General features: G+C 43.3%; 4 protein-coding genes and 1 pseudogene across 6 annotated transcripts in view; 3 read left to right on the forward strand and 2 right to left on the reverse strand.

The window, feature by feature from the left end:
- Positions 1-4,747: 4,747 nt before the first annotated feature.
- LOC123054645 (probable CDP-diacylglycerol--inositol 3-phosphatidyltransferase 2) lies at positions 4,748-8,377 on the forward strand. Its single transcript, XM_044478455.1, has 11 exons — positions 4,748-5,072; positions 5,296-5,426; positions 5,893-5,977; positions 6,071-6,120; positions 6,392-6,431; positions 6,526-6,570; positions 6,676-6,741; positions 7,012-7,126; positions 7,441-7,497; positions 7,587-7,685; positions 7,904-8,377. Exons 2-11 carry the CDS (start codon positions 5,366-5,368, stop codon positions 7,955-7,957), a joined length of 672 nt encoding a protein of 223 aa, XP_044334390.1. The 5' UTR covers positions 4,748-5,072; positions 5,296-5,365; the 3' UTR covers positions 7,958-8,377.
- Positions 8,378-8,918: 541 nt separating this feature from the next.
- LOC123054646 (uncharacterized) lies at positions 8,919-14,108 on the forward strand. 2 transcript variants are annotated; one of them, XM_044478457.1, is made up of 5 exons: positions 8,919-9,948; positions 11,373-12,120; positions 12,198-12,354; positions 12,574-12,636; positions 13,521-14,108. In XM_044478457.1, the coding sequence occupies exons 1-5, from the start codon at positions 9,057-9,059 to the stop codon at positions 13,671-13,673; spliced, it is 2,013 nt and encodes a 670-aa protein (XP_044334392.1). In that variant the 5' UTR covers positions 8,919-9,056; the 3' UTR covers positions 13,674-14,108. The 2 variants fall into 2 exon arrangements, with proteins under 2 accessions (XP_044334392.1, XP_044334393.1); XM_044478458.1 differs by having other exon boundaries at positions 12,201-12,354.
- Positions 14,109-17,015: 2,907 nt separating this feature from the next.
- LOC123050077 (putative disease resistance RPP13-like protein 2) lies at positions 17,016-42,822 on the forward strand. Its single transcript, XM_044472923.1, has 3 exons — positions 17,016-17,424; positions 35,156-35,371; positions 40,356-42,822. Exons 1-3 carry the CDS (start codon positions 17,159-17,161, stop codon positions 42,634-42,636), a joined length of 2,763 nt encoding a protein of 920 aa, XP_044328858.1. The 5' UTR covers positions 17,016-17,158; the 3' UTR covers positions 42,637-42,822.
- Positions 42,823-61,745: 18,923 nt separating this feature from the next.
- Positions 61,746-62,638, reverse strand: LOC123050079 (hevamine-A-like; annotated as a pseudogene).
- A 5,080-nt stretch (positions 62,639-67,718) lies between these two features.
- The window catches only part of LOC123050080 (acidic endochitinase-like), a 6,428-nt gene continuing 2,057 nt past the window's right edge, over positions 67,719-72,089 (reverse strand). The window contains exon 2 of one of the 2 annotated variants that reach the window (XM_044472924.1): positions 67,719-68,704. In XM_044472924.1, coding sequence (XP_044328859.1) covers positions 67,822-68,704 — 883 coding nt within the window. In that variant the 3' untranslated portion in view covers positions 67,719-67,821. Of the gene's footprint in view, positions 68,716-72,089 lie in introns of those variants that run through there. The other variant, XM_044472925.1, reaches the window with a different exon arrangement.

Raw genomic sequence — 72,089 nt, forward strand, 5'->3', positions numbered from 1 at the left:
ATAGCTCACATTCATGAGATTCAAGACCACACACAATCTGTATTTTAGAATTGGAATTATCAAAGCATGAAAATAATACCTTTTTTGCATATTTTTTATTCAAAACATAGCAACTCAAAAGTTAAAAAAAAAATGTTTCGGGCTTCTTTGATTGGCATGACAGGAAAAACCAGGAACAGGAAAAACGTAAGAACACGACGACATGTCCACTTAGATCCTACATGGTTCTGTTTTGCAACGAAGTATGTTTGATTGCATCATAGGAAAGAGACAAAGTGGACGCGGAGTTTCTCGGCCCGAGCTCAAATGAGATCAGGTGAACAGTAATGAAATATTAGAATGTTTTTGAGAAATAAAAGAAGATCTGAATTTTTTTGTGACAAAGATTGAAAAATGTTTCGAGTGTTTGCAAAGATTTGTCATGGAATCACATTCGTGGAAGGCGTGGCAAAAAATTTTAGTGCTCTGAAAATACTACTTTTGAAAGCATTTTGGGGCATTGGTATTTTTTGCCACGACTTCCACAAATGTGATTTCATGATGAAATTTTGCAAGCTCTTAGAACATTTTTCAAAGTTTGCCATATAGAAATTTCATATTTTTTGAACTTATTTTCAATGTTTCGATTTAATTCTCAGCCCGAGCTCATTTGAGCTCGGGTGTAGAAGAGAACTTTAGAGACAAAGAATTCTTTACACGTGGCTGGAGTGGATGTAAATATTCCTTTTGAAACATAGTGCAATGGGTTTCTTAGAGCAACTTTAGCAGACCCCGCATCCCGCCCCGACCCGCAAAATAACTGCCAAAATGCGGTCCAGGACAGAAAAAAACTGCCCGATCAGACCCCGCATCCCGTCCCGGCCCGCAAAAAAATTTGAGGGGCGCGGCAAAATCTCGGCCCCAACCCGCGTATTCGCGGGTTTCCCCCTCGCCGCTGCGGTGCCCTTCATATAAGCGGGAAGCGGTTGGTGGGGGGACATTTCAGCCCGCGCTTTCCCCACCAACCACGTCCCTCCCCCCCACCCCGCGCCGCCGGGCCGCCGCCCAAGATTCCGGCAGAAGCAACTGGCAGGAGCTCGCCGAAAGGCCGCCACACGCACGAGGCCTCCCCTCTCCCCCCCGCGCCGGGGGGCCACCGGATTTGCGGATCTGCGGAACTTCATCGCGGGCCACCGGATTTGCGGATCTGCGGAACTTCATCGCGGGCCGCCGGATTTGGCTTTTCCGGCCGCCGGTGGCTGCGCCAAGCGATGGAGTGGTCGGGGAGCATCTTCCGTAGCCCCGTCAAGGGCGCATCGCCGCATGCAGGTACGGGTTCGTCCTCCCGCCGCCGCCGACGGTTTGCGGGCATGGATTCGTGGCTCTGTGGCTCGCCGATGCCGCTCATACAGTGCGATGACTGCTCGCGGACAGTGCTACGGCTAACCTCGGGTACGCCGAAGCACCCCGGATGGGTGTTCTTCAAATGCGAAAATGACGGGGTACGTGCACTTGCGGTAGCTCATTTTGATAGCTCATTCTTTGGTTCCATTGCGGTAGCTCATTTCAAACATGCTCATTCTTTTGTGTAGTAAGTGAAGGAAATATGCCCTAGAGGCAATAATAAAGTTATTATTTATTTCCTTATATCATGATAAATGTTTATTATTCATGCTAGAATTGTATTAACCGGAAACATAATACTTGTGTGAATACATAGACAAACAGAGTGTCACTAGTATGCCTCTACTTGACTAGCTCGTTGATCAAAGATGGTTATGTTTCCTAGCCATAGACATGAGTTGTCATTTGATTAACGGAATCACATCATTAGGAGAATGATGTGATTGACTTGACCCATTTCGTTAGCTTAGCACTCGATCGTTTAGTATGTTGCTACTGCTTTCTTCATGACTTATACATGTTCCTATGACTATGAGATTATGCAACTCCCGTTTACCGGAGGAACACTTTGTGTGCTACCAAACGTCACAACGTAACTGGGTGATTATAAAGGTGCTCTACAGGTGTCTCCGAAGGTACTTGTTGGGTTGGCGTATTTTGAGATTAGGATTTGTCACTCCGATTGTCGGAGAGGTATCTCTGGGCCCTCTCGGTAATGCACATCACTATAAGCCTTGCAAGCATTGTAACTAATGAGTTAGTTGCAGGATGATGTATTATGGAACGAGTAAAGAGACTTGCCGGTAACGAGATTGAACTAGGTATTGAGATACCGACGATCGAATCTCGGCAAGTAACATACCGATGACAAAGGGAACAACGTATGTTGTTATGCGGTCTGACCGATAAAGATCTTCGTAGAATATGTGGGAGCCAATATGAGCATCCAGGTTCCGATATTGGTTATTGACCGGAGACGTGTCTCGGTCATGTCTACATAGTTCTCGAACCCGTAGGGTCCGCACGCTTAAATTTCGATGACGGTTATATTATGAGTTTATGTGTTTTGATGTACCGAAGGTAGTTCGGAGTCTCGGATGAGATCGGGGACATGACGAGGAGTCTCGAAATGGCCGAGACGTAAAGATCGATATATTGGACGACTATATTCGGACTTCGGAAAGGTTCCGAGTGATTCGGGTATTTATCGGAGTACCGGAGAGTTACGGGAATTCGCCGGGGAGAAGTATTGGGCCTTATTGGGCCATACGGGAATAGAGGAGAGGCCAAAAGGAAGGAGGCGCGCACCCCCCCTCTGGTCCGAATTGGACAAGGGGTGCAGCCCCCTTTTCCTTCTCCCTCTCCTCCTCTTTCCTTCTCTCCTACTCCAACAAGGAAAGGAGGAGTCCTACTCCCGGTGGGAGTAGGACTCCCCCCTTGGTGCGCCCTCCTCCTTGGCCGGCCGCCTCCCCCTTGCTCCTTTATATACGGGGGCAGGGGGGCACCCCATAGACACAACAATTGATCGTTTGATCTTTTAGCCGTGTGCGGTGCCCCCCTCCACCATAGTTCACCTCGATAATACTGTAGCGGTGTTTAGGCGAAGCCCTGCATCGGTAGAACGTCATCATCGTCACCACGCCGTCGTGCTGACGAAACTCTCCCTCAACACTCGGCTGGATCGGAGTTCGAGGGACGTCATCGGGCTGAACGTGTGCTGAACTCGGAGGTGCCGTGCGTTCGGTACTTGATCGGTCGGATCATGAAGACGTACGACTACATCAACCGCGTTGTGCTAACGCTTCCGCTTTCGGTCTACGAGGGTACGTGGACAACACTCTCCCCTCTCGTTGCTATGCATCACCATGATCTTGCGTGTGCGTAGGATTTTTTTTTGAAATTACTACGTTCCCCAACAGTAAGATGGATGCTCATTTTGGTTTTGGGAAGGCCAATACATTGATTTATTGATAGAAAGAAACTTAATAGATGTTGGCGCACTCCTTAGTAGAATCGAAGGCAATGATGCGGCTGCATGTGCAACTAGAGGGGAAGCAACGTCTACTTCTTTCGAACCAAAGATGAAGAAAGAAGAATGCAAAATCAAGAATCCGCAGATAAACAATGAATGCATGTAGAAGATATTAGTCCAACTTATGGGAGCAGTTATGGAAGTTGGAAATATTCTAAAATGCATATTTGTGGTTCTTGTTTTCTTTGGTCTTGCTATTTTAGCAAAGATTTGGTGATGTCTTATGTATTCAATGTTGTTGAAAAAGAAAAAAATGCATCATGATAGATCAAATTAAGGTGCACATTTAGGTTTTTCGGGCCGGGAGGAGCTGTGCCAGACCAGACCCCGCAAAGCCGACCCGTAAAAAACATATTCAATGAACATCCTTTTTTACGGATCCATTATGCGGGGTCTGCAACTGCGGCCGTCCGCGCCGGCCCGCAAAGGCGTTTTTCCACGAACTGCAAACACGTTTTGCGGGCCGGACGGATGCGGGGTCTGCTAGAGTTGCTCTTAGGAATTTTTTCCTATATGATTCAACCATATGAAACAAACAACTAACATAGAAAAAAAATTCTAAGGATTATAATTCGCCACTATCCATATGAAGATCCTTTTAATTAAAGTGGCCCTTACATATTTAGGGCTCTTTGATTCACATGATTGTAAAAATGTGGGAATAGAAAAACATAGAATTGGAATGTCATGCTCATCTTCATCCTATAGGATTTTGGTTTGTCTGACTGCATCATATAAAAAACAAAGGATTCTTTCAAAAAGTTTTGTGTACATGCTATTGATCCTATCAAAAGTAGTACAAAAAAATCCTTAGGAAAAATTTCAATATGATCCGATCATATAAATCAAACAACCAACATAGGAAAAATTCCTAAGGATCCTAATCCTCCAACATGCCTATAAAAACCCTTTGAATCAAAGGAGCCCTTATGATTAAAACAATTACAAAAGTTTATTCCACCAAAACACAACTATTTTAACGTCGGAACCCAAACCACAAATATCAAGCACAGAAACCAACCATCCAGACTTCATCAAAACATAAAAGTCCACAACAAAACACAAGGCTCAACACCACAGGCCCCACCGTCCAGCGAGGCATCAAAGGAAAGGACGGATGAGAGCGCTCCACACGCCGGAGAACATTCGTGGCCACTTTATTCTGGTTCTAGCTGCACCCCAGCACACTAGTCAAGCGATGCGATGTGACAGACTCAGAGACGCAATTTGCACAAGCAAGGGATGGGATAACAGCATAACAGCATACTTTGAGATTTGAGATCTCTCCAAAGCGAATTGTTCCCTTATAGTAATAGAAAAAGAAAAGAGAACGCGGGGGTCAGAAAGAGGAAAAAAGAACGAGCCGCCTGTCACGACCTTAGCCGCGTCCGTCCCCTCTCGAGTCCTCGCCCCCCCACCTCGCCGCTCCTCCCACCGCCGCTCCCCACACCTGCCCCTCCTTCCGCGCCGCCCCTCCGCCGCTCCTCCCGTGGCGCCGTCTCCCTGCCGCTCCCCACCCCGCCGTCCACTGTCCTGCCCCACGCCGCGCGGCCCTCACCCACCGCCGGCATCGATTGCGGCACGGCGGTGCTCCAGCGGCGGCGGCGACGACGCGGTCGGGCGCTGCTGGTGACCACGGCTTCTTCGAGGCCCCGCGGTACGTTGCCCCTGCCCTGTGTTCGTAGCGAATCGAACAGAGAATTAGGGGCGAGCCCCGATCTGGATCGATCGATCGAGGCGAGGGTTACACGATGGTGTGGACCAATTGCGTAGGTAGCTATGGCCAGCAACGTCAACATGTGGCGGTAGCGTTTTGTTACCGGGAGATGCCTTGTTACATTGCATTTGTGAGAGTATTGTTCCACAATATGATTTTGCAGGAATCTCGAGAAGGATACATTCCAAGTGAGGAACCACCAGATTTTTAGCAGTTGGTACCTCTGACCTTCAATGGCGCAGCCTCCAGCTAAAAAGACGCTGTCGGTGTACCTGTACATCCCTAACATCATTGGTAAACCTCTGGATGATCGGCTGTTTACATATCAGTATATCACTGTGCTGTTGACCATATCCAGTGTCCAAATGCTATGTTAGAAGAATTATCATCACTAGCCGTTTATATAACTCCACAAGTCCACATTTAACTTGCTGGATGATTCTATTATGTCATTTGCAACTCGAGACACTATCACTGTGCCACCACTGGATTATTTGCCTCTTTAATCTAAGTTATTTGTATCTACAATAGATGTATCATATTTTCCTGCACTAGCTTCACCATTTTGCACTAAGTAGCATGGCACAGAAAAAATAGCAACCAAAAGGAAGCATGGAACAGATAATAGTAAAAACTCGATTACATAAAAAAGCATGCCACGGAATATTCGGAAGAGTGCAATGTTTTCACACATACAAATTGTTGCTGGCGTGTGGATTAAATGTGTATGTTTTAACATATGAGTACTGTTATTCTGCAGGATATTTCAGGATCATCATAAACTTCATTGCATTTGCTGAGTGCTATACCAACAGAACACTCTTTGCTATCCTGTACTTCTTCAGGCAAGCGTCATAAATTTATCTAAAATCAGTTGTGTTAATGATCTTATGCAATTACTTTGTCTCTATGATTCTAACACTTATGGAAAATACCAGCTTCTTCTGTGATGGCTTGGATGGTTGGTTTGCCAGGAGGTTCAATCAAGGTAACAAGTCACATACCTTTTATGTTCAAGCGTCGTAATGTAGTCTGTCCTTCTACAGCGAAGAGGGATTTGTGGCCTTTTCTGTATGTTGAAACTTTGCATTTATATGTCAGTGAACTTTGCAAAAGTAGATGGTAATTAATGATCACAGAAAAATCTGCTTATGTCCTTTTGAAAGAGATTTTTGTTCTTATTTAATTTCCCTGTATATATAACACAATAGGCAACTTTTTGAAACTATCTGACAACTTTATCCTATTGCATGTATCAGCATCAACATTTGGAGCTGTGTTGGACATGGTAACAGATAGGTACTCTTTGAATAAATCATTTAATGATGTATACGCCAGGTGTAAATATTCTGCAGCACGAACTAGTTTCATTTCTCATATTGATCTACTTCAGGGTTAGCACTGCTTGTTTGTTGGCGCTTCTCTCACAGTTTTACAGGTATACAAAATTAGAGCTCAAAGCACTTCGATCGTTGTATATTGAATCTTGATAGTTCATGCCACATTGTTCCTTGAAAGTGCTCTGTATACAATTTCTTTTCAGACCTGGCTTGGTTTTCATACTGTTACTTGGGTTGGACATCACAAGCCACTGGTTTCAAATGTACAGGTTAGTTTCTCTATCAATTTGTACAGCTCATGCCAGATTTCTCTTTTGTTCTCCTAGTAGGTACCTAATCCTGTATCTAAAGACACCAAAAGGAAGATAATAAATATAAACACCAACTATGCTAACTGTGCAAGTATTATGTGATGGTTTTATGGCGCATAGATTTTTTGCTCATTGTTCAAGAGCTTCGTTTGCTATATTTCGTTTTTTGTCTCTAGTTCAATTATGCATCAATTGCTAACCATCTTATGATATAAATTTCTCTACTAGTTCTTTCCTATCAGGTAAGACTAGCCACAAGGATGTGAAGCACACAGGCAATGGGCTTTTGAAGTTATATTATGGATATCGGCCGTTCATGGCGTTCTGTTGTGTTGCTTCTGAGGTAAATGGTTGTTCACACTTGAAACAGCTTGAATGATGAACACAAATCAAGGAATACAACATGAGCGCATTTTGGGATGTTATTTGGTTGAGTGAGCTGAGTAACACATGGGGCGTAGCATGGATAGGTGTGGGTTTTAACAGCTTGATACAGGACATTTGTGTGACGCCACCCCAATGAACAGGCCCATTGTGCATCTGCAGTTATGCCCATGGAACTGATTTAACAAACATTATATATCCATCCGGACTCCATATCTGCACATCGAACACCAATTATTCCATCTTCTCACATGCAAAATTTTCAACTTACAGGTTCTGTACATTATCCTGTTTCTCTATGCTGACGCGAAGTCCACAAGCTTGCTTAATGTAAGATAACATAATCTCTATAGCTGTCTTCTCTAATGAAGCAATTAGCATGCATGTTGCTTAGCATCTGGCATTCCTGTATGCTACAGACGTGCAGAGGTATTCTGAAGGAAAGTCCCCTCGTTGTCTTCATGTTCATTTCAACTCTAATTGGGTGGGCACTCAAACAAGTGATCAATGTCATCCAGGTATTGAACAACAACTTTAGTGGAACTAACTATTATTTGCACATGATCATATATGCAGAGCTGTTTTTTTTTTTGGCAATTAGGCTATAACACTCATGTGCTTGTGTTCTGTACTGGTCAAGTTTTAGGCACACTAGAACAATGTGTTACTCCACATGATTCTGAGAGTAACAATGATATCCTTTGATGCGACATTCATGTACATTTCCCGTTTGCAGATGAAAACAGCTGCAGATGCTTGTGTGGCGTACGATTCGAAAAGAGGCAAGTGAGCAAAAAGGACCATGTTTTAGTTTTCATTTGCGCGGGCATATTCAAGAAAAACATACCGTCAGGCGGGCTTGGTTGTAAGGCACATATGGTAGCTCCTTGATGTATCTTTTAACATGTCTCCGGTCCGAGGGTCGACATTCTGGGGGGAAAGCAGCATGTGGAAAGAAAAGGGTGAACTGCTTTTTTAACAAAAACACAGGGATCGACAAGCTCTGTATTGTGTATGTCTTTTCTACATGATGATTCGATATTTCTTTGCGTAGCAGCCTCGTGCTTTGGTTACTAGTACTAGGCCAGAAATGATGATGGTGCCGCCCTCCCGTTGTACTAGTGTACATGCCAACATTGACTTGGTTGTTTTCTTTGTGGTTTCGAATTTGCTTCATTCGCATAAGCTGCCTGGGAATTATTTTTCTTCATTCTGCATGTAAGTTTGGTTTGGAATTTTCTTTAGAAATCGTGTGTTTCGGACATGCCACGGTCCACTCAATGCATGCCTAGTTTCCATTTATTTGCAGAAAGTATCATTTGCACCAGAAGGGAAACAAAGCCCTGTCCAATGGGACTGTACACCTTCTGTGTGATGTCGTTCCGTTCAGGGGACGGAACAACGCAACAAATTTCACATGAATTTAATCGATTGCACTTGGCCTCGAAGATATCAAACGGATCGCTGTCACATGAAAGACGTGTAGAGAATTTGTGTCACGTCAAAAGTGCAGCACCGTGGAAATAGACATCACATTTACAAATTATTCGCAAGTCCACGCAGGTAGAAAACGCACGGCACACAACAAATTTCACACGAATTTTGGCCGCTTTTCGCCAAATAGGTCGAATCCGTCGAGAGCAGCACGGAGACCCGTTCGAATTTCCACGGTTCCCTCCACGAAAATTTACGAAACAAAGCTCTCCCGCCATCGAGTGGCGCTCTTGACCCACCTCCCCGCCGCCAGATCTCCATCCTGCGGTCGCCCCCATCCTCCCCTGCTCTGAAACGCCAAATCCCACCTGGCCACCTCCCCTGCACTCCCTCCATTCCCCCAAATCCCGATCCCCTAACCCTAGCCAGCCAGCATCGCCCGCCGCGCCGTCGCCATGGACTTCACGGCCCCCTCCTTCTCCCTCGGCCTCGACTTCGACGGCCCGGCCCCCGCCGACGCCGACGGCGGAGGCGACCCGCGAGGGTACGAGGCGCCCGACGCGCCGTCCTTCTCTCTGGGTCTCGATTTCGAGTGCCACGACGACGACGGCGACGGCGACGAGCCTCGGATCCCCGCCGGAGGCCGCTCGGAGGAGCCGGCGCGGCGGTACGAGGCGCCTGACGCCCCCTGTTTCTCCCTCGGCCTCGGCTTCGACGACGGCGACAGGGGCGTCGGCGAGCCCCAGATCCCCGCTGGAGCCCGCCGGGAGGAGCGGCCGCGGCGTTACGAGGCGCCCGACGCGCCCTCGTTCTCGCTCGGATTGGACGACGACGAGGGGGGCGCCAGCGAACCCCACCACCTCCCCGCTGGAGGCCGCCGGGAGGAGCAGGCGCCGCGCTACGAGGCGCCCGACGCGCCCTCGTTCTCACTCGGAATCGACGACGACGACGACTTTGTTGCCGCCGGAACCCTAGACCCGCCCCCCCTGCTTCCGCAGCCTGAGACGAATCGACTGAAGAGGTTGCGGAGAGGCCCTGCGCCGGGTTACGAGGCGCCCGACGCGCCCTCGTTCTCACTAGGAATCGACGACGACGACGACTTCGTTGCCGGCGGAGCCCTTGACCCGGACCCCCTGCCTCCCCAGCCGGAGACGAACCGGCTGAAGAGGTTGCGGAGGGGTCCCCCGCCGCGGTCTATGGCGCCTCCTCCTCCTCTTCCTCCTAGGCCAGCACCGCCTGTTGCTACGGAAGCATCTCCAGATTTCAGCCGGAAGGCGGCACCACTTGGGGATATTGGGAGCTACGAGGACGAAATTGAAGATTTCAGTGACGAGGAGCCACCACGAGGTGAGGAAAACGCTTGTCTCTATTTGTGGAATTTCCGTTTAATTCTCTTACTTAAGAGGTGTTTGTTACTAGTCATGCAATTGTGATTTACTATCTCTACATGCCTGCATAAATCAATGAATGTATTGCTTAATATCTTACATAGAAATATGCAAAGCGGATTCATTATGTAATCTAGTATCTGAAAAAATTGAATGGACATTGGAAATGCTGATCTTATTTGTACAATTTTGTGGCAACTTAGTGCATTTTTGTACAGGTGCCCAGGTAGTGTAGCATCCAGATATTTAAACATGCCTTCAGAAATTATGGAATCAGTTTTGGTTATTTTTAGTATAAGTATTGAAAATTGATTCATTCTGGATCTGTATGGCGACAAAAACAGCTGAAATTTACCTAATCGTCCTTGCACACAGATTAATTTCGCAATATCATCTGCTGTTTCCCTCCTAGAGCAGACATTTTTTGTGCAATGAGAAATAAACAGTTTCGTATATTATGTCTGCTTGATGAACAACGATTAAAATTCTTTCAATTGCAATTTTGATCCATGACAGCAAAGTGCCCCAACAAGCAACTGCTAGCCCAATATACATGCAAAGTTTGCTCCAGTACATAGTTATTTTCCACCATTTTTGTACGCGCGCCGGTAAACAGAGTTTTGCTCAGTGCCGTTATTTAACGCACTTCATTTGCCAGAGCAAACTGCCTCTAGTAAAAGAATCATCTCCTAGCCTAAGCAATTCAGAGAAATTGTGTAAACAGCAAAGTTTCTTGCCTATTGTGGCTTAGACCACACTTGAACTGACTGAATCGACCTGCTTCATTTCTCTGGTGATAGTATCAGCATTCTGTTATTAGGTGGATGAACCTTTAACTACTTTCTATGCGATGTAGCTGAAACTGAATCATCTGAGTATGTTGAACCTTAATAACATGCAGTGTTTTCGTTTGGTGCTCACATGCCCTGTGCCAACTTTTTTCCTGAAACGTGGCTGCAACAAATTGAATTATTCATGCTGAAATGTTCTCAATTTTTTTGTTAAAAATGTGTTTAGTTTAGCTTGTAGCATTCTGAAATGAAATTATCAACAGCTACCTGTGAGCAAATCCTGGTATGAACGAAAAAAATTAAGTGTTTTCTCTCAACTGTTAGGTTAGGAAGAGATTTTAAATTGAGGTGCTGTGTTCCAGAAAATGAATTTGTTTCGTAGTGTACTGAGCAGATATGTGTTTTTGTGGTGTCAGTAAAGGGAGTAAATAGCGGTGTGCTCAAACAAATTTTATGTAGACACGATCCTTTTCCTTTAGCTCCCTGTTTTTAATCCATGCATTGACAACATCGGCAATAAAGTTGTTATGTTTTTCCTTTGAGAACCTTTAGCACTTACATGATTAGGTCATCTTCTCTTATCTACTTGCAGGCATGACACCATCAGTTGGTAGTTGCAGGACTTCTAGCAATTCAAAATTCTCTCTTGTGAACCGCAGTGTACTGATGACTCAATCAACAAGCAAAGCAAAGACAACAAAATCTACACCAATGTCAAATTCTGTTGCTTCAAAATCTCTAGAAGAAAGCTGCACGAAGAAGCTACTTCCTAAGATAACAATAAGCCCACTAAGGAAAATTTATTTTGTTGATTCGGACACTGATTCAGATGATAACAGGAAACAAAGTAAGCCAAAGAAGCCCATGAGTCCTATCAAGAAGAGACAGGAATCCATGCACAAGTATATGCAGAAGAAGCCTATATTGCAGCAAAACAGTAAATCTGAAGGGAGCACTGTTGTCGAGAAGAGTGAAGATATACTGAAGGACAGTTGGGCGACACCTGCTCTTGATGACTTCTGCAGTGAGTATTTCAAATCTGTCCAACACTCAACACCATCCCAGCAGACAAAAACCAACAGTATTTCTGGCTCCAAGGTTTCACGACCATACAGCTCTGTTAGTGAAATTGGGGAACATTTCCAGCATGAAAGCACTTCAACCGGAGTTGTACTCGAAGAGAATCTGACGGACAACCATCCACCTGCCATGCATTATTTCTGTCACCGTGATCAGATGGTGCAGAACCTGGTCCGTGAAAGATTAAAGCACTTTGTTCCCATTGGGGCTGGCACTTCCGATGGAAATGAGTACAGTGTAGAAGAAAATCTGAACTACAGGTAAGACACATCATAATCCATGCTTTAATTTCTTGGTAGTGTCATTTGCTAATTGCTGTTATTTTGCTTCTTTTTAGTAGGAGCCAGTTTGGCCAGAGTAGTGGTGCTAATGATCGGTGGGTGACTCCCAATAGTAGGACTTCTGTCCCAACAGATTTTGGCAAAAGAAGGGTACATGCTGGGGGAAGTCAGTCTGGCTCTGGCCATTGGTTCACTGGAGAGGATGGCAGGAAGGTAAGAGCGTTTAATTTTCAGAGTTCCAGTTAATTTTCTGTAAGATCTTGTTTGATTGCTACCCTGCGTGCTTCATGCCGGGCCTGGAGGCCCCCTGGAACCTGCCTGAGAGCTGTTAATGTCCTGAACAAGTTTTTGATAAAATGAAGGCCTTCTAGCCACTTCTGTTTTAGTGCTATGCATTCATCACTTGCTTCATTAATTTTATTATTGCTGCAGGTTTATGTCTCTAAAAATGGACAGGAGTTAATTGGCCGTGATGCCTATAAACAGTACAAAAAGGTAAAATGCTTCTCTATTCTGAAAAATAACAAAAATACATCTACTTTCTCCTGGTTTATTCTGTGCTCATATATCCGTTTTGGGAAAAAAATCTGTGCTCATATATGAAAACCATTTATCCGCCATTCTGCCTTATTATAGCCCTAGGAAATGAACTTCTTTGCAATCTTAATACGGTTACTGTAGGGATTGTTTATTCTATAGCTTCAGCATGGTAAGCTAGGAGAAGATAAATCAGTTGAGCTGCACCCCAGTGTGGCTAGGATGATTGTTTGGCTCCTATGCTCTAAAACCTAAGCTGAAAATACTTTTAAAATTGAGATTAATTTCTTCGCTAAATATTTTAGTACTTTCAGTTGAAGGTATCCAGATTCACTACTTGTAAATATTGTTGGAGTAAGAAAAGTAGGGAGGAGATTACCAGTTGGATGCTTACCGTAGATATGATCTCCACATGAGATTATTTAACACCTAAACATGTTGGCAGCCAGACTACATGAGATTTTTGCTGCTCCCCTGCTAAATGAGGAGAATTGATTTGGTTCTCCTTTCCACGCAAGGATATTTGGGCAGTTATGAGCATTGAACAAACTTGCTTAGCAAAGCTTGTTTTCTTTGAAAAAGTATTGTTCTTGCTAAGCAAGGCTAGAATTTAGCTTGTTCGAGATTCAAAGAAACCACACATGTCTGTGTGATGGTGTGTGCTATTTGGGGTCCATGGAAATGTTGTAGAAAAACATTGCTCAATCAATTCTAGAATCTTTTCTGGAAGTGATAAAATCAGTGCTTTCTTAGAGTAGTGTGATGCCAATTGGCCAATTGGAACAACCTTATTCCCTTCACTGCATTGTTGGTACTGGTATCTAACTACATGTTCCCTGCAGGAAAGCGGCAAGGGATTTCGCAACTTCAAGAAGAAGAAAAGTACAGTCAAGAAGGAAGGTTCTGCCAGAGCCAAGCGGGGTTCTTCTACGGCAAAGAAAGCCAGTTCCAGTTCCACAGCAAAGCGAAGCTCAGGAGCCAAAAGGAAGCGATGAGAAAAGGAGGTCTGTTGGTGGCCCAGTTTTGTTTTCACAATAGAGAAGATTTCACTGTAATTAGTTGCTTCGCCCTGTGCATTTCATCTCTCGGAGATACAAAAGATTATGCTACGGTCGCCTGTTTTCCTCTGTCAATGTGAACACACTACAACCTTCGGTCAAAGCCTTTCTTTGTTAAGGTGATTTTAAGGACGGGCACCTTTGGTCCTTGTGGAGGTGATGGATATGATGTATGAGGTAGTGCAATGCAAATGGGCTCAGCATGGATGAAAGTATGGGAGACAAGGTGGGTAGGAGGACATGCCTAGCTGATTTACGCTTCCAAAGTTGGCATCCCGGTTACTAGCCACATCGGAAGATTAAAATAAACAGGGTAAACACTGTAACATATTTACAAATAGAGGGTAAAAGGTGGAAGTCACTCTAATTTAATTGTATGCTTCTCAACTCTGTGTCCAAGACTTTTGGGTAATTTTGTGATTTTTGGCTTCATGAATCGTCAATGATATTGGACATATTGTAGATGTTTTAAAACTAGTGGCCGTGATATTATGGAGATATCATAAACCGGAGATGACTTGAGGAACCATTTTAGTGTTACAGTGGATCTTTTTTATTGCATTCTTAGAAATGTTTGAGTAATGTGCCAATGACCACATAAATAAGGCACAAATAAATCTAACAAACATCAACCACCCCTAAAATTTGCACTCGTAGTAAATATTATATTGTTATATAGACCGTTGATGGAAGTTCCCCCCAAAGAGTCTCCTCCACATAGAGAAACACTCAAGCCGTCATCAGCAAAAATAACCTCCACCATTTCTCCAACATCCTCCGCCAATATTTTGAACAACTGCAAACTGTCACAACATATTTCCCATTGCACTGAATAATAATATCCTTCTGTTGTAATCCCGCTGTTTTGATAGCCTGAGATGCCCGCTTGATGAAAAACCCATCCATGACTTCATAAAACGACTTGGGAACTTGCCCCCAAGCCAGACACCAGGGAAGCTACAAATTTACACTAGAAACCGTGATGGTCGGCCTACAATACTTGCCGGTTCTCTTGAAGTGATCAACACTTTAGAAGACGTTAGACGGCAGGAAAGGAGCATAATCCAAACCGTGCAAAAGCATCTAGATGACCGGAATTCAGCGATTTCCGTTCATTCCGGTCAAAGGACTGGAATTTCCTTTTTAATTTGATTGAGATTTAAATAATACTCCTTCCGTCCCATAATATAAGAGCGTTTACTTTGTTTTATAAACTAACTTGAGTTTTTGTGTACTACCACAATTGCTGAATATTTTGGCTGATAGATAATTTTATCAGTATGTACCAAATTAAAACCATGATCCCGACTGAAGACTCTAAGTCCTAATACACTATTAGTACGGACTATATTTGCCATGGAATCTTACATTCACCCCTAATCTACTACGTACATTGTAAGTTGTAGTAAGAGGTGTACTGAAAGAAACCTCTAAAATAAATGCTAGAGAGTGGTTTTTCTACACCCAGCTTGGTGCACCCACGCAAAAAACATAGCAAAATATTTAAAAAAAATTCCGAAACTTTGTGGGAATGACCATCAACAAATGTTACGGGCACTTGCAAAAGTTTGGTGGTCAAAAAACATTCGAGGAGCTCTGTACAAGAAAGACAAAATCACTGAAAATAAGTCAAAATGTAAGTGCACTGTTTGAGCATATTTTGTAATTTTGTATTTTTTGTCCAGAGCTCCTTGAATGTTATTTGAGCATCGAACTTTGCAAGCACCCGTAACATTTGTTGATGGTCATTTCCACAAAGTTTCAGAATTTTTTTGAAATGTTTTGCTATGTTTTTTTTGCATAGGTGCACCGAAGGTGGGTGCATCCACTACTTTCCCTACTAGAAGAGAAGGGAGGAGGCGTTTGAGCGCCGTGGTGTTCGTCGCCGGAAGAAAACCATTGCTCTGTGATTCTTCTACCTCCGTCCCAGAGAGAGAGAGAGAGAGAGAGAGAGAGAGAGATCACGAGTCTAGGGCTCTGCTCCAACAGTTCGTCGGCCAGGGTAGGCAGCAGGACGCGGACGAGGAGACCACGGCGCGACACATGTGGCATGGCGAAGTTGAAGAGCCCATCATGGTTGTCGAGGAACGAATCAATCGTGAGGCAAGCACCGCCGGCCTGGGGACTGAAGAACCGCGTACTCAGAAGTTGAAGCGCGTCGCCAGGGGGAGGGATACCATTCTTGGTAGAAAACCCCAACGAGGACGAAGGGGCGGCGCGCCGTCTCGGGCCAGATGCCGAGGGGCCGGAGGAAGACCGGGTCCGTGAGGAGCTGGTGCCACCGCTTGCACGTCGCTGCGCAGCGGAGGAGGTCCTGGAATCACGGCAGATGCTCGAAAACGTCGCGGAGGATATGGTCCGCGAGTCCATCGCCGGCGGCGGCGCGTGCCTTTGGCCATCTTGGCTAGTCGGGCTTTTTTTAGGGTAACTAGGGATTTTATTGAAAGTTCACGAATACAAGCAATCTCTGGCAAAACCGCTAGCCACACATGGCGGCCTACCGCGAGAGACGCAGCTCCCTTAGCTAGCGAGTGGGCCTTAAAATTATTGACTCTACTCTTGAAACGGAAATCAACAGAAGAAAAATTATTGCTACTAGTTTGAATTTCTCTAATGATAGGAGCATAAGATGGAGAACCTGCAGATTTGATGTTTGAAATCACTTCAGCACAATCTAAGGCAACGACTAGATCCTGCAGATTCAAATCCCAGGCTAGGGCTAGTGCTTCGCTGCATGCTTGTGCCTCCAGACTTGCCGGATCGGTGAGGCCGTCAAAAACCATCGCCGAAGCACCCAAAAGTTTGCCAAATTTGTCACGGCATACGACTCTCGCCGCACCTTTGTCTCCTAACGTTGACAGGCCCCCATCACAGTTAAATTTTGCAGCCTCGCTCGGAGGCGGTAACCACACTTTTGCTGTCGGCCGGATCGCTCGTGCCTCATTTGCCCTGGCTAGTCGGGCTATGTTGGCTAAATCTGATCGGCCAGTTACAAGTCACACGACCCCCGGCCCCTTGCAATTCTTGATCCCTGATGGGCTGGGCCAAATATGTGATGCAAATAAAGGTGCAACAAAAAAAATGTATTTCCTCCATCCGGATTATTTATTTCTCGGATAAGTATTTTCAAACGGACCTGGAAGTAACGTGCGACGGTGTGAGCGTCCACCCTGCGTGCGGTATGAAGGTGACTTGCGTCGACGAAAAGGAAAGCACCGGCACATATACACGGAGACAAGGAAGAGGTGAAGAATAAACACACGACGTATGCTTCTCTTTTGCGTGGCAGAGGAACAGACCCTTGCCTGCGGCGCCACTCAAAGCGATCCAGCAGCTCGCCCGGCCCTATATATAACGAAACACACATGATCCATCGTAATGTATCGTTCACAGACGGGGAAACACCAAACTAAAGTGTCGCCATGGTGGACGCGCTGATCGGGCCGCTGGTGGGGAGGCTCCAGGGGCTGGCGCTGAGCCAGGCGCAGGCGCTGGTGGCGGTGAACAATGACATCCGGAGGCTCGGTGACAAGCTCATGTTTCTGCAGGCCTTCCTCCGCGAGGCCGACGCCAAGCACCATCTCTTCTCCGACGAGATCGCCAGGGTGTGGCTGAAGCAGACGCGCGACGCCGTCTTCGACGCCGAGGACGCGGTCGATCACTACTACGTCCAGGTCGACATGTCAAGGTGAATACTTCCTCCGTTTCCCACAAAAAAAAAGTATACAGTGTATCAGTTATACTGCATGTACATATATGATTTTCACTGTTCGGACGTACTCCCCTCTCAAAAATGCTACACCTACGTAACCTGCTACTAGTGTTAAAAACGTTTTTATATTTTGGGACAGAGGGAGTACTTATTACGTTTCTTTCCTTCCTATAAACTAATCAGGCCCCCTAAATTTCACGAGGTGGGCCTGAGCCTTTTTCTCTTCCAACCAAATCATGCCACTTCAGCTCGTACGTAAGTTTCGTAAGGATTTTTTACATACTAGTTAACAAAGCTCCTCCGCTCTTCATGTGTTCTGAAATATCCTTCTTTCTTGAAAAACAAGAAATACACTCGGCCTCTGCATCATTTAATGCACACATCCATTTATTAATAAATATTGAGTAGTAGCAATCTTCAACAAAAAGAAAAGGAAAACTACAAGTCCAAAAGACACAACCGGACAAAAAAGATAAAAGGCCTACATATATCCTAGTATTGGGTTCTCATCCAAACCGGCTATACGTATCCCGTGCTACCGCCTCCTCTCCCAATGGTTGCACCCACAGGCCCTCACGTCCACATGACGAAGTAATGATCACGTACGGATCCATCTAGGTGTTGGAATACGTAGTAGAAAACCAAGAATAATCGTCCTACGATCAAACTAAGAACACTATGAAGATGCACTAGCGGTTTAGATCGGTTTGCTGCCAACTTTGAGTTGCAGCAGAAGAAGAGTTGGTGTAGATCGTCGATGAAGTCCCTCGAACCGTACGATCCCTTGAACTGAAGACCGCAAGAACGGCCTCTCTACAGATTGCAAGTGTACATGCTTCACGATCCGGCAGCGCTTCGCCATCCGGAACTAACCGACGCCGGAGAATTAGAGGGAGAAGGAGAGGACCGCACAGGGCTTCTCTGTTATGAGGATTAGAGAGATCTAGGTCTAACTCGAATTAGATCAACTCCTTTTTTTTGAAAACCTCAAGTTTTATTCATTAGTAATAAGTAGTACATCCTTTGTGAGGATCATTACAATTTCATTTAAAGGCTCCTCAAACCAATCGAAAGTCAAAGAAAATCTAGCTAATCTAGCAAGCTCATGAGCTACTTTATTTGCTTCCCTATTATAGTGCTCAAATCTAGCAGTAACAAAATCACAAGCATAATGATAACAATCATCGAAGATTGCTGCCGCCGCACCCGTCGACTGTCCTTCGTCATTCATAGTTTCGATCACCTCCATATTATCCGAATTTATAACAAGGTGATTGCATCCCGCCCTTTGCGCCAGCTTTAGACCGAATTTGAGAGCTAAAGCTTCCGACATCAACACATCCGTGCAAAAATCTATTTTCTCATTCCCTCCAACAATAAACCTGCCTTTGTCGTCTCGAAGGATCGCTCCCATGGAACCCCTAAGAAGATCGTGATCAAAAGAAGCATCAACATTAAGTTTAACGAAACCTCTTGGAGGACAAGACCAGACCACCTTCTTCATCGATGCCTTGGGGGATGATGCATTGACAATTTTTTTGTCAGAGCAAGAATCCCCATTGAGATCTGAGTTACATTTTGAGTTTTCTCATTGTGTACCAACTTCCGCCTTTGCAACCATAGATACCATGCTGAAATAGCAATCATCTCACATACATTGTGGTAACCCAATATCCGCAAATCTTGATCTCGTAGGAGTAGTAAATACTCCATCACCGCCTCTCCCGCACGATCAAATTCACAAGCTTTATCAATTATATCATCCATCCCCAGCCTTTCCAGACCTCCTTTGCTTTACTACAGCGGAAGAGCATATGTTTTGTATCTTCTAAACCCTCCGAACAAGTGGGGCAGATGGGTGAAACCTTCATATGTCTGTTAGCTAGTGTAACCCGACATGGGATTGTACCATGTAGCATATGCCATAAGAATTTTTTTACTTTTGCCGGACAGACCAACTTCCATATCTTACTCCAAATGGGGTTAACTGTGGTTCGCCCATCCCATTAGAGTGTTTTAATTTGCTTCCATACCGGTGGTACCACTCCATAGAATAGGCTGATCGAACCGAGAAAATACCATTTTTGTATAGTTTCAGGCAATGAAATCTTGTATATCATGTTGCGGTAGGGGAACTGAAAGAACCTTTGTACATCAATTGGCCACATAGTTTGTCTAATCAGCTCTTCATCCCAAGTATTAGAAGCAGGATCAATGAGATCACCTACCTTAGTTAACATGTTACCTCCCTTAGGCGTTACAATTTTTCTAGTTGCATAGCTTGGAATCCAGGTATCTTCCCAAATATTAATGTTGTGTCCATTCCCCACTCGCCAAATATAGCTACGTTTTAGTGTATTTGTTGTGCCTACCATAATACTTTGCCATGCAAAGGAGGAGCCTTTCTTTAACTTCGCATTTAACAGATCACCATCGGGGTAATATTTTGCCGTAGGATAGAAGCTCACAAGGAATCAGGATTATCCAACAGACGCCATGCCTGTTGGGCGAGCAAAGCCAAGTTAAAACAGTGGATATCACAAAATCCTATTCCTCCTTGATTTTTAGGGACACACAATTTCCACCAGGACATCCAATGCATCCTCTTCCGATTCTCCTCGTCTCCCCACCAGAAATGTGCTATCGCGTCGATGGTTCCTTTATAATTTTTTTAGGAATTTTAAAGATCGACATTGCATAGGTGGGTATGGCTTGGATCACAGCCTTGAGCAGGATCTCCTTTCCCCCGGTAGACAATATTTTTTCCTTCCAGCCATTGATTCTCTTGACACTGCTCAATTAGAAATTGGAAACAGTCTGTTTTATCTATCCCCACATTTGCTGGCAGACCCGGATATTTATCACTGAGGGCCTCCGTCATTATATTCAGTGTAATACAAAGTTGTGCTCTAATCTCCACCTTCGTGTTGGGACTAAAGAAAATACTGGATTTTTCAACGCTAGCTAGTTGTCCCGATGCCTCGCAATATAGATCGAGCGCAACTTTCAGAGTTTCTTCACTTTGTTTGTTGGCTTTCATAAGAATTAATGAATTATCCACAAAAATAAGGTTTGTTATCGGTGGGGCATCTACATACTCTTACACCTGATATTTTTCCATTTTCCTACGCATGTGTCAGTAGGGCATCCAAGCCTTCAGTACACAACAAGAAAAAGTATGGTGACAACGGGTCTCCCTGTCTCAAGCCTCTTGTAGGCTTGAAACTCTCACTTTCCTCCGTATTGATCCTAACTCTGTATTCAACTATTTAGACGCATTGCATAATAAAGTTCACCCATTCTTGACAGAAGCCCAATCTCAACATAATTTCTTTCAGGAAAGGCCACTCTACTCTATCATAAGCTTTGTGCATATCAAGTTTTATAACACACAAACCTTCTCTCTTATTCTTGATTGTGTGAAAACATTCATAAGCTACTAGAATATTATCCATAATCAGTCTGCCAGGCACAAAGGCACTTTGAGTGGGACTGATCACCTCTGGCAGAAGGACCTTTAAACGAGAAGCCACCATCTTTGCAATTATTTTATATACCACATTACATAAGCTTATTGGCCTAAATTGGGCTACCTTTTCCGGTGAATTAACCTTTGGAATCATCACAATTGCATTATCGTTCCAATTGGCCGGGATGGTACATGTATTCATTGCTTGCAGGACCTCCTCTATCAGGTTATCACCTAGCATGGGCCAGAATCTTTTATAGAAGATAGCATGTAGACCATCTGGACCTGGGGCTTTTAGATCCCCAATATCGAATAACGCCTTGCGAACATCTTCGGCAGTGTAAGGGGCTAAAAGAGCATTGTTCATCTGAGTGGAAACTCTCCTACGAACAAGGGACAAAACCTTTTGGTTTGGTTGTTGAACTTCCTACGTGAAGAGTTTTGAAAAATAATCAGTTATATGATCCTTCAACTCCTTATCTTCCTTCCACACTCTCGAGTCATCTAGTAATATTTAAATATTATTCCTTTTCTTTCTGGCCATGGCTGCGTTATGGAAAAACAAGTGTTACGATCCTCGTGCATCAACCAATTCGCACGGCCTCTCTAAAGCCAGAAGATTTCCTCTTGGTCCAAGAGGTTCTCAATTACCACAATAATTTCCTTCTGAAGGCAGTGGGATTCAGTATTCATTGGACCACGCCTCAGTATCTCTAACTCTTTTTTCAGTTTATTAATTCTCCGCTTCAGGCCCTTAAGAATTTTGCGGTCCCACTTGTGTAAATCGGCATGCACGGCTCTCGTTCGGTTTGCAAGGGAAGGGCCAATGCCTGCTAGCTTTGCTTTTTCCCAAGATGCCTTAACGATTTCATTAACCGTCTCTTCCTTTAGCCATTTAGCTTCAAATTGTTTTACACACCTAGTTGGTCGTCTAAAAATGTTATCATCCAAATAGTCCATGTCTAGGACCAACGGACGATGGTCAGAGTGAACATGTTCTTCATTGATCACTGCCGCACGAGGGAATTTATGAGCCCACCCTACATTGCACACTATGCGGTCAAGACGCTCTCGAATATCACCTCTACATTGCATGAGGGAATTAGATCAACTCCTAGTTAGAACTAGAACTACAGAACTACAGGAGGCTTCAAAACTTGTCTGTGTCCCAAGGGCCAAAACCTCTAGTATATATAGGTTGAAGGGAGGGGAGGGGCGCCACAAGTGGGAGGAGGACTCCTCCCCTTGCGCCGGTCCTATGGGAGGAGGAATCTTCCCCCACTCCAATTCGGCCCCCTCTAGCTTGTCCAACAAGCTAGGAGGTGCCCCCTTATGTTATTGGGCCCTAGGGCCCAATAACTCTCCAACACTTGGCTTTTTTAAAATTATTTGTTTGGCTCGTTGATATTTAATTAATGATAAAAACCTCCTAATCAATATTAGGATATATTATTATTAATTTAACATCTCTAGAAACATTTTCCACCTATATATCAATTCCCGGTACTATCCGGTAAACTCTGAAACTCTTCCGGTAACCCCAAAACGCTTCCAGTTTCTCTTGAAACTATTTATAATATTCCCCAAAATATTTCATGAATATATCGTCATAACTCTTGCTCCCCTAACACTCAACCGATCATGATTCCCTTAAACTTGTGACCCTGTAGGTTCGGTAAAACATAGACATGAACATAACCCCTTTCGTTGAATGACCCATAGCGGAACCATGGACATCCCTATTGATCCCTATGAATACACTAATGACATTTGAGTGAACCTTTGGTTATCATGTGCTATTCTCTGTGCTTCGCGATACTTTAGAAAACCTGAGGTGAGATATATCGGTATCCTCTTGAGTCATTCTCATGCTCACTATACCGGTCTCCTCGTTACCGTTTTACTCTTCTTTCTCGTTGAAATGTTCCGGCATCCCTGTGTCCTAGGCATCTGTGTATGGCAAGACGATGATGGATGCTGTCACACCGAGTGGGCCCTAAGAATATCTCTCCATCGTAGGAGGAGGAATTAAATGCCACTCTTGAGCTATCTAGCCCTTTGTTAAACTCTTCGATGAACCTATATGTTGTCGTTATGATCGTCGTGTTATGGATGACGTTTGAGCAACTCTAAAGTTCATCGTACGGTAATAAATGACTAAGATATTCTCATGGTTTAAGAAACTAAAGCATACATTAACTCTCTATGTTATGTCAATTGACTTGTTACGATAGTATCTCAAAGTATGTCAAACAAGTTAGGTCAATTCAATATGATTGTTCTTCCAACGTCATATTCTCAAAGTTGTTTTCGGACTATCGTTACTCTTAACGATATCCCAAGATCCAGAAAACTTGATCACAAACCACACTTGAGCTATTCCTAGAGGCAAGACTAGGAATCATGTTTTACCGTTTATCATTCCACACGTGCATGTGAGTTGCACACCGAATCGCATATCCCAGGATCATAACAGTTATAGCATAGAATATAAACTTCTTAATTATAAACATGTAAATAAATAATATAATATATTGCCTCTAGGGCATATTTCCAACACCAGACGCTTTGTAGATAACCTGCATTTTTTTGGAATCTTTGTCAAGTCAAACACAAAATCATTCCAGCTGTTTCAAATAGCCCAAAGTAATGCACAATTTTTCACACGAATTTGCTCCGCGGTATTGGACTCTACCCCACCTAGCCAGTTACCAAAACAAATTTGATATGCTAGCCGGTAGAGAAACATTAAAAGACACATGAATAGTACGCCACACGAGCTTGGCGAGCGGGCATGCTAGAAACAGATGATGAATTGTTTCCTCTTGGTTACGAAAACAACATTGTTTACTACCTTGCCATCTACACTTAGCCAAACTATCCTTGATGAGAATCACATCATTAGGCACAAACCACATGAAATTATAAATCTTTAAGGGGAATTTGATTTCCCCTATGTGTGGGGATCGGATAACAGGTCCAACATTAATCAATTCCGTGTACATTGATTTAACAGAGAACACACCAGAAGAAGTTAATCTCCATCGAAAATAACCATGCTCGTTAGATAAGGTGACCTCCATCAACCTTTGAATTAAACTGAGCCACGCAACCCATCTTTCCCCAACCAAAGAGCTCGTCTGAACTTGGTGTTCAAGGGAACCGACCCCAATATTGTGCGCACATAAGAGTCCTTACATTGTACAATATTATGAGGCACTTAATATTGTATGGCTAGAGGTGTATCCCGAAACCAAGTATCCTCGCAAAATCTAGTGGTGCGCCCATCTCCAATAATAAACTTAGCCTATTAAAGAAAGTAGCCTTAGTCCTCATTAAGCCCTTCCAAAAGGGCAAAACATTTGGCTGAGCCGAGACTTGAGGAAAAGTCTTGGAGTGTAGATATTAGTTACGCAACAATTATATCAACACTTCATCTTCCTTAGAGGAAAAACGATATAGTCATTTAGCAAGTAGACATTTGTTTCTCATTTCCAGATTCTCTATGCGCAATCCTCCTTGGTATTTCAGCCTAAACAAAATATCCCACAATCCTAACCTATACTTTGTCTTACGCTCATCACTCTGAAAAAGGATGATCTATAAAAATCCAATCTTTTCCGGACCCCTATGGGTACTTCGAAGAAAGAAAGCATGAACATAGGTAGACTCATAAGCAACTGAGTTCACAAGGACCAGCCTACCTCCATAGGACCTAAGTTTGCCTTTCCAACAACTCGGCTTCATTTCAAACCTATCGTCAGTGCATTTCCACTCTTTGTTCATTAATTTATGGTGATGGATCAGTATGCCTAGATAACTAAATCTCACACCCGAACAACTATTTATAATTATTCCCTTCCTCCTTGGCGTGTCCAAATCAGAAAAACTCACTTTTTTGGAAATTAATTTCGAGTCATGATAGTTCCTCAAATAGACACAAGACCAACTTCATATTTATCACCTTGTCCATATCATGTTCCATATATAAAAATAATAGTATCACTAGCATATTGTAGGATCGAGACTCCCCAATCCACGAATATGTAGGATTGACCCTCCTACCTATTCATTCTCTTTGGCTCTACCAATTAGAACTGCTAGCATATCTGCCACAATATTAAGCGGAACCGAGGATAGCAAATCACCCTGACGCAATCCCTTCTGGAAGAAGTGACCCATGTCATCACTGACCTTAACCCCAATGCTACCTCCTCGTACAAAGGAGTGAGCACTTAACCATATCACAGGCCTTCTCAAAATTAACTTTGAAAATAACTCCGTCAAGTTTCTTCGTGTGAATTTTATGTAATGTTTCATGTAGAACCACAACACCCTCTAGTATGTGGCGTCCATGCATGAAAGCAACATGAGTCGGCTAAACCACAATATGCGCAACCACCATTGGACGATTCATACTCGCTTTGGTAAAAATCTAAAGCTAACTTGGGAATACAAATGGGTATGAAACTCTGAATTTGACATGGAGTATCTAATCTCAAGCACAAATGCACCCCTATGAACAGTAAATTCTAAACAAAAAAGTAGAAAAAATAAAAAGAATCTGGAAATTTTAGTGTATGAACATCAACAAAAGTTCTAACATCCTGCAAAAAATTTACTTTCAAAAGACATATGTGGGTCCTGTACAAAAATTCAAAATTTGGGACTCAAAAAGACATATTTTGGAGCACTCATTTTTTTGGCATACACCTCTATGGATGTATTTTTTCGTGGTGGAATTTTGCAGGATGTTAGAAAACTTGTTGATGTCCATAAAAAACAGACTTTTATTTATTTTTTTACTATTTTTTCGAATTTACTATTCATGCTGGTGCATTTGTGTTCGATATTAGAATTACACTTTCCGTTTGAATTATGCAATTCTAACGGCCTCTTCTTTCTTAGACACTCCATTATGAAAAATCTCCTCCCATGAAAACTTTAAAACAGAAACTTGGTATGGACCAACATACCTATGGTGGTTTTGATGCCATGAAATTTGGCCGCCTACATGGCACGTGCCATCTGTAGTGCATCAGGATCATGTTGCACTTGATCCCATTGACTCACACGGCTATCTACCGAACGTGGATCTGGGATCCCACCAAAAGCCAACACATCCACCTCCTACACAATGACTAGAGAAGCACCAATCTGCGACAAGATCGGTGATACCACTAGCTCTGACGCACCCACAGCACCCGTTGTAGTTGCTGGTGCACCAATAAGTCGACGCGCCCTGACGTCATTACTGATCCGGTCGTCGTCCTCACAGGAGTAGCCGAACCAGCTATCGGCCTAGCAGCATCAACCATCAGTGTAGTGGTTGGACGAGTAGCAGGCGCCGGTGAAGCAACCACAACAATTGGTGTAGCACAAGCCGGTACAACAGGAGCCAGTCTAGGAGTCTAACCTGGGGAGGATGAGAGAGAGGCCTTAGTCCTCGGCTCCTCCTACTCCCACATGAGTTGTTGGATTTTCCTGAAGAGGAAGGGTGATGTAGCACAACAGCAGAAATTATTTCCCTCAGTTAAGAACAAAATGTTTGGCGAACCAACAGGAGTCACTAATCTAACAATTTTGGAAGTACCTGCACACAAACAAATAAATTACTTGCACCCAACAAAGGTAAGGGGATTGTGAGTCCCCTAGTTCTTGCTAGCTACAAGATTAAAAGCAAACAGTGTGAGGGAAAAGCGGCAAGAAAGTAAAAAAGCAGTTGTACGAGTTTTTGTATTGATGGAAAATAGACCCCGCGGGCCATTGGTTCACTAGAGACATCTCTCTCGAAAGCATGTAGTGGCATGGTAGAAAAATTACTCTTGGAAAATTGACAAAATAGTGCAAATTATAACTACGATCATTCATGGCATAATCTCACATAGTATGTCCTTGATAAGTAGACCGCTAAACCAACTACATTTACTACTATTATTCCACCCCAGCATGCATCTCAAATTATTAAGTTCACAAGTAACAGAGTAATGCCATAAGCAAGATGACATAATGTAGATAGAAGAATGTGACGCCCCCGATTTGACCGTAGACTAATCATATACGCAATGTGTACGATCAAGATCAGGGACTCACGGGAAGATATCACAACACAACTCTAGACACAAATTAAAATAATATAAGCTTGAAATTACAAGCCAGGAGTCTCGCGGGCTCGAATACAAGCTCGATAGACAAGAGTCAACGGAAGCAATAATATCTGAGTACAGACATAAGTTAAACAAAGATGCCTTAGGAAGGCTAGCACAAACATCAAAGATCGAAGAGGCAAGGCCTCCTACCTGGGACCTCCTAACTACTCCTGGTCTTCAGCGGCCTCCATGTAGTAGTATCCGTCGACGGTGGCATCTGGCTCCAGGGATCCACCATATGGTTGCAACAACCGGAAAAAAAGAAAGAAGGGGAAAAGGAGGGTAGCAAAGCAACCGTGAGTACTCATCCAAAGTACTCGCAAGCATCAAATCTATACTAAGTATGCATTGGTATCAAAGGAAGGGTTGTATCTGTGGACTGAACTGCAGAATGCCAGAATAGAGAGGAAGGCCTAGTCTAGCAAAGACTAGCATCTTCAAGCAGCTCCAAGCATCTTGCAGCATGTAGAAGAGTAACAAATAGCATATTATAATTAGCAATCATGTTGTAGTTAACGCCCAGAGATCCTTCCTCGACTCCCTGCGAGAAGACAATCCCGGAGCCAACATATCCATCTCATATCTCAAGTAACCAGTTCTAGTTATAATAGATCAGGATACAAGTCTGAACGTCCATTACCGTATTCGAATAGATAACTTCCCTGCAGGGGTGCACCACGTTACCCAACATGCTCGATCACTCTCGACGGACACACTTTCCTGGGTCATGCCCAGCCTCGGAAGATCAACACATCGTAACCCTACCTAGGCTCAGCAGAGAGGTCCCCGCCGGTCTACATCCTAAGCACTCCGGGGTCTGGGCCCATCGCCCGTTGCACTCCGGGTCATTGCGTGCAGGGAGATACATGCCACCTCCACTGGGGCGCCAGCCAGGCCGTGCCGCAATGCTGAACTAGACGTCTGACAAAGCTTCGGCTGATACTGCAACGTCGAGGTCCATAACTATTCTCGCGTGGTGGTTAGTGCGTAAAGGCCAAAGGCCAACTCAGAACAAATACCCAAACCTGTTAGTGCATTGGGGGCTCGCGGAGACGAGTAGAGACTCATGATAATGTGACCCCGTCGCCCCGTCTCATGGTCTTACGGCAAGGGCCCAGAATGCCCGGCCGTGCCACATAGAAAACTCGCGGGTGCTCTACGGGCCCGCCCGACTTTCACATCAACTCGCGGGTACCCCTCAGGGCCGACCCGACTTCAACAATGGTCTCAAGCAAAGTCAAGGTAACCGTGTGTCCAAACATCAAGGGGAAAACCCGAGGAATCACCCTCGGTGGATTCCACTTGATGTAATCATCAAGGTGAACGTAAGAGGAACCACCCTCGAGGTTCACACTTGAGGGGTTGCCCGACAGAGTCGTATCGGGAGTGGTGAAGGAGGAACCACCCTCGATGACCACGACCGAATAGCTACACTACAGATATCTCATCAGGAGTGATGTGCGAGGTATCACCCTCGACACTCGATGGTAATTCTGCAGAGTCGAGCAACAAAAGGGGCGTGATGTGATGTGAGGTGTCGGGTCTGGTCGTCGATCAAGTTGATCGAGTCGTCGATGATGAAGCATGGGCAACAAGGACAAGGAGGGGGTCACTGATGGATCACTAACCAACCTATACTAAGCAGTTTAGGATAAGCAGGTAGGTAACAATAGCAGGTACAAAAGCAGGCTATGCATCAGAATAGGTGCAATCAATTACAGTAGCAAAATCTAATGCAAGCATGAGAGAATGGAATGGGCGATATCACGATGATCAAAGGGGGGCTTGCCTGGAAGCTCCGCTGAAAGGGAAGAAGTGTCGTCGTCGACGTAGTCGATCACAGGGGCATCAACATCCGTCTCGGGGTCTATCGGAGAGAAGAGGGGGAAGAAACAGTAAATACAGAGCAAACAGATGCATGACAGGCAATAAGCAGCGCTAGGAGTGTTCTAACGCAGTGCTACGCGATACAATGAAGGGAGAAAACATCCAGGAATGTTTTCCCGAAGTTTGGCATTTTCAGACAGATGAAACGGAGGGGGACCGTTGTATGTTCGCTATGCTAGGAGTGCGTGACACACAAACGAACTGCGTAATCGGATTCGTCTCGTCGTTCTGAGCAACTTTCATGTATAAAGTATTTTCATCCGAGTTACAGATTATTTTAAATGAATTTTTAAGTTTAAATGATTTTCTAAAATTACAGGATTTAAATTAAATCGAAAATGGGTTTACTATGTCAGCGTGACATCAACATGGCATCATCAACGCATAAGCGGTCAACTGACCAGCTGACCAGTCAACAGGGTCCACACGGGGCCCACTGGAAGTGACTGGGCGTTGCCCAGTCAGCCATTGACTGGGTCAACAAGTCAGGGGGCACGTGGGGGCCACCAGTCAGTGACCTAGCGGGTGGCCCCGAGGCGGCCACGTCGGCGCGGCCGGCGGTGAAGCTCCAGCGATGCAGATCGCGGCGGCGGGGCTCGGGACTTCACCGGAATCGCGCCACAGGGGGCCGTTTCGAGCGCGGTCGAGCTTGTTCGGAAGCGGGAGGAGCGGCGCGTCCAGCGGTGGCCTCAGCTCGGGCTGAGGCAGGCTGCAACGACGGTGGCGTTGAGTAGAGGTAGCGGCGGCGCTCGGGCCTCGATCGAGAGCGAGGCGGGGCGATTAAGGGGACTATACGTGGGCACGGGGCGGTGCCGCGGGCGCTCTGGCGCGCGCCCAAAGCAGTCGCGGGCGCCCTAGAGTTAGCACGACGCACAGGTGGCAGCCATGGCGGGCGGCGGAGCTCGGTAACGTGGCGGGACGGCCCCGTGCGTAGAAAACGAGGGGGTAGGAGGAGGGGGAGCACGTGGTGCTCACCGCCATTGCTGGGAAGGCCCGAGGGAGAGTCGAGGTGGCCGGAGTCGTTGGCGAGCTCGCGGTGGCCGGAGCGGAGAAAGAAGGGTCGGCCCGGCGATGAAGGGGCTCCCAGCTCCTGCACATGGGCGTGGACGACGAAGCGGACGGCGGCGGTCCTCTTGGGCCCGTCAGCGTGGAGAGGGGTGGCCGGTGGCCACGTCGACGGTGGGGCGCGGCGGTGGGCGTGCACTCGGCTGACGAGTAGAGGAGGAAGGCGAGGAGGAGCGGGCAAGCGAGCGAGGTGGAGGGGGGAAGTGGACGAGGGGAGTGGGAGGGGAGCCCGAGGCGTGGGGTTGTCGCCCTTATCCCCTCCCGGCGCTGCCGGCGAGAGGGTGCGGCGGCGACCGCGTGCGCGATCGGGTGCGCCCGAGGAACAAGGGGGTCTGGTGCGGGGGAGCTGGGCTGGCTGCTGGGCCGACCTGGTGGGTCGGGTGGCCAAGCGGCCCAGGGTGAGGGGGGTTCTTTTCCCTTTTTTTGGTTTTCTTTTCTTTCAAAAACTTTATTGTTTTATTTAACTTTAGAGCATTTAATCATTTTGTAAAAAGATGATTTCTCCACTAATATTATCAAATGATTATTTGCAACAACTTGAACATTTGAATTTGCATGTTTGATAAATTTGAATCTTGACTTTAATTTGGATTTGAAATTTGAAAGATGTTTGAAAGCCAGTGAGGATTAGCAACAGTAAGAGCGATGACATGGCATCATTAACATGAGATTACTGTAGCATAATTATCCTTAGTGCCAACAATATAAATACGTGTCTTGTCCCTTTCTATCACTGGGATATAGAAATCGCCGCTAGATTGAACCCACTACAAAGCACATCTCCCACTGAAGATAAATCAATCAAACTTGGCCAAAGTAGATGGATAGAAATACAAAGCTATAAAACTACGGAGCAAAGAAATTTCAAAAGATTCATATAAATTCAATGAACAATCTAATCATAAATCCATAATTAGTGGCGCACCTATTTTTGCCATTAATGGCACACTAGTCAAACTTCCCGAAAGGTCACCCATCCTCACACTACTCCAGCCCAAGCACGCTTAACTTCGCAGTTCTATCCAACCCCAGGACCAGCTCACTTCACAGGCACTTGTTGATATATCTATCATATCAATCCTATTAAACCTTGTTGATGTCTATGACTTTGTTCATGTTCATGAGTGTGATGAAATTTTGGAAAAATATTTCAAACTCCCCGATCATATTATGTATCATATTTTGAAAAAAAATGCCAAAATTTTTTTGAAACCAATTTTTTTTCTGTTACTAGTGGCGCACCTAGCAAATGGTGCGCCACTAGTAAGTTTGAATTTTTTTTCATTTTTTTCCCTCTAGATCTTAAAAGCCCCGTATCTTTTATTCTGTTAGGTTTTTGGGGATTTTGAAGATGTTGAACAGGGTTCCCCCGGCTCAATTCGGATGTAACTTTTCGAGTAGATGATTTTTCATATAAAAAACTTTTTAATCCGAGTTCGTATGCAAAAGTTATGCCCATTTTACTAAATTCCAGAGAAATTTTGCAAATAAAGTCAAAATTCATATTTGTAAATTTTCCCAACAACTAGACCACATATCACATGGGAAACTTATTTTCTTTTATTTTTTTGACATTTCTATCATATTTTTTTAAACTGAAAAGGCGGTCCACCGGGGGGGGGGGGGTGCATTTAGCACCAGGGTTACTAATGGCGCACCTGGTGTGTGGTGTGCCATTAGTAGTTTTGAAAAAAAAATTGTTAGTAGTGGCGCACCATGGGATAGTGCGCCATTACTAGTTAAAACTGGTGCGCCATTACTAACAATTTTTTTATTTTTCTTTTCAAAACTACTAATGGCGCACGGTGGGTGTGGTGCGCCATTACTATGTCAACTAGTAATGGCGCACTATCCCATGGTGCGCCACTGCTAACAATTTTTTTTTTCAAAACTACTAATGGTGCACCACACACCAGGTGCGCCATTAGTAATATGTCAATAATGGCGCACTTGTATCTGGTGCGCCACTGCTATATAGCAGTGGCGCACCACATACATGGTGCGCCATTAATGTCCATATCAGCTATAGCCCTTTTCCTAGTAGTGCATAATTCGTCGGATCCCAACAAACACTCCACAAGAATTAGATCGGATGGATCTCCGAAGAGATCATTGTATTGAGATCAAGAGAGAGAGAGAAAGAGAAAGAGAGAGAGAGAGAGATCTACCTACTACAATGGACCCGTAGGTCCTGAAAGAAGTACTCACGCATCATCATTGAGGTAGTAAGGCTGATGAAGATGGTCTCCCCAATGATTCCCCCTTCGGCTGAGTGCCAGAATAGGGCTCTAGATGGGATTGCAACGGAACAGAGGCTTGCGGCGGCAATAAAATTATTTCGGGTCTCGCTCCAAGGGTTTTGGATATGTGAATTTATAGGCCAGAGATCAGGGTAATGGAGCATCAAGGGGCCCACAAGCCACCCCATCATGCTCTACCCCGCAGGGCGTGCCCCCTGGCTTGTGTCCCCCTCGTAGGTCTTCTGGTCTCTCCCCGACGGTTCTAGGATCTCTTATGTTCCACAAAAACCGTCAAAAAGTTTTGTCGTGTGTGGACCTTCGTAGGTATCAATTTTCTATAAAACTAAAACAAGCAGAAAACAACAACTCTATGCACTAGATTAATATGTTAGTCTAGAAAAATAATGTAAAATGATATAAAATGATGGACAAAGCATGTAAGAATGATAATATAATAGCATTTAATAATCAAAGATTATAGATACGTTGGAGACGTATCAACTCTAACCCCACCACGCCAGGTCGACCAACTACGTTCAACGCCTGGACCTCAGGAATGTGTCCCAGCCACGCCACCAGAGAGGCCGCTTGCCTTGATAATGGTGCCACCCAATCGCACCACCAAAGTAACCGATGAATCTGGAAGGAAGTGGTGGAGCCTCTTACTCAGCCAGATTCGTCGTCTCCATAGAGGGTCCATACATGGATCGCAATAAAAACTCCGTAGTCTGACCACAAACCCGATGACCATGGACAATAATATTTTTGTGGAGATACATGTGAGATAACAATAGACGCAAAACTCCAAAATAAAACCTTCAAGAAAGCATCATTACTCACACATCAACATTGGATGCTCCAGCCAAAGGCAAACCTTAGGCAGTCATGTCAAATCCGAACTTCGAGACAAAATAGTCTGGACTTACACATAGTATTTACAGAAGTAACGACACCCTCCCTCACTAATCTCTTCCTCCCTGAATTCAAGGTGGACCGGCTTCCCTTCTAATTCCCAATCAACACAACTCATGTCAGACCATCTATAATCATCCGTAAAATCCACCCTTCAAGATAACACTTTGAACAAGGAAACAAATGCATACATCAAGCTGCCTCATCTTTCCAAAAAAGATAAATCATGAGTTTTCAATGGAAGACAATACAATCTAGATGTCAACAACCAATGTTACCATCCCATCTATGCTAATATGATCACACTGAAGTTGCTGACCTAAGAAGATTTTGTCAGAAGAGAATACACCATCCCATCTTTTCTGGTTGTTGCCACACAACCATCTGGTCGAGGATAGTCATGTGTGAAATAGAAGGACCTAGTAGCCTATACCACCAAATGTGCTCAGATGCCATGAATTGCTTGGCTCCAGATCTGGCTAGCAGCCGTAGGCGATTCCCACTGGACTGCATATCCGCAGCTCCACCCGTAGTCGACACCATGGCCGCACCATCACGTCACTGGTCGCCCGGAGATTAGCTGTCGTGATGGTCAGCACCATGCCGCGCATGCCCACGCCTATCAGCATCGTGGCTAGCTCAACGCCCACATGCCTGTTAGATGCCACACCTGAATTCTTGCCTCCCCGCAGCCAAGCAATCACGTGCTACTCCGCCCCTTGAGATCAAAAAAGGCCTTGTTGTTGTCGGCGACGCGGACTTAGCCCTGCGGGGATGAGTATAGGAGGGGTGATGAGTATGGGGGCAACATGATGGGGTGGTAGAGGTTGGTGGTTAGGATTTGGCGGCAAGGATATGGGAGGTGGGATATGTGGGTACAGGGGGAAAGTTATCGCTTACTACCATACAGGTGAACCTTCTATCTCATCATCCATTTTTGCATCAAAGTTCATGTGTACAAGTTTCTACTTTTTGTTTCTCCCAAATGAAAAAATATTTGAACACAAAACTTCGCAGATCAACATCACACAAGGACTGCACCATGTGCCAATTTTTTTTTTTGGATTTTTTGGCTCTGCAAAGTATTTTAAATGATGCAATTTATTCGAAATTTGTAATTTGACAATTTTATGTTTCATCAAAAAAATTATGCATAGAGTGGCACTTGTAGATAGGTTTAGATGCATAGTACTATTGTTCAGTGTATACTATGAAACGGCATGCACGAGAGGGGCCGATGCCATTGGAGACCTGGAGTATGCTTGTGGGTAAGGAGTACACTGTACACGAGTATCGATTAGATAGCACATTGGCAAACTTGATCACACGGAACGTGGAACATGAGATAGTAATCTAGTGCAGGCTGCACAAGGTGTGTGTGTGCCTTCTCCTTGGCAGCTTTCCTCAATGTGTATTGTACTATTGTACTACTCCCTCTGTCCCATAATATAAGAGCGTTTTTGACACTAGACTAGTGTAAAAAACGCTCTTATATTATGGGACGGAGGGAGTACATATTAGCAGTGAGGGTACACATCGGTGTGTATGCTATGTGTCGCCCATTGACACCACCTCCGGAGACCACAGAGAGCATCAAGAAAATGGGAGAGAAAGCTAAGGGAGCAAGAGTGACCGAGAGAGAAATGGAAGCGTGGTGGGGGTGCGGGCCTAATATACTATGGATTGTCACTTGCATCTTATTTCTAGGGTTTAATAGCACACTGCTAATCTCCATTATTGCATAATGAAACAGGAGAACACTTGCATGAATCATGACCGGTGGCTATGGGGTGCTACTGTAGATGCGTGAAGCTTTAGATTTGCGCTTTTAGTTTAGTTTCACCATGTAGATTTTTACAATGTTAGGATTACAATTAATATTTTGGTAGTGCTTATACAGTCTCGAGGCTGTAAACGTAAAGTAATCATCTAATTTGCACATATTATCTAATCCAATATTTTGGCTGCAAATTGTTTGTGTAAAGGTTTCCATGGTGGGCTCGTCCAAGTATGAGATATGTTGCAACCTTTACAACACAAGTAAGCATGCGACACAAGCTGTCTACAAAAGTAAAGGATATCAACTCAAGGCTCGAGGACATCATTGAAAACAAAGACAGATACAAAATGGAGCTCAATAACACGAAGTCAGAATTAACATGGAAAGCTTCTACATCAATATCTTATGCCCATAGAAATATGTAAGTGCAATAATTTAGTTATACTTGCTACGGCTAGTTTGCTAGTGGTTAGTGTGGTGATTATAACATCTGCCCATTAGGTTTGAAAATTTAGTATTGATTATCATTTATCATGTACTACCTTCGTACCAAAATACAAGACGTTTTTGTAGGCATCTTATATTTTGATACAGAGGTAATATATCTCATCATTATGGTATTCTCTCAATGGTTGTGTGTGTGTGTATGTGTGCGTGCGTTAAATTAGATGCTTAAAAGTAAACCTTCCATTTTGTAATGTATTGTGTATCAGTTTTCTCAAAATTTAATCTTCTTGACAATGTTTATAGAGAAAATTAACTATATCTACAATACCGAATACATTTCATATGAAAATATATGTCCTAATGAATCTAATTGTATTGGTTTGGTAATATAGAAGGTGATAAATTTTCTATAAACTTGGTAATAGTTTACGAATTTTGACTTTCGAAATGGAGGGAGCATATGTTTAACCACGTATGCATATTTGTCTGTCTATATGTCTATCTTTCTGTATTATATAAGTATATGTTTGACTATGTATGCATATTTGTCTATCTATATGTCTATCTTTCTATATTATATAAGTATGAAATATTATGAAAAATTATGACACTAATAAATGAAGACAAAAATCCAAAACATTAATTTAGTAGGACCGAGTTATACAAGATCAATTAAGAAGAGTAGTCATGTTAGAGATGATAAGTAGATTTGGTTCCATGATTGTAGCTTGTTCAAAGAAAGAGCACAAGTACTTAAATCTTCACCTATCAAAGAAGAAGAAACATACGGAGGAATCAAGTAAATGACATTGGATTACGATGGCTTTAAAGGATAAAAGGATTACTAACTGAATACGAAAAAATAAAATTTGATTCCGTGTATAATTTTTCATGTAGAAAAGTCCAGTTATGTTTCGATGCAAGTGTAACAAGATTAGTGTAGATTATTTAACACCCGGTGACTATGTCACCCCTCTGGATGGCAGTGCCACCACATGTTATATCCGTTCAATGCATGCCCCGTGATCCATGCAAACACTATGCTATCATAATTCCTCCATCGGTATTCAGTTAACGAAGGATGCTGATGATCACTCTAATACGGTTCCAGTAGAATATGTGTCAGACTAGGGGTATCAAAATGTAAGGTCATGAATACTTAACCAAAAAGATTCCCTAATAATATAAAAAAGTATAACTTACTAACTTTCTATAATAGTACAAAAGAATTGGTTGGTGATTAAGACTTACATTCCTAAAAAAAGTTCCACATGGACTCAAAAAAGATCCATGCGTATAGATAGTATCAACATTTAACATGTTAATACTTTGTGCTAAGAACTCATCCCAGTGCAATTAGACAAATAGAAGACTAATCAATGACATGCCTAAAAGATGTTACACGGATCTAAAAGCGAGATCAGACGGAAGCAAGAGGGGTGGCAATGCGCACGGGTAGCAAAGACACACACACACACAGTATATAGGACAAATGTTTCCTACAAGCAGTGGTAGTTACCACCACTTGCGTTTTGTATGTTGTATGTAGTATCTGTCGAAACCGAGAGTATGTACGGATGGTATGTAGTATATAACAATGATTAAGTAGTATATATACTAATTTTTAGGTAGTTTGTACCATGTTTTGAATATGCTTTTTTACGTACAAATATATACGTATTTCACAAATATAACAAAAACTATGAGTTCATATGCAATTTTTTCATGAAACTTGCTTTGATATATCTTAGATATAGTATATGAACATATTTAAAATAATAAAATAGTATATATAGTACCACATGATAGTATATGAGACATATGGGGTAACTACCACTGGGTGGTAGGATGGATTTTCCCTATATATATATATATAAATATAACAACCATAAATTTAAAGTCAAACAAGCATAAAAATGCGTGGCTTGCAATATAACTTATTCTACACCCATGTGTGACTATTTCCTTTATATGGAGTATGAACTCTCACCACAAATTTTACTACTTAAGTATTGTTGTCATACTCTCCTATCACCCTAGACATATGACATTTATGACTATAAGATGGTCCAAAATGATTCTCTCAAAATAATCATTGCCACACACCCCTTTTTCTAGATACCCTTTTTACACGGTGTCGTTATGTGATGTATATCTACCATGTAACTACCACTATACGATGACCATATCGATATAGAATGCCTAAGGATATTTCTTGATGCCAAATAATGGCGTTGGGTTTACTAAAAAAGACTCTGTAAGGTTGATCCAAATAGATATCTAGACTCTACAAGGATAAGGGAAGGTGTGCCTACGGCTATGGAAAGAGGAGACATGCTCTAGGGGAGTTCGTGCCTGCCGCGATCGATGACCCTTTAACCTCATATAAGGAGATCAATAAACCTTGCAAAGGACAACGAGTTTTGCATCCTCTGGGGAAGATCTCACATCAAGTGACATCATCAGGCTTTAGCATCCAAGTTATCCTCTGCCCTAGCTTCATAACCCTAGATCTAGATAGGTTGGATGGGAAATCACCTCTTGACTCCTAGCTAGTATATTCATGCCTCATCAAGAACCCCCATTTGATATGTCTAGAATATAGCTGCTCCTCATGGAGGCTCAACATGTATACATTGTGTCCTGGGTCTTCATCGACCTATTCCAAACACGATGCCTCACACACCCAGTCACACACACAAGGGTATATGTAAGATTATGATCATTCGATCATCAATAGCAATCATTGACCATGTATAGACGATTAATGTACTGCTTACTAGTGGTCATGTAAGAGAGTAGAGGAAAGGATGGTGCCCTATGGGATCTTGATGTTAATGATGGTGACACGATGGTTTTACCAAGTCATTCCCCCGTATGGGTAACAAGCCTAAGTACTGCCTACTGAGGTTTTATGACCAGTGAGAGGACTATAATATTCTAGGTCTATTCTAGGCGCTCCCGCGAGTGCTCGGGGGGGGGGGGGGGGGGAGGGAGAGGAAACCCTAGCCATCTGATCATGTCTCCCACTTCTCCCCTCCTCCCCTCATCGCTGCCTTGGCACTGGCGGGCAATGCACGACCAAGATTGTCACCGGTAGGGTCTACCCTCTTCCTTCACTCAGTGTGGATTTGCGCGGGCAGAGGCCATCGGGTCACGGCATGGTGTTGAGCACGGGGCAGGGCGGCGCGGCCATAGGAGCTGGCGGCATAGTTGCAGCCTTCTCATGGCAACATGGAGGGCAGTCGGCAATGATAGTGTGCATCGTGGAAGATCGGGCGGTTGTGATACCCTCCTCCCTTGTTCTCCAGCGTCTCTCCTACTCGACCTCCACGCGGATCCAGGTGGTTGAATGCAAGATTCGTCCATCTCGATGGCCGGTGGCGCGAGTTGTGTTCGCAACAGGCTACTTCTCCATGGGAGGTTGTGGCATCTCGATCAAGTGGCATGTTGCGGTTTCGATCCCTTGCATTGTGGGGATCATATCCCTATGAGGTAGTGGAAGTGATCAGGGGAGCGGTCATCTCCTCTTCCTTGCCTAGCGGTTGGAGTGGCATCGGAATGGCCACCCTTGCTTGGGTTGCAGGGTGGAGGTAGATGGGGAAGGGTGCTACCGACTTGATCTAGTCTCCTTGGCCGATTTGTTTTCGTTGGTCGCTGCTGCATATGGTGGTGGCGCCGACGTGGTGTGTGCCTTTGTCCATGGTGTGCCGTGTCGATTCAAATGTCACCTCCGAGGTGACCCTAATGAGGACCAATATTCCGGAACCACTTGTACAACCCCCTGCCCTCATCCATATACATCCAGTCGGTTTGAAAACCATATTACACACACATTTTCTAAGATGTAGTGATTAGTGAAGTCGTTGACTTATCATCGTCTGTTATTCAAATGCTAGCATGTGATACATTTATTACAGATGGTTTTTATAGTGAAACCATTTTTGATACATCATTTTTTGTTTTCCTATGTAACCACCCAAAGCTTGTGTAGGCTAGTGTGAAATAGAGCTTTGTCCTCATCATAGCAGAGTGCCATTATGCATTGACAAAACATAGACAACAACCCATAAGGAAACACATTATAATTCAAGCATACAACACACATACAATTATGTAATAATATTTAATTGAAGGCATGACCTTCTCATATCTATTTTTTCTACTTGAAAATTCTCAAGACATATCTTTCAAGCTAGATCTTGGGCAAATCCAAACATCCACAAACCATGTGGAGAACTGATACATATATGGTCCTTTACCTTAAGATGGAACCAATGATATCATATCTTCAACAGTTGTCCCACGAATTATATTGAATGAAGATTAATATGGTTCATCATATGTGTAGTAACACGTCCCAAATTTGGCGATTATGCTGCAAATTCACTTTGATGATTATGCTGCAATCTTGCCCCAAATTTTTCTGCAATACTATTTTGATTTCATGTGATCAAATATTGGAGATGTTGCGAACATATGATGATTTTGTTATATTGTTGATAAAGTTGAAAGAAAATATTGGCACTTTTTAACTCAATCCAAATATCGATAAATTCGTATTGATAAATTTTTTGACCTTTCCTTTGGATTATTACCATAGGTAGTGTTCGAGATCCAAGTGGCAGTATGAGGACCTTGAAAAAAATGTTGCAATCATTTAAGAAATAGTTATTTAATAAGCACATGATCGAGAGAAAATCTGAAATTTCACAAATGCTCATTATAAGTACATAAATTAAATATTTAATAATTATTCGAATCATGGTTTTTCCCTACACAACATGAATTACGAGTAGGTTATTGGAAGGGAAGTTAGCTAGATTCAACCTTCAATACTAAAAGTCCGTAGAAATGATTTATATTGCACTACAATAATATTAGATGTAAAATGATCCATTAAATTTTACTTACTAACTACTACACATTACTAACAAGTGACAATGGTTGAATTGAAGGGATGATTTACTGCCACCACATGTGCCAATACACGAAGATTGCCAAAAGAAACTGGAGAAAGTTCTTCTTACTCCCACTGAACATGAGAAACTGCAGAGTGAAGATCACCATCCGGTTGTGATCTCAGTGTTTGGAAAAAGTGGCATTGGCAAGACAACTCTCGTGAGAGAAGTATATGATAAAATAGCAAAGAAGAAAATTTTCCCTGTTCATGCTATGGTGAGTTTTGTACCTTATATGACGGCTACCAATATCGTGCTGCAAATCATTCAAAAGCTGGCAAAAGATGATGATAATTACACTAGAAGTGATGTCGACAGAATATTTGAAGATCAAATAAGAGGAAAAAAATACTTGCTAGTGGTAGATGGTGAAGTTAGCAGCACTGACTGGAAGAACATTCTACCTAACCTCAAAGTCGGTGCTAAAGGTAGTAGAATAGTGCATATCACACAGTATAAACCAGAAGATCCATCTGTCAGCTATCATCATGAAATCATTAAGTTAGAATGTCTTGGACAGAAGAAGGCTATAGAACTATTCCATAAGAGGCTACTCCATATTGATGTACATGATGAAAATTTGCATGAGCACCACCAAGTAATGCATAAAATCACCGAAGGGTTGCCACTTGGTATTGTTCTTTTATCAGGTCTTGTACAAACAAAGGAATCCCAAAGTGAGTGGAACAATGTATTTGACTATCTTAAGTCCAACCAATCAAAGCAACTACACAACATAATATCTATGTGCTTTGATGATCTACCACCTGAGCTGAAGTGTTGCTTCCTCTACTTTGCTGCATTACCGACCAACATCAAGATTGAGTCCCATATATTGGTGTGCATGTGGATGGCAGAGGGATTCCTAAGACCAAGTGTTGGGAAGACAATGGAGAAGCTGGGATACATCTACTTGAATGAGTTGATTGCAAGAAATCTAGTTAAGCCTGTGCATATGGATGAGGAAGATACATCTAGTGCCGGGAAAATCTTCGTCACCATCCAGAACAAAGTCCATGAATTTTTGCAGTTTCAAGCACAGGAGGCAAGTTTTGTGGAAGTCCACAGCGGTGATGACATCCCCACATTAACAAGTGCTCGTCGCCTCTCTCTGCAGAATTCCGTAGATAAACATGTCTCTCTTCAGAATTCCACAGATAAATATTCTGTCCTAGCTAGTTATTTACCGAAGCTACGATCCATATTCTCACATTTTGAACAAGATCCCAAAGATTCCAAAGAAGATAAAACTTATTTATGTTGCTCGCCTCAAATTAGGAAAATCTCTAAGTGGAAGAGGAACAAATACATCAAATCAGATATACAAGGATTATTGGATAGATCTGAGTTCCTTCGTGTCATCAATCTACAAGGCATTGATATTGGTAAGAGGTTGCCAGATGAAATAGGCAATGTTGTGCATTTGCAGTACCTTGGAATTACATCTTGTTCATTAGAGGAAATCTCGCGATCGATTGGAAGGCTCACTAGTCTTCAAACACTAGATGTGAGGGGAACTAAAGTTCGGGAGCTCCCATTGTCCTTTTGGATGATTAAAGCACTAAGGCATGTTTTTGGTAGTTTCCTGAAATTTCCTAAGAAAATTGGTAGGTTGAACCACCTACAGACACTTGACTCCATACAACTTGATACATTGGAGCATCATTTGGTTGGGACATTAGGTGAGATGATCCATCTTGAGTACTTAAGGGTTGGGTATTCTCCAGAAGTGAATGTGGCGTCTCTTTCAAATGCTCTAAACAAGCTTGAGAACCTTAAGACTCTTATCATAAAAGGTGAAAAAATTCCATCAAGTGTGTTCACTAGCTACACTCATCGTCGCCTCAAGTTCATAGTACTAGAAGGAAAGCTGGATTTGCCATCTAAGTTGAATGGTGTATTTTTCCTTCCTAATCTCATTGCTCTTTCACTGGTGAGAACAAGTATATCTCAAGAATTCATTGACAAGTTGGCTGAGCTACCCTTTCTTGCCATCCTTTGCTTGTATTCCAACTCTTGCAAGGATGACCATCTTGTCTTCTCTCCTGGTGGATTTTGTTGCCTGGAGAAGCTCATGATTGATGTGGAAGAACTAAAGAGAGTTGAGGCAAACCATGCGCTTCCAAAACTCAGGGAGTTGGATATTCACTCCCACTACGGTGAATATTATTGTCTCTTTACTAAGGAAAACGCCAATCACAAGAAGAATATTATGGTTGATCTGAATAAGAAAATTGTTGAAAGGAAAACTTCGATCGTCAGAAGACTATTTGGTTGATCTTCTAAAAAAGGGAAGTGTTGACATTTGATGAACAACTCAAAATGACACTCATGATCTAAAATGGTATGCTTTTACCAAGTTATTATTTGTGTGACTAGTGGACTCGTTGTATGATTGTGTGTGTGTGTGTGTGTTGATATTGCAAACTATGTATTACACTAAAGGTTTCGTGTATTTACCTCACTCAAGCAGTAAGTCTGAACTAATTGTAATATTTGTTTGTGGGAACTATTGTCAGTGTTGTTATTTATATGAAGTAATGCATAATATAATGTTGCACAAAAATATGATTACCTTGTTCCTTAAACTCACAAAGATACCCTTTTAGACTTTAGTATTGATGAATTCAAGGTGAAACATGGAGAATATATGTGATTGATAATTGGTTGTGTTGTTCTTGGTTTGAATATCAACATGAGCCCTAGCAAACCTGTTTCTAAATGTCTCAAGAAATACTATGTTATGAGTGAGGAAGGGGTGGCAGCGCGTGGGTATTAATTGCAGAGGCGTGGCACATGAAAAAATGGCATGAAAACTGTTGCATTATGCATGTTATGTTTCCTAGTTTTACACCATGCTTCAATGCTAAAATTATTTATTTATTTATCTGTACATGAAGGAAAAGGTTCATATTTCTCCTGCAAAGATTGTTGTCCATATCTTACCTGTCAAGAGATAATAGGAGTAGTACTAACCATCAGATGACATGAAATGGACGATTCATATTAGTTGAGTACATTCTGGATTTTCTCTTAAACTAGTAAGCTTGCGCAAGCAAATGCATGTCTATGTTGTCATTAAATAGTTATCAAATAGTTCTATGTTGTCATTGAATAATTATCAAATAATATTATTATGTATGTATCTCAACTAATGCAAATTTAATAAAAATAGATTACTAACTCATTAAATTATATCCCCCAAGGAAATATGAATGTCTTTATCAAGCTCATGTTTTTGATATCATTCCAAGACACAACATTGAGTATTGAGTGACCCTGGGCAACTTTAGTGGAAACTTGGATTCATCAAGGCATTAATACATTAAGCAAATAATAAGTCTAACACGCATGCAACATGTATCAAGATAGGCATGCGAGCGGATGGCTGCGCGTTCGCATCTGTCCGCAAATACAAAATTAAAGTATGCATGAAAATTGAAGCAACAAGGATTAGTACATTTCTGGCCACCACGGACATGCGAACGTTGTCCGCTTGCATCCCTATATATCAAGATCTTGTTTAAATATATCCATAGTGAGACCGCATCATGTCTTACATCTCCTGAATCACTTACATCCTTAAGCTAGGAAGAAGATGCAAAACTGAAATGAAATTAAAAATCTCAACATGTGGAAGCCTAACACATCCTGCAAAAAAGGAGATGTAATTCTAAAAAAACTATTACCAAATGTAAGCATGTAAAGAAAAGGCATCATAAGTAGTAGTTTCATGGATACCACAACAAAACAGGTTTCCACATCACCAATCATATCCAACAGAGCACCACGACAACTCATGCTTATTATAGGGAATGGATTTCGGTTCTACCACAATTTCTAGTGTTGGATATGCATATGGCCTGAATGAAGGGGCGGGCACTTTATCAACACAGTGGCACATCGACCAAAATGGAAGCCCAAGCCAAAGCAAATGAAGTAGCATCACCTACAGAGGAAAAAAGTCAGATATTAGAGCAGAGTAGATGAAGCAAATTGACACCATTATACATTTTAAAGGTAAACAAATGCATAATTAATGCGCATTTGATTGCATAAACCTATTAATTGATCGTCAAATGCATAACTGACTAGTATTTCATCAATGATAACTAAAGAGTTTACAAATAACAAAGTTCAGATGTGAAGGAAGCTGGCATCATAAAAATGGAAGGAACAAAAAAGAAAGGGAGGGTGATCTGCAAGTGTGCTCTCCTATGCTTTCTTGATGCTCATTTACCTGTAAAAAAGTGGATATATTACACTAATTCAAAAAAATTATGTCCTGTGAGATAACAAGCTAAGATTTAAAGCTTAAGCAAGAAATATATGATAGTTACTCGGTATAATTGCAATAACAATTCCAAAGTGTATGGTAGTTACTCGGTATTGTTAGAGTACTATTTATATAGCCATGCAGCCTTTTGTATTTACCCCGTTGTATAAGGGGTTTTCTGCATATCCTAAATATGTATACGGCCTCATGGGAAAACAAGTTGCATATTTCCTAACATGATATTAGAGCCCTAAGGTTTTTTAGTACGCACAACTCGTGCTCTCGATCCCCAATCCCATCCATGCAGTCGTCGTCCTTCTTCCGCTCCTCACCGGTGCCTTCACCAACCAAGGTCAATCCTGCTCCGGCTCTCTGTGCCGTTGTGTCGCTACTGTTGTCTATCGGGATGATCCCTTGCAGGTCAACGTGATCTAGCCGCAGGGCAGTGTGTGTCCGTGATTGATCCAACTACAGTGCCCATCGCCGTGTCCTCTCGTCTCGTGTCAATGCAAGGAGCCAAGAGCACACTCCCGTCCCAAGTAGGAGCGCCCTCCCGTCCCAAGTTGCCATGACACTTCCCCGCGGCGCACTCATCCTTTAACGAGCCGCCAGGAGCATCCCCATGAGGCGCACTCCTCCGTCTCGAGCTGCACGATCTCTCCATGTTGTGGCCTGCTCCTCTGCTGCAGGTGGTGTCTAGCTCTCGATCTGCTGTAAAATGATACGTCTCCGCTGTATCTATAATTTTTTATTGTTTCATGCCAATATCCTATAACTTTCATATAATTTTAGCAACATTTCATATTATTTTTGGGACTAACATATTGATCCAGTGCCTAGTGTCAGTTCCGTTTGTTGCATGTTTTTTGTTTCGCAGAATATCCATATCAAGCAAAGTCCAAAAGCGATAAAAATTTACGGAGATTTATTTGGAATATATGTGATTTTTGGGAAGAAGAATCAGTGCAAGGCGGTGCCCGACGGGGCCACGAGGCACCTGGGTGCGCCCAGGGGGTTGGGTGCACCCAAGTAGCTCGTGGGGCCCTTGTAAGTCTGTTGCTGCTTTCGCCGCAAGAAAGATAATATCCGAAAGAAAATCGTTTAAATTTTTAGCCTAATTGGAGTTATGGATCTTCGGGAATTTAAGAAACGGTGAGGAGCGAGAAAGCATGAACGCGAAACAAAAGAGAACAGAGAGAGAGAGAGAGAGAGAGAGATCCAATCTCAGAGGGGCTCCTGCCCTCTCGGACCCATGGAGACTATGGACCAGAGGGGAAACCCTCGTATCTAGGACGAGCCCAAGGAAGAAGAAGAAGGATGGGGGCTCCCTCCCCCTCTCTCCCGGTGGCGCCGGAACGCCGTCAGGGCAATCATGACGACGACAATGTACACCAACAACTTTGAAGCTGTCAACACCAACTCTCCCCCCTCTATGCAGCGGTGTAACCTCTCTCACTACAAAAAAACACTTCCGTGATGATACGTGTTTGTCATAGTAGGTCACATTTTCTGTCATGCATGTACATCCATGATGATTTTATGACAGAATCAAGATAGTCATACCTGTGCTGTTGTAGAAGTGTTCCATGACAATACTCAAATTATCATCACAAAAGTGTCCATTTCCATGACGATAAATGGTGCGTCATGGAAGTGCTCTCGTCAAGGGTAACCAACACGTGGCATCCACCATAACGGGCTACGTTAAGCTATCGGGTCCGGTTTTGGATCCGATAACCCTTTAACAGCTAAGACCAATGGCGATTTTCCACGTGTAAAATTCTCATTGGCCGCAACAACCACATGTCAGCTCCGCGTTGGGACATATGTCAACTGCCCAATGTCCAGGAGGCGCCTAACTATGATACGTCGACACGTGGCGAGGCCCAACAGTGACCCATTTAGGTTAAAAGGTCGGCCCAGTCAAAATTAGCGTGCTGGCCCATTAACGGCCTGCTTGCAGACGGCCCATTCACAGTAAGGCCTGTTGGAATAGTGTCAAATCGACCTGTCAACGGCCCATTCTAGATTTCTCATCATTGCAGCCTCTTTGGGCCAAATTATGCCTCGGTGTGTTTCCGGCCTGTAAAAGGTCCTCTACATTTGGCCCATTTATTGCCCAATGAAACTTTCGGCCCATAAAAAACCGTGAAAGAATTGGGCCATATTCGGCCAGGTCTGACATTCGGCCTGTCAGCAACCCACTGTAGAGTTGGGCCACTTCCAGCCTGTTGTGTTTTTTGGCTTGTTAATGTCGGACAAAATCCATGGGCCATATGTGGCCCAAAGTTACATCAGGCCTATTAACGACCCACATACTAGCTGATACAAATCAAGCCTGGCTGCACTTCCAGCCTGGTAAAGGCATGTGTAGTAGGTCGGCGCATTTATGTCCCGTCTGACTTTCGGCCTGTGAACGTTTTGAATTGTAAATGGGCCACCATGAGCTAAGATACATTTCGGCCTGCTAATGACCAGTGGGTTATTTGGCACATTTCAGGCCCATTCATCTTTTGGCCTCCTAAAAGCCATGGGCATAATCTGGCTCAATTAGGGCCCAACCTAACTTTCGGCCTATTAAAGACCCTTGTTATTTATGGGCCATATTCAGCCTGCGAGATACTTACACATGTTAACGACATGTTGTTACTAAAGGCCGAAATTATGTTTAGGCCTGTTAACGGTCCACTGTGGGCACATGCCTATCAAAACTAACAAAGCTTACTGATTTAGGCCCAGATATTTGAGTGGGCTACATGCCGATTACGACCCATAATCGTTTTTTTGCCCAATTGGAATTGTGGGCCCGAGGAATGTTGGCCCATTGGGCTCTTACGATTCTTTCGATCGAAAGGAGATCGATGATGCCGAATACATTACTAAGATAAACCTACACTATACAAAAATGGCGTCATAATTTCTATGGCCTTTGGCAGCACGATAAATGTTGTATCACAACAAAATAAATTACAGCCATACAACAAAAGGCCTCTTGGTATAAAAGTTTACAGTCCTTGAAGATAAATGCACCATCAGGTGTATAGAAGCACATATCATTTGACCTGTGTGCTAATGTTTCAGGCTGTAGAATCTGATGGAGCAGCATGACCTTTCCCTTTTTTCCGCCATTGCTCTTGAACAACGAAGCAAATGTCTGATAGTCTGGTTTCAAAACCATTCATATCTTGACAACATTTGTCAACCACTATTCTTGTTTTAGAAATGACCTCCATTATGGATTGGACTTGTGTCTAGAGCATAGATATATCACTCTATCCAGCTGAAAGATTTTGTTCAGTAGGCGATTTGGACGAGGTTACCTTGACAACCAACCCATAATTACACAGGAAGGGGCTTTTTGCACTGTTGGTGGAGAGATACTGACGCACTGCAGCAAGAGGTGACATTGTGCCTGTGGTAGCCTCGTCACCTTCAGATGGTTGTGAATGTTTAATCATTTGTTCCATAGCTTGCTGAAAGTTTGAATTTGTAGATTAGTGTACCAAATAAGTTACTAATGAGATAAAAACAAACAAAATAGGCTTCACATTTATACATAACTTATTTTGGTGAACTACTGTAATACATTAGCATGTATTGTAGTGCTAACTATATAATAAAATCACTTTCGAAACATATGTCCATGTAGCATGCCTACTGTATTGTCTATTTCCTCACATTCATTGACATCTAAGGATAAAGAGACATGGTTTAAAGTAGGATGAAAATAGTATAACAACATTCGTATCACGGGCAAAAAGATATCAAACAAACATGTTATTGTATCATTGTGTGGTCACGTGAACATCACAACTAGATTATAGATTAAGACCAAAAAAATATCCTTCATCTCTTTTAAACCGTGTAAGGTAAAATAATACGTTAAGACAACTATGTATAAAAGTGCACAGACTACCTGACATTGGCTGCAAACCAAGCAGTTAAATGAACATGTCACATTAACAAGCAATTCAAAGGCATGAGGAGTAAGGACTTACAACAACGGCTTGAACTGGTGTGCTCATGCCCTTCATCTTGCTGGTGTGACAATCCTTGAAGATTTGCACTGCATTCGATTCAGGTTCTTTTTGGTCCGCACGGGCTTTCCTCTATATTTGGAACAAGTCAATGTAGATACGATAATATGACACATCAAATAGAAGGAACTACCAGCTATTTACAAGAGCCTCGCAGTGTGCAATATATCAGATCCTGTTGTCTGTTGGAATTTCACTTTAGAACGGTTGGTCTTGTTCTTCAAACAGTTAGCCTATAAGAAGATAGACTTGTAAGGCACATACGTAAATACGAGTTCAATATGTGATCTGATCACATACATATACCCTACCTGATACTTTGGATCAGACCAGTGTTAAACAAGGGTTGTCCAGTTGAGATGTCGGTACAGTTGCAGGAGGTGCTGCAGCTGGTGGATCATGGGATACTGTGTTTGTAGATTTAGCCGGTGGACTTGGACCTTCTACTGCACTATAAGTATGAGCAGAATCTCGTGGAAATATCATTTTTCGTTGCACCCGACGAGTAACACCATTCCCTACTATATTCTTTTCCTTGCTCTTTTTTGACTTTGTCATGTCAAGCCGTACCAACAACACAAAAGAATAAAATTCACTCTTCAGAACTCATTGATGCATGATAAAACAAGCAATACTTTGATATAAGACAACTGTATGAGGAGGATGGAAAATGTAAGAAAAACATGACGGCATGACATATTCATACCTATAATGTGTAAACTAAGCGGAATGATTTTCAAGAAATTAGAAGCAATGCAAGCTCACTAAGCTAAAGACATGCTTGATGCTTCTCAACATAGCAATCCCACACACAAAACGGGCAAATGATGATACTATCATTTGCTTGGCACCAAAGGCCAGAACAAAAATGATGATACTATCATTGCCACCTTCGACCAATGATGATACCATCTTCTCAAGCCTTTGCACTATGAAGTTCCTTGTTCCCATTTCATATTGATTGTTCCTTTCCCGATGTCTCCTACTCTTAAGCTATAACCTAGTCCATTTTTTGGGTGTTGTTTTGCATTATTTTTCCTAATAATTGATGATGAAGGAGTCGAGACTAAGTGACTGACGAGTGGAGGCAACACTAGTAGAAAAAGGGCCATTTGTCCTGGTTCTAGAGGGCCTTTAGTCCTGGTTCTGGAACCGGGACTAAAGGGTCGGTACTAAAGCCCCCCCCCCTTAGTCCCGGTTCTTATACGAACCGGGACTAAAGGCCCTCCACGTGGTCGCTGTCTGGAGCTCCACCTTTAGTCCCGGTTGGTAAATTTTACAAAAAAAATGATTATTTATTTATTTTTTTCATTTTCAAATTTCTGAATTATTTTACAATTTAATCTCTAATCACCCCTCATAACTGCTCAATTTAACCTCTAATCTCTAATCACCCCTCATCATTCCAAATCATCTAACTTCCCGGCCGGTCACCCATCCTCTCACTACTCCGGCTTGAGCTCGCTTATCTTCCGGGTTCTATTCCCCCTCGTTTCCAAGTCTGCACTTGTTGTTTCATGACAATAGTAAGATGTCAATCCTATTAACCCTTAGGAGTTTAGCTTGAGCATGAAGTCACACGTTTCACTATTTGAGTTTGAAATTATTATTCTAAAAAACAATAATTATTTAGTAACACTAATATTTCTTGAATAAGTAGTTTGAGCATAGTTTGACCAGATTTGACCAAAATTCATAAAAATTGAAATAATTATTTAGTAACACTAATATTCTTGAATAATTATGTAGTAACACTAATACTTCTTGAATAAGTAGTTTGCCCATAGTTTGACCAGATTTAACCAAAATAAAAAAACTAAAATTTGAGCATATTTTTTTCTTTTAGAATTTAAGGATTCTAAAAATTTGCAAACAGGCCTATGGCTGTCAAAATCGGATGCGGATTTTCGTGCTGAACATTTTTTATATATTATACGTTTTTCTCCGACATCGTATGCAAAAGTTATAACCGTTTTACTTTTTTATGACACTTTTTTTGCAAAACATGTCCAAATTTAAGTTTTTCAATTTTCCTAACTAGTAGATGTAGTAATATAACTACATCTCGAAGGATTTTATTTTTTGAAGTTTTTATTATATTGTGCTGTGATCAAAGCCCTGTTTTCTACTAGTGCAACACACTTGATCGGTGGTCTTGACGAATTGTTTTTTCCTTGCATTTTTTCTACCGGCGGCTAGTGTAATAGAAAAGGATGGTGAAATCACTAGTTGCATTTTTTCCTTGCATTTTCACTGAAACGACTCGTGATGCATATAGTGGATGCACCCGATCACTAGTGGTATATATAACTAGTTGGTTCTGCAAGGTGCGGTTGCTGAAACCATTTATCGTTGATCAATGTCACACTCACACACACACACACAACTACTCCAAACAAGAGTGCCTTTACGTTGCGAGCCTGTGACGATCCATTCCTTACATGTGTAGGGCCAGTCCTGAAATTTTGGGGGCCCGGGGCGAATCGAAAACTTGGGGCCCCTCGAATTAAAAATATAGTAATAATAATGATATATGTACATATGAAATATTACTGATAAACACTTAAATACATCAAAACAATATAAATATGAAATAATTATATATTTTGCCTTCAGAAAAATTCTAAAATTCCTCGATGCAAGTTATGATTGGGGTCGATATCAATCTCATCAAATAATTACCTCTTGATGCATAATTTTTTCCAAACTCTTTAAACTCCGTAGGGTCATTGTTGATCTCAAATAGTCTTCAGTAATTGTACTTTTGTATAACTTCTTTCAACTGATGTGATAATTATATGCACTGTAAATAAGATGATAAGCAAAAGAGGCATTATGATAAACGTCGACTTGAATTGTTTGAAAATCACCATAGTAGACATTACACTATCTGACAAAGTGAACTTGATAATCTTTTAGTAAAAAAAAGCAAGACGGGATGATCATCACCACTAACATTGCCAATTACATTTTTTATGACCGATATTGATGTCAACATATTCCTCTTGTTCATATTCAGAATTCCCATCAATTTGTTCCTCTTCCTCCACAACAATCATCAATTTACCATTTGGGATCAGTGAAGCACCGGCATTAGTTTTGAAACTTTCATCAAGAGCGTCCCTCTGATTATATCAACTCATCTAAACACTATATTATCTTTTTTCAATGTGCTGAAAATAATATACCATGGATGCCAGCTATGCACCATGTATGCAAAGGATAAATTACTTGATCAGTAGTACTAAACTCATAGGGCGTAGGGACTAGTAGTAATATAATAGTACCTTGGATGGATTGGATCATCTTTGGCGGTAGGGCGTTCAGCGATGAGCCTATACTGACGACATGAACTCGCGTCTGGCTCTAGCGCTCGACGAATCGGCGATGCGTGTGTGCATGTCCATCGCCCGAAGTCGGGAGGGAATGCAGCGCCGCCTACTGAGTACTCAACGCATCTTCTGATCGGGAAGCACAGGAATAGAGAAAAGGACGGCGTACGATCTGGAGATTACTACGTACGTAATGGAATAGAATCGCTACCTTGGCATGCTTACACGCCTCGCTAACTGCCTAATTAAGCCACGGCCCATACTTTAGGCTACAGACCGGGGGAGGGCCCCCTGAATTTTGGGGGCCCGAGGCTGGAGCTCACTTGATCCAGGATGGAAAATCACACAAACATCACAGATAACTTTTTGTTGACCAAAACGGTAATTGTATAGCCATTAATTTGACTGAATCTAAAATTGTGATGCTATTTTATTACTTCAAATTCACGTCTCCAGAGTTTCAGAACACAGATCAGTATGACTGATGAGAAAACACACTACTTAAATTCAGAGAAAGTTTCTGCTTATAACCAAATAGAAACGCAACTCTGCATCTGATCAGTATCCCCCTACTCATTTTGACCTCAGCGCGCTGCGTGGTAGAGACAGAAATTTTGGTGCCCATTCAGCAAAAAACACACACAAAATTCTACGTCACTGAATTTCACAAACAATGAGGCAGGCAGGTTCATTTCTGTCTTCCTGAAGTAATGCAACAACGTCTGACAGAGAATGTGAACATGTTCATCAATTGTGTTGAGCTGTCACGTTACGTATGTACCCATGTGATGTATATCTGATCATTGTTGTAACTAGTAGTCCTAGTCTTCAGGAGGTTTTCTAGTCTAGCGCCACCTCCCGTGATCGTGCCCTGCATGTAGGGCTGTTTCCTTGTATATGTAACTGGCCTGCCGATGGCATTGCAACACGAGATCCATATTCCAGTTTGGTATCAGAGCCATGTCTTCCCCTCCCTCCCCCACGCGCACGGCTAATGCGGATCAGGCCGCTGCTGCTGATGCCGCCGCTGCGGCCCTTGCCGCCGGCACCCCCGTCGACGCCTCCAACTCCACTGCCCCGCGCCCTCGCGCCCCCGCTACATATGAGAGTTCAGGCTCCGGTGATCCCCCCTCACTGCCGTTCCACCCACCTCTGGGCCTCTGGCTTCCTCCTCCGCCCCTCCTCCACCTCTCCCGGCCAGCCTCGCCGGAATCCTCGACTTCAAGCTCACTCTCGACGGGACCAACTTCACCCGTTGGCGCAACTACATCCATCTGATGCTGGCACGTCATCACGCCGAGGACCACAATCGCGACGTCTCCACGCGCCGCATTGCTGACCCGGCGTGGCGCGCCGACGACACCACCGTCGTCCTGTGGTTTTTCACCACCATCGAGGGGGATCTCCTCGACATCGTCGCCCCCGCCGGATCCACCGCCTTCACCATCTGGACTCGGCTCCACGAATACTTCCTCGCCAACGAGACCGAGCATGCGATGCACCTCGCCAACGATGCAACGAGGCCGACCCGATTGGATCCCAGTTCGCTGATGTCTTCACCAAGGGCTTGCCGTCGACGCTCTTTCGTGACTTTCGCTCCAGTCTGAACGTCTTCCCTGGCGTCGTTCGGACTGCCGGGGGGGGGGGGGGGGGGGGGGGGTGTTGAGCTGTCACGTTACGTATGTACCCATGTGATGTATATCTGATCATTGTTGTAACTAGTAGTCCTAGTCTTCAGGAGGTTTCCTAGTCTAGCGCCACCTCCCGTGATCGTGCCCTACATGTAGGGTTGTTTCCTTGTATATGTAATTGGCCTGCCGATGGCATTGCAACACGAGATCCATATTCCAGTTAATTGCACTACGGAGTTTCTTGTTTGCATTTGATATTGATTGTTCGTTTCCCGATGTCTCCTACTCTTAAGCTGTAACATGATCCATTTTTTGTGCTGTTTTGCATTATTTTTGCTAATAATTGTTGGGCCTCAAGTGACTGAAGAATAGAGGCAGCACACTTGATAGGTGGTCGTAACGAACTGTTTTCCCTTGCATTTTTTTTCTACTGGCGGCTAGTGTAATAGAAAAGAACGCTGAAATGACTCGTGATGCATATAGTGGATGCACTCGCCACTAGTGGTATATAAAATGGTTGATTCTGCAAGGTGCGGTTGCCGAAACCATTTATCTTTTATCAATGTCACACTCACACACACAACTACTCCAAACACGAGCGCATTTACGTTGTGAGCCTGTGACAATTCATTCCTCACCTGTGATGTTCTTACAAACACAAGTTATGAAATGTTTGCATATATCAATAATAAAGGTTGCGATTGCTAACCAGACCTACCGCCCGGTTACACAAGTTATGAAATGAAAGAGAAGACAACTGCACATATAACAAAGCTAGCCATATGTGTAAAAGACCGCACATGTATCAGAGTCAAGATTCTTGAGTTCAAGGCCCATCGGACACAACGAAAAACTTGTAGCGCACTTTGGTCGAGATTTAGGTTTGAAAGAGCCATATGTGAGGGGAGTGTTCAATTGTACGTTTCTCCAACAATTTGATATTACATTTGAACTGGCTGGCATCATTGCATCAAAACCGCATTCAGTTTTCTTTTTATATCAACACAGGCAGCCTCATAAGGAAGTGTCTGTTTCATTTTCAACAAAATATGAGTAGCATGTGCTTGCATGACCGGTTTAAATTCTAGATTTTATTTTCAGGTGCACCATTAGAGGCTAGCTTGTGACAGTAAGAAAACAAAGCCCCATTTTGTTCCTGAAAACTGAATACCATGGCAGGAATTGGCTAGAGAACACTCAACTAGAAAATGGCAGCCATTCGATTTGCTGCAAAAATTGTGAAACGCTATGCATACTCTCATCAGCTAGATTACGAGTCACCTAGGTCAAATATCCATATGGTACAACACTATATAAGGCCCCACACTGCCTCTCACACACACACCAACAGTCGCAGCACACTTAGTTCTACTGAAAAAGAAGCCATGGTTGGCAAGAGGAAGGGGATCAATAGAGACGAAAAAGTCGAGAGAGGCCACCATTGCCGCACTATGCATTCTCCTCGTCTGATGTTGTCCGGGCAGCAGAAGGTGGCCGCCATGTCCAAGTTATGTGCGTGCTACACGGAGTGCTACTCTCTGTGCAGGAGGAGGACCACGTGGCCGCCATGGATATGGCTGATCCACGATAATGTGTTAATTTGACTTTAATTTGACCTATCCTTGCATGAATCCAAATAGTACTTTGTATATTTATTTGTGAGGAGTGAGAAATCTTATTTTTAAGATAATTTATTTGTGAGGAGGATCACCCTCTATTTTTTTTGTTGACCAAAAAGGTAATGGTATAGCCATTAATTTGACTGAATCCAAAATTGAGATGCTATTTTATTACTTCAAACTCACGTCTCCAGAGTTTCAGAACACAATCAGTATGACTGATGAAAAAACACATTTAAATTCAGACAACATTTCTGCACATAACCAAAAAGAAATGCAATTCCGCACCAGATCAGTATCTCCTTACTCATTTTGACCTCTGCACGCTGCGCTGCGTGGTTGAGACAGAAATTTTGGTACCCATTCAGATAAAAAACACACACACGCAATTCTACCTCAGTAAATTTCACAAGCAGCGAACAATGAGGCGCGTAGGTTCGTTCATGTCTTCCTGAAGTAATGCAGCATGTTTCTGTTAGCCCAAATATCACTCACACCTGTAGCAGTTTCCTGCAATGCTTGCTCAGAGATTGGTTCATGAAAATTTTCCCATATTTACCTCAGATACATTACTTCCCAATCTTTCTTGCTGGGAAAATTTTAACAAGCTTATAGATAGAAACACATCGAGAGATGCATCAAGATAATTAATACCGCAAGAACTCTGATTTCGTTCCATTCATATTCATGGCGTCCACTACACAGACGAACGGAACACCACACGCACTGACAGATGGAACAGCGGCTTGAAGAGACTGGACGAGGCAGCAGCAGATCAGCCGCCGAAGCTGTAGAGGGTGCGCCCCTGGGACGTGGATTTTTAGAACAGCTGCACCCCGGCCCTGGTATCCTGGTTGTCCAATATTGCTTTAAGATCTGTGCAACACAACTAACTTTTCGTATGAAAATTTCTCTTTTTTGTTTCTCTCACATAAAAGATGTCTTGAAGTTCAAACCTTTGCAGCGTGGCAAAGCTTTCCATCTAGAATCTAGGATAAATCTTTCAGAATTTTTTGTCAAACATAAATATGATTAAAAAATCATTTTTTGTATATTTATATTTGACAAAAAAATCTGAAAGATTTATCCTAGATTCTAGATAGAAAACTTTGCTACGCTGCAAATGTTTGAACTTCAAAAAAGTTTTATGTGAGAGAAACAAAAAAGAGAAATGTGTTTGCACGAATCGCGATGCGCAGAATGGATGGCTAGATAGAGAGGGCCCGGGTGCAGCTGTGCTATTTTATATTTTCGTGCGCCCCTGTCGCTTGAGCGCGTAGACGACGTCCATGGCGGTGACGGTCTTGCGGCGGGCGTGCTCGGTGTAGGTGACGGCGTCGCGGATGACGTTCTCGAGGAAGATCTTGAGCACGCCGCAGGTCTCCTCGTATATGAGCCCCGAGATGCGCTTCACGCCGCCCCGCCGCGCCAGCCGCCGGATCGCCGGCTTGGTGATGCCCTGGATGTTGTCCCGCAGCACCTTACGGTGGCGCTTGGCGCCGCCTTTGCCCAGACCCTTCCCGCCCTTGCCGTGGCCGGACATGATGGTCGCTTGGAGCTCCGAGGAGATGGAATTGGATGGAGACAGCGGAGTGGTGGCGGCGGCTGCTGGTCGGGAGTGAGGATCGAATGGGAATTTAACAAGGGAGGAGGGTGCGGCCTGCCGTTGGATCCGGACGAAAATGGACGGTCAGGATCTAGATCTAGGAGAGATGGCGCGGATCGCTGACACGGTCTCGAATGTCATCGTCCAATGAGGCGGAAGCAGCTCAAAATATTGAATTTTGCCGGTTCCAAGCGCGCCATTTGCTTTCTTGCCATAAAATTTGTGTGTTCCTTCGTCATATGAGAACTGACAACTAAGGAAATTATAGATTTCATGGCATTTGAAATTGCCGGCATTCTGAGGATGCTGGCCTGCCTCGTTCGTAGGGATTTATTTCCTCTCCCGCAAGGTGATTAGGGCAAAGCTTCCTTCTCTCGATCTCCGCTGGCAAACACGTGGATTCGCCCACCCTGATCTCCATCGGCAAACATGTGGATTCGCCCACCCTCTATCTGCCGTTTCAGCGGGTGGTGGCAGGGAGGGGAATCCTTGTGCCTCAGCTCCCATAAATACATACTCCCTCTGTTTTCATCTACTCCTCATATTAGCTTTGACCAAGTTTATTGAAAACAATCTAAATTTTCACAATAACAAATATATATGGTATGAAAATATATTGAGTGATGATTCTAATAATATTGATTTGCTATTGTGGATGTTAACAATGTTTTGTATAAACTTAGTCAAAGTTTATAAGTTTGACTCGAGACAAAGCTAATATGTCAAGTGAATGGAAACGGAAGGAGTAGGTTAGATTTTAGTCCTCTTAGAGGCGACACTTGTGCATATGGCGACGCTTTATCTTTGAGTCAATTTTTGAGCTCCGATCCTCCTTAAGTTCGTCATTTGGGGGGATTAGACGAAGGTTTGACATAGATTCCCGTCGACTCGCCGAGGCGGCAAGGTTAGGATTTTGGTTGTGCGTACTCGATGGCGAGATTTGGTGGCGGGTTCTTTGGGCTGACTCAAGGGTTCAACGGTGACGACTGTAGCTCCGGAGCGTTGGTCCCTAGTGGCATGTGCACAAGACTTCCTGGCTATTATTGACAAGGCCAGACAAGCTCCGGTATGGAAGCGTCAACAACGGCACATCAGCAACAACAATAGTCGGTCGATGATCCAGAGCCTTCAATGTAAATTTTTATTATATTTTATGATGATTTGTGCTTTGGTGAACAATTATGATAGATCTGAGTCATTTTCATAAATAAAAAATCCGCCCCACACCCCCATCCATGCGGAAGAAGAAATGCTATTTGGCATTGTTGTAATTATCCTTAGACGAACGGACATAGACTATACACGGACTCTCTGTCGCGCAATGGCGAGGTTACGTCATGGCGACACTGCAACATCTGCTAGTCGCGGCCTATAGGTATGGGATAGAGACACTCAAGGTGTGATCTGCGAAGAAAAACCGTGCAAGAGCGTGGATATGAAGACCGTCACCGCAACATTGGCATTGACGTAACAACAACACTGAGGTCAGCTCAAGAATGTGTGTTTTAAATTTATTATGTCATCATAGGAAGTACTACATATCATACTAGTGGGTACAGACACAACATGGCGAGTAGCCCCTTGGTTTTGGAAGAGGTTCTTGAGCGTAAAAAAATATCGATAGAAACGAAACAAATCCGCCTTGAAACTCAAATGATTTTGTGAGTTGTTTGATGTTCTTAAAAAATATGTTTCTTCTCAAGTAGAAGTCCAATTATTGTACTAGTAGTCATGTACGTCTAAATGCACATTTTATACAATTTATTTCATCATACAGATATGTAATGATATTTGCAAACAAGGTGAGGGCGAAAGTCTTGCTTGCATTAATTGTTGACATTGGACAGAGGCTCGATGGCTTTAGGAGACAACTATGTCGACTTCCCTACCTCTAAGAAATTCTATCGACCGATTCTAGGGCGAGCAACCAGACCTCTTTCTTATATGGGATCATGGCACAATGATTTTTCTTTTTGTGGAAGAAGCCATCTAGCATAGTGTTGTTTGTGAGCAAGCACCGAAAGGTAGATATGGTGGATGATGCCTTTGGCGAATTGAGAAATGAGTTTGTCCTTTCTCTGGTGAAAATCTGTGATCTAGCTATAACGTACATGTGACGACGGTACCCTTCTTGAAGGTGTTAGCTTGAGGGGTGATAAACCACAGACAAACTTTTTTTTGGTTAGACCAATTAGCATCCCTGAATGATCACCTATTTCTTAGTGATGTTGTTGTCTTCAAGTACAATCCTCTCGGGTAATTTTTGTATTATTGTGCTAGTGCATTTTGGTCCTTGGCGTTAAGATTGTGCGAAATTATGGAGAAAATGACTGTCATGAGGCCAATTATGAAGATGATAGACTAGAATTTGGTTTCATTTTTGTAAAAATATTTCTTCATCTTCATGCCTAACCATTTCCAAATTTCCAAGTAGTTAAATAATTATACTTCCAAGAACATAAACAACAATAACTTAGTTCCTTGTACATATGCTCACATTATAAAGAGTGGCCAGTTTTGTGTTGCATGCTTGAGTGTGATGAATAGTTCAATTGTATGGTTCTTAATTTTGTGTCAACCACTTTTGGGTGAATTGCGATTATGTTTTTGTGAGCTGTCTACGACACCAGACATATCGTAGACGGTTTTGAGAGTGATGGTACGTGCTATGAAGATATCCATATGGTTAAAAAGTCGTCTGTGATATTACGGAGATATCACATACTGTCAACCGTGGACGGCTCGAGGAACCTTTTTTTTCCTCGGGAAGATTGTATTGCTCTTACAAAACTACATGCGATGTCACATACATGATAATGCACCATTGACCATATAAATAAACGTAAAAAAACCCACCAACTATGTAATTTGCAAGACATCCTATATATGGTCGGAGATTGCCTTCCAGTAGAGTTTCCTTCCACAATCTTCTCAAGAGGAAGAATGTCGACTCCGCCTTCTGTCCTCATCCTTGAAAATAATGACCCCGCCATCTTGCCAACATTCTTTAGCAATATTTCAAACAATCGTAACATTCTCTATCACTACTTCTCATGGCATTGAATAATAAGATCATTTTTCCGTAATCCCGTTGTTCTCACAGCTCGACAAAAACCCATTGATTCATACCTATATGTGAGACCAACAACTTCACCAATAAACAAATACATACCTACCTATATGTGGGACTAAAAACATAAATAAACAAATATACTTTTACTCACATGTGTGACCTAACACAAATAAACAACTACAGTAATATTTTGAGTTTCTCTTCTCAACCGAGTTCTTCCAGTTCTATATGACAGAACAAGAGAGTGAAAAAATTGTAATCGGATAGAGCTTGTCCTCCTACCCGATCCATGACCTTGTCCAATCAACTTACTAATGCATATTCTCATATGTTTCAACTTATGAAATGTTGTGTCTTGTAAAGAACCTACTATGAACATTTAAAATTCTCAAATGCCTGCAACAAGATCTGGCATGGCATGTTTTGCTTTTTAAAATCATGAACCATGTGCAAAGGTTGTAGGGTATGAACATGTTTTAACGACTTCCTAAGGTAGTGACGTATCTCCTTGTATTTAATAGTTTCATAGCAATGCACAGACATCATGCTAGTAGAACATAATATGGGGGTCTTACTATGAGGATATGCAACAAATGAGCCAAAATGATATAATGCATTTTGGACTCATTAGGGGTAGCAAGCGATTTTTGACTTGCACAAGCGAGATGTTGAGACAACGACGAGGATGTATGGTGATTCTGGTTGTCTAAGTGCTCGATGGTCATGGTGACAACATGCCCGTCACCACAACAGATCGTACAGTCGCCTCAACGAGAACTGATGCTACTCATGAGGTCTATCAACATATATACTCGTATTTCTTATAAATATGGTTATACACACGAAACCCATGGAAGGCATATCCATGTACAAGTCCTAAACAACTATGAAACCTTCCCTTCTGACATGTGTGGCTAATGGAAACTGGAGCTGATAAGAAAGATTGCGTGGATGAGTGCAGGTTCATCAAGATTAAGGAAGTTATGCCTTATTCCTTTGTCAGTAGAAGTTAGGTCCAGGTTCCTCATCTTGGATACCACAGTAGAACACCTACATATAAGGACCCATAGGTAGAAGCAGAAGAACAGGCTAGTTTAACACCAATACAACACCATGATGTAGACTGATGCAGAGAAGCGCTCTGCATCGACATTGTGGCAAGATATGTAGATCTATTGCAGGAATCTAGATTGTATAGTTTCACTCATGTTAGCCACCATCATACTTTTGCATTAAGATCATAAGGGACGACAAAGAAAATAAGTAGAATTCTTACCCAACCCAGGTAAAATCATGCATCCCTGACTTCATCCTCATCTGCATACGCACGCGAGTTTGTTTCCGAGATCTTTGAGCATTCTATGATTTTAGCATCTCTAGATTTTGAGTGTGTTTTGACTTTGGTCGATCCCACCATAGGATGGGGCGAGTAATTTTCTATTATTTATGGGCGTGGGTGGGGATTGGGCTTGTTGTGTTGCCTCTTCGATGTTTCTTTGCTTTTTTGCAGCTTTGTTCAAAAGAGGCTTTGCATTTGTTCTCTGTGCACCGAACACCATTTAATATAAATGAAAACCAGCCATGACATGCAAACCTTTTCATGTTGAACTAATTATCATTAGTCCACATTTCCTCATTTGAAAACCTAAGTAGATAATGGAATGAACGATCGAAGTATGTAAAAATTTATTTATATTACACACGGCAGTCTAGCACCACATAATAACTTAAAAATCACAAAGGGGAAATAAAATAAATCCTCACACAACACAAGGAAGTGCCAATCATATGGATTAGATGAAAGTCAACCCTCTCAAACATCACTCTTCACCGAAGAGCTATAGCCATCCTGGTCATCATAATACTTGGACCACAACATGATCCCACCATACTTCCCCGCACTCTTGATCATTGGGAGAACATCCGACTTTAGGTCATCGGCCGGGATGAACCCGCTCCCAGCAGCCTGAGGTGACGCCGGGAGACCGAGGAAGATCTGCTTTGCAGGAACTGCCAACCACTGCTTCCATGAATCAGCTAGATTGGAAGTGCTTCCTGAAGTATATTGGCAAGGAGCGTTGTTGTATAATTGCACCCACACATAGTCAAAGAGGCCGGTGTTGAGGGCACCTCCCACCCAAGCATCAGGGAAAGGGCATTGTGGCGCAGCAGTCAAGTACACTCTCCTGCCGGAGTTGCTATACCCTTTTAGGAACCTTGCAAGATCATCCCAGTGCAGGGGTGTACCACCCTCAATATCGAAGTCGATGCCGTCGAGGACTGCATCACCGAGAGGCCGCGAAGATGACGTACCTCCTAAGAAGTTGTTCCACAGGTACGTCGCGACATTCTTGGCATCCTGAGACAAGGAAAGGTAATAGCCGCCTGCCCCGCCACCGATGGAGAGCATGACCTTGACGCCGTTGCTCTGGCATGACTTGATGTCCGAGCTTAGACTAGCGCACCTGCCGTTGGTTGGGACGCAGTGGCCTGCCAGGTTGAGGACTGGAGGCTGGCCATTGCCGAAGGAGGAAAGGAAGGCGATGTTGACAAATTTGTAGTGCCAGTGGCGCGGGTTGCAGCCAGCGTGCCCTCTCCACCATTCTGACCCCAGTAGATGGAAATGCCGCCGGCTTTCGATCCGAGAAACTGAGCCGCGGCTACTGCCACGACTAGCAGTTGCAGCAGAGATGACCTAGTAGCCATCTCTGGGGCAATATTTGTTCCTATTGGACTCTTCTCTCCACTGTTGATGTTTTCAGATGTAGGAATATGCCTTTGGTTTTGCTGCGTCTGCTGAATTTGTGCTTGGATGGTTGGCTTATATACCAGGGCACTCTTTGTGTGAAATCTGGCACCCCCATATTATTTATGCTTTTTTGAGAGTACGCCAATGGCGTACCATATTTTTATAGAAGGTAGAAAGCATAACTACAAGAAGTGTGGCTCGAGTGCGCACACACGGCCACACAGACACAACACCAACACCACCTAGCACGCCTAAGCTAACTCCTCACAAATCGTTGTAGGCCATCAACACCACCACCTGCTTGCCTCCACTCGGCTACCTCACCAAGGATCATAGTGGCAAGCTCCCTAGCATCCTTTTGTTGATCGACTCGGTTAAAGACCCTAGCATTACGTTGCTTCCAAAGAGCCCACATGCCCGCAATGAGCAACGTGTCAAACCCTCGCTTGTCATCCTTGTGGAATTGTTTTATCTCTCTCAACCACCATTCAAGGGTCGTATCATCAGTTAGACGGTCCTGCACGTTGATGCGGAGCGTGTCCCAAATGAGGACCAAACCTCACGCGCATATCCGCATGTCGACAGAATGTGATCTACGTTGTCCTCATCTTGCAAACACGTGTAGCAAGCTGATGGCTCATCCTGCAGGCCGTGTCTTGCGCGGCGGTCAGAAGTCCAGAGCCTATACTGCATCGCTAGCCAAGCGAAAATCTTGCACTTAAGCGGGCCCAGCTCCTCCACACACACGCGCTCATAGGCGATCTTGGCAGCACCCCCATATTGTTTATGCTCATGCGTGACTTGTTGGGCACATGGATGAACACTTTACACTTGTGAACGCGCTCTGCTGGCAGCTTCGATTTAACGGCGACGGTGTTCGTGATTTTGTACTACACCATCAACTTGTAAGAGATTATCTTTTACTAGTTGAACAGAATGACGTGCAAGACACCTGTATAGAATAAGAAAAGGCGTGCAACAGCTGTGTGTTGGCGACGGCAAATTAAGCGATTAAGAACAGAGTAATTCATCAGAAAAGCGATTAAGAACATAATAATAGAAGGCGTACTATATACTCCCTCCGTTTTTAAATATAAATACTTTTAAAGATTTTTATATAGACTACATACGAACTTACGAATATGTATAGACATATTTTAAAGTATTTTGCTTCATTTGTAGTCAATATTGGAATCTCTAAAAGAACTAATATTTAGAAATGGAGGGAGTAAGAGATAAATCTTGTACCATTCGCGTTCGTCATGTCATGTTTTCTTAGGGGTATATTTTCGTCTCTTCGTCTTTCTTTAATATAGTATAGACGCAGACATTCATACATACGCATATGCACTCATTCTTATAAACGCACGCACACACATCTTATCCTATGAGCATCTCCGGGAGACTGAGTCAATACATCATTTTGAGATTGACAAAGTTGCCACATACATCTTCGTAGTCGACCATAACGTCTCCTCGCACTAAACACACATCACCGGAAGGTCTGTAATAAATCTAGAAAAATACGAACTCTGATGTCAAGTCTAGAACCTGAAATCTGATGGGCCGAGGATACCATTATCCTCCTAACCATCCAACCAGATATTAGTTTGCTACTTTCGCCTGTCTGGTGTGCTCGAAGCCTAATGAGTGGTTTCACATGAAGGGTACGGGGCACGCCTATATCTTGCTTCTAGTAAGACAAATACTACATATATAATATTAACCATTGTTCTAACACTTTACAGATGTTTGCATGTTTAAAAAATAATATTGATGACATTTTTGAAAATGCTGACCATGCGTTTAAAAATGTTAGCTTTGTATTTAAAACATATTTACCACATATTAAAAAAATATTCAATGTGCGTTCAATACGTATTTTGCTAAATGTTCAACATGTATCTAAAAAATGTTCAACCTGTATCTAAATTTTTTTCTACTGTTATGCAAAAATGTTCAACGTGTGTTTAATAAGTAGATGCGCATGAACAATAGTTGTCACATCCGAAACCGACATTGAAATTAGATTTCGAATAGCGCATCAGGGGCAAAGTAGTCATTGTACATATTCATATGCTCCCGTGCCTTGTTCATTCAACACTCGATGTCCATTTATTGAACCCTTAAAGTTGAGAACATGCTCCTCCTCACATTCCATTTCTTTAAGTATCGCCCTCATCATCGTTGTTTTATCCTCATGTTCGTCATCATCGGGCAAAGACAAATCCATGAACCTAGCGTGGAAGTACTCCTCCTCCTTAGATCTGTGCTCAAGGCCACATCCGAAGCATGGGTGCCTCCGAGGCCCTGCCCCGAGATTGAATCTGGTGTTAGGGCGACAATGTTGGCAGTATCCTCGGACCGGTCTGATAGCCAGTCCGAGAAAGCAAGTTTTCCACGGATATCTGCGGCGTACTCCAGATTGCCGAACCTGATGATCTGGCCTAGAGGAAGGTTCTCGATTTGGCTGAGGTGGCCCGTCGAGTTGGCGTGCAACACGATGTTGTCGAAGGCAAAAAGTTGGCCATGGAAAACGATATTCCCACAATCGATGCTGTCGCTGCTCTGAAGGCGAGCCATCGAGCCTTTGTGACCACACAGCGAGACCTGCATGGGCCTCCAATGTCGGTACTAAAACCGGCGGATCTCGGGTAGGGGTCCCGAGCTGGTGATCTTGGGACGATGGTAACGAGAAGAAAGGGGACACGGTATTTACCCAGGTTCGGGCCCTCTCGAATAGGTAAAACCCTACGTCACGCTCTTGTTATATTGATTGTGGATGGGGTACAAAGTACATGATGATCTACCTCGAGACGTATACATGAGCTCTAACCTCTCAAAATCTTTCCTCTACAAACTAAACTCCTCGGCTTATATAGGCACCAGGGGTATGTAGGGTTACAAGGATGTCGGGTACAACTAGGGATAACATGTCGATCGTTTGAATATGCCTTGAAGTATACACCAAGTCTTCGAAGGATCCCATCTTGAGCACGCCGAGGGCCAGAGCATGTGTGGCCCATTCTTCAGTTGTTGTTGGGTCCTCGGCCGACCCATGAATGACAGGCCGACGTGGTGTGCACCCCTAATCCAGGACACCATCACATGGGAATTTGAAAACACACAGAAAAGATAAAACAAAACTAACAAAACCTATAAAAACTAAGAATTATGCAGTGCTCTGGTTAAAATGCATGAAAACTAGTATTTATGCAAAACAGACATAAACAAGGGTTCGGTCTTTTCCAACTATAAAGGTTGGAGTTGGCGGTCAGTTCACATGTGAGACCAACAATCTTCACCAATAAACAAATGCATCCCTACCTATATGTGGGACTAACAATCTTCGAAGAGATATAAATAAATAAATAAATATACTTTTACTCACATGTGGTACCTAACACAAATAAACAACTACACTAATATTTTTAGTTTCTCTTCTCAACTGAGTTCTTCCAGTTCTATATGACATAACAAGAGATGAAAAAAAATAGTAATCGAATTGACCTTGTCCTCCTACCCGATCCACGACCTTGTGCAATCAACTTACTAATGCATATTCTCATATGTTTCAACATTTGAAATATTGTGTCTTGTAAAGAACCTACTATGACCGTTTAAGATTCTCAAATGCCTGCAGCAAGATCTGGCATTGCATGTTTTCCTTTTTTTTAAATCATGATCCACATGCAAAGGTTGTAGGGTATGAACATATTTTAACGACTTCCTATGCTAGTGACATATGTCCTTGTATGTTATAGTTTCATAGCAATGCACGAACATCATGCTAGTAGAACATAATATGGGAGTCTAACTACGAGGATATGCAACAAACGAGCCAAAATGATGTGACGCGTTTTGGACTCATTAGCGGTAGTTCGGGATTTTGAGAGGTGCACAAGCAAGATGTCGATACAACAATGATGATGTATGGTGATTCTGGTTGTCTCAATACTTGATGGTCATGATTTCAACACGCCCGTCACCACAACGGATCGTACAATCGCCTCAACGAGAACTGCTGCTACTCATGAGGTCTATCAACATTTATACTCGTATTTCTTATAAATATGTTTATGCACACGAGACATCAAGCCCATGGAAGGCATATCCATGTACAAGTCCCGAAGAGCTATGGAACCTTCCCTTCCGGCATGTGTGGCTTATGGAAACTGGAGCAGATAGGAAAGGTTGCGTGGATGAGTGCGGGTTCATCAAGATTAAGGAAGCTATGCCTTATTTCTCTGTGGTTAGGAGTTATGTCGAGGTTCCTCATCTTGCATACCACAGTAGAACACCTACACATAAGGACCCATAGGTAGAAGCAAAAGAACAAGCTAGTTTAACACCACTACAACACCACGATGCAAAGAAGCGCTCTGCATCGACCTTGTGGCAAAATATGTAGATCTATTGCAGGAATCTAGATTGTTATGGTTTAACTCATGTTAGCCACCGTCATACTTTTGCATTAAGATCATAAGGGAAGACAAAGAAAACAACTAGAATTCTTACCCACATGGGGGCCTCAACCCAGGTAAAATCGTGCATCCCTGACTTCATCCTCATCCGCCTACGCACGCAAGTTTGTTTCCGAGATCCTTGCCGCCTTATCATTGTTCATTTGAGCATTCTATGATTTTAACAGCTCTAGATTTTGAGAGTGTCTTGACTTTGGTCGATCCCACCATGGGATGCGGTGAGTAATGTTCTACTCCCTCCATCCCAAAATAAGTGACTCAACTTTGTACTAGCTAGGGAGTATTATTTATGGGCGTGGGTGGGGATTTCTCTTATTGTGCTGCCTCTTCGATGTTTCTTTGTTTTTTTGCAGCTTTGTTCGAAAAAGGCTTTAGCATTTGTTCTCTTTGCACCCAACACCATTTAATATAAATGAAAACCAGCCATGACATGCAAACCTTTTCATGTTGAACTAATTATCATTAGTCCACATTTCCTCATTTGAAAACGCTAGTAGATAACAGAATGAAAGATCCAAGTAAGTAAAAAATTATTTATATTACACACGACAGTCCAACACCACATAATAACTTAAAAATCACAAGGGGAAATAAAATAAGTCCTCACACAACACAAGGAAGTGCCAATCATATGGATCAGATGAAAGTCAACCCTCTCAAACATCACTCTTCACCGAAGAGCTATAGCCATCCTGGTCATCATAATACTTGGACCACAACATGATCCCACCATACTTCCCCGCACTCTTGATCAATGGGAGAACATCCGACTTTAGGTCATCAGCCGGGATGAACCCGCTCCCAGCAGCCTGAGGTGATGCCGGGAGACCGAGGAAGATCTGCTTTGCAGGAACTGTCAACCACTGCTTCCATGAATCAGCTAGATTGGAAGTGCTTCCTGAAGTATATTGGCAAGGAGCGTTGTTGTAGAACTGCACCCACACATAGTCAAAGAGGCCGGTGTCGAGGGCGCCTCCCACCCAGGCATCAGGGAAAGGGCACTGTGGTGCAGCAGTCAAGTACACTCTCCTACCGGAGTTGCTATACCCTTTTAGGAACCTTGCAAGATCATCCCAGTGCAGGGGTGTACCGCCCTCAATATCGAAGTCGATGCCATCAAGGACTGCATCACCGAGAGGCCGCGAAGATGACGTACCTCCTAAGAAGTTGTTCCACAGGTACGTCGCGACGTTCTTGGCGTCCTGGGACGAGGAAAGGTAGTAGCCGCCTGCCCCGCCACCGATGGAGAGCATGACCTTGACACCGTTGCTCTGGCATGACTTGATGTCGGAGCTCAGACTGGCGCAACCGCCGTTGGTTGGGACGCAGTGGCCTGCCAGGTTGAGGACTGGCGGCTGGCCATTGCCGAAGGAGGAAAGGAAGGCGATGTTGACAAATTTGTAGTTGCCAGTGGCGCAGGTTGCAGCCAACGTGCCCTCACCACCATTCTGACCCCAGTAGATGGAAATGCCGCCGGCTTCCGACCCGAGAAACTGCGCCGCGACTACTGCCACGACCAGCAGTTGCAGCAGAGATGACCTAGTAGCCATCTCTGGGGCAATATTTGTTCCTATTGGACTCTTCTCTCCACTGTTGGTGTTTTCAGATGTAGGAGTATGCCTTTTGTTGTGCTGAGTTTGTGCTTGGATGGTTGGCTTATATACGAGGGCACTCTTCGTGTGAAATCTGGCACCCCCATATTGTTTATGCTCATGCGTGACTTGTTGGGCACAAGGATGAACACTTTACACTTGTGAACGCGCTCTGCTGGCAGCTTCGATTTAACGGCGACGGTGTTCGTGATTTTGTACTACACCTTCAGCTTGTAAGACATTATCTTGTACTAGTTGAGCAGAATGACGTGCAAGGCACCTGTATAGAATAAGAAAAGGCGTACAACAGCTGTGTGTTGTCGACGGCGAACTAAGCGATTAAGAACAGAGTAATTCATCAGAAAAGCGATTAAGAAGAGAATAATAGAAGGCGTACTATATACTCCCTCCGTTCCTAAATATAAGTATTCTTTTAGAGATTTCTATATAAACTACATACGTAGAGTATTTTGCTTCGTTTGTAGTCCATATTATAATTTCTAAAATAACTTATATTTAGGGAGTAAGAGATAAATCTTGTAACGTTCGCATTCGTCATGTAGTATTTTTTAGGGGTATTCAGAAAAATAAGTGCTTAAGAACAGAATAAGAAAAGGCGGAGCTACCCTCTACGGACGGGGTGACCCCACCTGTAACCTCTCTTCTCTCCCCCAGCCGAATTTAGTGGTGGGGCCTGGCTGATTCCCAATTAGCTTCCTGCATGTAACCCTGTATATTGCAATCCATAAAAGCTGTCTGTAACTCTAGCAAAGCTCAAAAAGGCATACTATAAGAAAAGGAGTATCATTCGCCCTGTCGTGCTTTTTTAGCGCTATATACTTTCGCCTGTCCATGAGGAGGTAGTGGGACAGCCCAGTACCGCGCTCTTCTTTCATTCCATTCGCTCCTTCGTATGTTGTTGTTTTCACTCTTATTTTTCCTTATTTTTTCTTTTGTTCAAATTTTAAAATATCTTAAATTTATGAAAAATGTGCATAATATATAAAAATTGATGCCATATGAATAACATGTTCTAGTACTTAATGAATGTTTGCATGTTTAAAAACAATAATATTCTTGTCATTTTTGAAAAATGTTAGCTTTTTGTTTGAAACATATATTATCTATGTAACTAAAATTTGTTGAATGTGCATTTTACAAATGTTCAACACATATTTTGGTGAAATGTTCAACATGTATTCGAAAAATGTTCAACCTGTAACTAAAAAAGGTTCAACCTTTCTGCAAAAATGTGCGACGTGTATTCAATAAGTAGATGCACATGAGCAATGGTTGAACCGACATCAAAAATAGCTTTTGAATAGTGCATCGGGGTAAAGTAGTCGTTGTACAGGTTCATATGCCCCCATGCCCTGTTCCAATTCAATACTTGATGCCCCTTTATTGAACCTTTAAAGTTTTGAACATGCTTCTCCCCACGCTCCATTCCTTTAAGAATCACCTCATCATCGTTGTTTCATCCTCATTTCGTCATCATCCGACGAGGGCAAATGATGAACTCTGCGTAGAAGTACTCCTCGTCTGAATCCATTATATTTGCTTGAAAGTAAACAATGAGAACTTCAAAAAAATTGCACTAGGCACTTGTCCGACACCTGTTGGGCGGTGTCCGCCATGGACGGTGTCCGTAGGGGTGGAGGGTACCTGGGCGGCAACCAGATCCGAGGGAGTACAAGGTCGGTGCCCGACAAGGATTGGGCGACGTCGGCAGGGGTTCGGCAAGGCTTGGGCGGTGCCCAGCACTTACGACGGCGCCTAGGGTTTACGGGGGTGGCAACGGTCTCCGAGAGCCATAAGCTAGAGAGCACCAAAGAGGATTGTATGACTGTGAAAATGCACGGGCTCCGAGTGGGATTTTTAGTGGATTTGAAGCGTCAGAGTCCGACATAGCGGACGTCCGGACTCCCCCAGAGCTCCCCTCGTTTTAGAGCCAGCTTGTGGTATTTGGTGATCCGCGTTGAATGGCTAAAACTGTACAGGCGGCATGGTCTAGACAGTTGCGGTGCTTTGAGGATCCACGTTGGAGATGGCCCTAAACATCGGCTCTCTTCCACGAGGCATTATGAGGAAGAGGTGGGTGAAATTGATCGATGGTTCATAAGAAGATTTTAAAGAAAATATACTGCTTGGAATAAAAATACGGATTACACCGTTTATGAAAGTATGAAACTCGACCCGTCTACTTTTTCAGATTAAAAACAGTACTGGGCTAAACACACATGAACTCATCGGTACAAGTTTCATATATATATAGTATGTGAAAGCAGTTACTACAGCACCAGTCTTAATTTGGCAACATCTCCTGCACGATGGGGGTTTCGATCACGGTCAAATCACACCTGATGGTGAAGCAGTCTCCTCGCAGCTTGGACTTCTTTATAATCATGAGATTGCCCCAGCCAGAACCCTTCGTCTCGAAGGTTCGGGTAATGATCAGAGGGCTGGAATCTCTGTGTACTTTGCCATCTTGCTTCAGCAAACTTAAGGTGAACTTTGCCGTCACACCCGCCGGTGGCGCTTCCCCAAGGAGATGCAAGAAGGCTGCCACGTAGCCAGGCGCCCGGCTGTCGCCGTCAGGGCAGAGATCGATCCACCAGTCGTAGCCCCCGACTCTGAACTTGCTCGACGTGACGTACTTGTCGGCGCCCATGCCGTCCAGCAGCGAGTAGTTCTTCACCACGAACTTGTGCACCGCGGTGGTGGCCTCCGTCGTGCACACCGACGACGTCACGCTTACCGGCGGCTGCGAGTGCGTCGCCCAGCAAGAGTTGATGTTTCCCATGGCGAACTCAACTAACGCAGGCGACGAATCAAAGGCAAACGGGTGAGCCTGGCTCGATCTATCTGTTGGCTTGAGGGTAACCTGCGAAAAGTCCATTCTGCATCCGAGTTCATATGCTCCCGCATGAACAGTAAAATCAAAAAAAATTTAAAAAAATCAGATTTTTTTTAAAAAAAACATTGACAAAAGTTCTAAGTGCCTGCAAAAATTCATCATGAAATCACATTCCTGTAAAGCGTGACAAAAAAAAACAAATTCAGTGCTTCAAAATGCGTTTGAAAGTAGCTTTTTCAGAGTACTGTTTTTGTTTTTTTTGCCACGCCTTCTAGGAATGTGATTTCATGACGAATTTTTGCAGGCACTTAGAACTTTTGTCAATGTTTCTCTCAAAAAAAATTTAGAATTTTTTGAATTTTTTTCGATTTTTTTCGATTTTACTGTTCACCCGAGCTCGGGTGCAGATTAGCCGCGTCTGGTAACCTGACCGTATTTGTAAGCTGAGGAAAGCGAAGTAGTATACGCCGAGGAT

This window comes from Triticum aestivum, chromosome 2D, assembly GCF_018294505.1.
Source record: "Triticum aestivum cultivar Chinese Spring chromosome 2D, IWGSC CS RefSeq v2.1, whole genome shotgun sequence".
NCBI lineage: Eukaryota > Viridiplantae > Streptophyta > Magnoliopsida > Poales > Poaceae > Triticum > Triticum aestivum.

Bases quoted from the DNA above. Each gene is read 5' to 3' on its own strand.
- LOC123054645 (XM_044478455.1), top strand. From the start codon at position 5,366: ATGGCGCAGCCTCCAGCTAAAAAGACGCTGTCGGTGTACCTGTACATC. The intron at 5,427-5,892 runs GTAAACCTCTGG...GTTATTCTGCAG, and splicing joins GTACATCCCTAACATCATTG to GATATTTCAGGATCATCATA. The intron at 6,432-6,525 runs GTACTCTTTGAA...GATCTACTTCAG, and splicing joins TTGGACATGGTAACAGATAG to GGTTAGCACTGCTTGTTTGT.
- LOC123054646 (XM_044478457.1), top strand. From the start codon at position 9,057: ATGGACTTCACGGCCCCCTCCTTCTCCCTCGGCCTCGACTTCGACGGC. The intron at 9,949-11,372 runs GTGAGGAAAACG...ATCTACTTGCAG, and splicing joins TGACGAGGAGCCACCACGAG to GCATGACACCATCAGTTGGT. The intron at 12,121-12,197 runs GTAAGACACATC...GCTTCTTTTTAG, and splicing joins GAAGAAAATCTGAACTACAG to TAGGAGCCAGTTTGGCCAGA.
- LOC123050077 (XM_044472923.1), top strand. From the start codon at position 17,159: ATGGTGGACGCGCTGATCGGGCCGCTGGTGGGGAGGCTCCAGGGGCTG. The intron at 17,425-35,155 runs GTGAATACTTCC...GTTTGTGTAAAG, and splicing joins GTCCAGGTCGACATGTCAAG to GTTTCCATGGTGGGCTCGTC. The intron at 35,372-40,355 runs GTAAGTGCAATA...GTTGAATTGAAG, and splicing joins TCTTATGCCCATAGAAATAT to GGATGATTTACTGCCACCAC.